The sequence below is a fragment of the Macrotis lagotis genome, chromosome 1, assembly GCF_037893015.1.
Source record: "Macrotis lagotis isolate mMagLag1 chromosome 1, bilby.v1.9.chrom.fasta, whole genome shotgun sequence".
Lineage (NCBI taxonomy): Eukaryota > Metazoa > Chordata > Mammalia > Peramelemorphia > Peramelidae > Macrotis > Macrotis lagotis.
The window spans coordinates 131,633,805-131,705,893 of record NC_133658.1 but is presented as its reverse complement, the minus strand read 5'-3'; the positions used below and the strand labels follow the sequence as shown (position 1 = coordinate 131,705,893).

General features: G+C 37.1%; 1 protein-coding gene across 1 annotated transcript; it reads right to left on the bottom strand.

The window, feature by feature from the left end:
- Nucleotides 1–44,419: 44,419 nt before the first annotated feature.
- On the bottom strand, nt 44,420–49,612 carry POLE4 (DNA polymerase epsilon 4, accessory subunit). Its single transcript, XM_074227247.1, has 4 exons — nt 49,358–49,612; nt 46,896–46,980; nt 46,181–46,222; nt 44,420–44,768 (listed from the first exon to the last, which is right to left on the bottom strand). The coding sequence occupies exons 1-4, from the start codon at nt 49,610–49,612 to the stop codon at nt 44,755–44,757; spliced, it is 396 nt and encodes a 131-aa protein (XP_074083348.1). The 3' UTR covers nt 44,420–44,754.
- Nucleotides 49,613–72,089: the final 22,477 nt, after the last annotated feature.

Sequence of the window (72,089 nt, the reverse complement as noted above, 5' to 3'; positions counted from 1 at the left end):
CACCAGGGTATTTTCATTCTCAGCCTGCTTAAAAGGAAATGCCTGACAATGAGATATCTCCTAACTAGCATTCTCCCTCTCATTCTCGCCCCACCACCACCACTAGATAACAATAATTCTCATTTCTGTAATGCATGTTAGAAAATGTAGGCTATGAGAAGTAAATTAATTTGTCCACAAGTCATTGGTTCATCCACAAGTCACAAAAGGAACAAATCCCAGAACCAAAATTCAAATCTAGGTTTTCTGATTCCAAGATCAGTGTTTTCTCCTCTCCTTTTTTGATGTTGCTGACTTACCAAGCTAACAGAATTAAGTCCATTTGTCCCCAAGACATAGAAATTGGTTCTCTTAATAGGGACCCTGAGTTCAATATAAGTCTGTTCACATTTTAATTCAATAAATATTTATTAAGCATTTGATACATAAAAGGCTCAGTGGTACAAAGTTAAAACCAACAGAGTAATCTTCAGGAGCCTCTAGTCTGATGATAAAGACATTAACAAAAATAACTATGATATAAGGGAGAGTGGGAGAAATGTCCCTGAAGAAAGGACAATAAATAATAGGAGTAGTAGGGAGGCAGGTCAGAGAAAGCATAATAGAGAAGGTGAAATTTGAGAATATGGAAGTAAGGGTCTCCAAGAATGATATGGGCTCAGCAATCACAATTTTCACAGACTTCCTAGGACAGAATTTGTTTAGATCTGGGTGACTTGAACTCATTGATAGCAATTCTTTTCTTACATTGTTTTCTGGATCTTTTCACTTCATTTTACATCTTTTCAAATTATTCAGGATTCTCTGAAATCATTTTTTCATCATTTCTTATAGTACAGTACCATATTTCTTATGGTGCAATCAAATATTCATATACTGCAATTTGTGCAGGCTTTTCTTAATTGATATAGCATCCTTCTCAGTTTACAACTCTTTGCTTTTGCTTTCATATTTTTTTAAATCCCCATTTTAGGGTCAGGAATTTACTTTTGTTTGACTGTTTCCTTCCTCTTAACAACTCCCTCTACCATGTCTGTTTGTTTTTCTGTAGAACATAGATGTATATCTATACCAAATTGTACTTGTGTGTTCAATCTTCCTTCATCCGTTTTAGGTAAGAGTGAGCTTTTTCTATTTACTCTATATAATCTGTTTCTCCATGTTTATATACTTCTAAATGTGGTCCCATTTATAAGAAATAATTTTGTTTCTTCCTCTTTTTTATCTCTATCATATTGTTTTTTAACCTTCCCTTCTCTTTTTTCCCACTCAGACCCTCAGAACAGAACAAATACAACCCTGGATCCTCTATTTTTTTTTCTTATTCAATTCCTTCAAAAACATTTGAAGACATTTTGGTTCTGAAGGAACACATGTTTCATTTCCCCTGTTAAAATGTTAAAGCTATCTCATCATACAACTCCAAAATGTTCTAATAAATATATCTTTTTAGGTATGTTTTGACTCATTTATATTTAGAATTTTATCATTTCTAGTCCATTCATCAGAAAATGATTGAAAGTCTTCTATCCCCCCCATGAGATCATATCAGCTTTTCCACATTAGTTATCCTAGATTTTAATAAGATGGGGTTTTTTAGGTTTTGTTTTATTATGGTTTTCTTTTGCAAGGCAATGGGGTTAAGTGGCTTGCCCAAGGCCACACAGCTAGGTAATTATTAAGTGTCTGAGACCGGATTTGAACTCAGGTACTCCTGACTCCAGGGCCAGTGCTCTATCCACTGCACCACCTGGCTGCAATAAGATATTTTTGTAATTGAAATATTATATTCTAAGATCTCTTTTTATTTATAAAAGGAAACTTCCAGATTTCTATGATTCTAACTATAATTTCTTGGTATTTAAACTGCTACAGTATTTTCTTTAACTTAGAAACTCAACATTTTGGGAGTTGTTAGGTGGTGCAGTAGATGGAACCTCAGAGACCCTGACAGTCTAACTCATCCCAGATTGAATGTTGCCATGCTATTCTAGTCAATACTATTTTCTGAGGCTTCCAAGGTCCCTACCCTGCCTTTCTCAGGATGCTCTTCACTCTTGGTATCTCTGGACTCAGAGCCTTTCAGACTATGTGGGTCTCCAGTTCATTATTGGACAGAAGGCCTTCATTTTACTGATGAAGAAACTAAAGCCCAGAGAGGTTAAATGGCCTACATGAAGTCATATAGATGGTCATTAGGTAGAATTGGAATTAGACCCTCAGATTATTGATCCAGTTCTCTTTCTACTATATTCTATGCTTTCCAAAGATGACCCCTGAAGAATGAAAAGAATTTCAACAGGACTAGAGACAGGGAAGGAAGGTATTTCAGACGTAAGTGAAAGCAAAGAGATAGGAAAGGCAGGATGAACTTGAGACATAGTTCAATGAACAATTTCACCAGAATGTAATACCTATTCCAGTGCTTTCTACACTATAGGCACCTACCAACACAATCTGAATAAAGTACATTAACAGAAGTAAGGTGAATTCAATGTTACAAATAACCATTAAATACCTTTCTCTAAAGGGGGGGGGGTGATTAGGTGGTGCAGTGGATAGAACATCAGCCTTGGAGTCAGGAGTACCTGAGTTCAAATCCAGTTTCAGACATTTAATAATTACCTAGCTGTGTGGCCTTAGGCAAGCCACTTAACCCTATTGTCTTGCAAAAACCTAAAAAACAAAACAAAAAAAAAACTTTCTCAGCACAAAACACTGTGATAGATAATAGAGATACAAGATTGATGAATTAAAATTGAAAAGACAGTTTGAAGCTTAAGATATTTATATTTAACCTATGTAAAAACTAGTAAAGGTTCCCAAGCAGGGAAATAGCATGATCAGATCTGAACATTAGAAAAATTGGGGGGGATCAATTATCCGAAGGATATATTAGAGATGGGGAAAGATAGGGATGGGGAAGAGCAATTAGGAGGCTAGTCTTAAGGGAAGTAATGTGTCTAACTTAGGATTCTGGAAGTGGAAGAGACTGATAAAACATTGCTTGATATTGCTAGAAATAGGAGCTTTCTTCAGGTTTGTCTTCTGAAAATAAGGAATTCTCCTGCATTCAGAATTCAGTTTAATGTGACTTTGCATAAAGAAATGTTTATTTAATGACCTACAAATGATATTAAAGGAAGATACATGAAGGTCATAACCTGCTGTTTTCCTGTCTGTTATTTCTCTTTTCACATCCTTCTGAGAGAAGCTCATTAGCCACTTTAAAAAGGAAGTTCCTTTATAAAGAAGGACCAGAAACTCATGGGAGGTAAGAAATATCAACATTTTAAATCAACTGTTCTATAATCTCTTTAATCTTTTCCTATTTGACATACAATTATTTGCTTCTCCTTTAAAATAAAAATGCCAGGAAGTCTCATCTTCAATGAATGTGCATTGTAATATGCTAGCTCATGTAATAGAGCTAGACCTGGGCTTTAAAAGCAAAAATGATGAACATAAATTTTAACAGGTTCCACTAAGAGGGAAAAATTAAGTACAGTATCTTACAGGTTTTCTTCTATTCAAAGACCAGAATTGTTGTTGTAGATGATGATGCTGATGTCGTTCATTCTTCATTTTTTTAAAAAAATTTATTTATTTATTAATTTTCAGCCATTTGTACATGTATATTTCCAAGTTACAAAATTTCACTCCATCCTCCCTTTTCACCTCCCTCCCCTCAGCAAGGAATAGTCAGGTTAGCATTTTACATTCATATTTTGTTAAGCATATTTGCAAATTAGTAATTTTTGGCATGATGAATTAGGATTAAGGGAAAGCAATATAAACGATAAGTTTTTATAAAGTGTTAAACAGATTTGAAAGGGTTGCTTTTTCCTGTGTGTTTTGTTTTTGTTTTGTTTTTCTTCCTCTGCTTGGAGATAATATAGTCCATAACTAGTCAAATATAGATGTCTTAGCTCTCTGGACTGTTGAGAGGAGTTGCTTCCACCAAGGTTGTTCATCTCATAATGCTGTTGATGTGTACATTGTTCTCTTTGCTCTACTCATTTTGCTCAGCATCAGATCCCAAAAATCATTCCATGCTTCTCTAGAATCTGACCATTTATGGTTTCTTAAAGAACAATAATATTCCATAATATTCATATATCATAACTTGTTTAGCCATTCCCCAATTGATGAGCATCCCCTCAATTTCCAATTCTTTGCTACTACAAAAAGAGCTGGTATTAATATTTTGGAACATGTAGGACTTTTTCCATTTTTTTTACAATTTCTTCTGGATGTAGTCCTAGAATTGGAATTGCTGGGTCAAAGGTTATGAACAGTTTTATGGCTCTTTGGGCATAGTTCCATATTGCTCTCCAGAAAGGTTGGACCCATTCACAACTCCACCAGCAATGCATCAATGTACCAATCCTCCCACAACCTCTCCAACACTGATAATCTTGCCTTTTTCTCAACTGGGCTAATTTAATAGATGTGAGATGATATATCATTGTTGTTTTAATTTGCATTTCTCTAATCAATAGTGATTTGGAGCATATTTTCATATGCTTATATATATAATATATATATTTCTTCATTTTAAAAATATCTATTCATACCTTTGGCCATCTATCAATTGGGGAATAGCTTGTGATCTTATAAATTTGATGCAATTCTCTATATATTTTAGAAATGAGACCTCTATCAGAACTCCTGTTGTGAAGGTTGTTTCTCAGCTTTCAGCTTTTCTTCTAATTTTGGCAGCTTTGATTTTATTAGAACAAAAAATTTTAATTTAATTAGTCAAAATCATTCATTTTTCAGTTTATAATGTGTTCTAATTCTTGTTTGTCATAAATTTATCCCTTTTCCATTGATCTGAGAGAGAGTATTTTTTGGTCTATTAATTTATCTGTGGTATTGCTCTTTATGTCTAAATCCTGTACCCATTTTGTCCTTATTTTGGTAGAGAGTGTGGGATTTGAATCTATGCTTAGTTTTTGTCATATTATTTTTCAGGTTTCCCAACAATTTTTGCCAAATAGTGAGTTCTTCCCCCAGAGGCTGATGTCTTTGGGATTGTCAAATAGTTGATTGCTGTAGTCATTTACTGCAGTTTCTTTTGAACCTATCCTAATCCACTGATCCATTACTCTTTTTTTTAAGTTTTTTCCAAGGCAAATGGAGTCAAGTGGCTTGCCCAAGGCCACACAGCTAGGTAATTATTAAGTGTCTGAGGTCGGATTTGAACCCAGGTACTCCTGACTCCAAGGCTGGTACTCTATCCACTGCGCCACCTAGCTGCCCCAATTTTTAAATTTTTTTATGTTTTTATTGATATTTTCTTTTTCTTACATTACCAGAATGTCCCATGCATCCTTCCCCAAGAGCAATTTCATATGATAAATAATAATAATATTTACAGAGGAGGAAAAGTCAGAACAACTGATCAATAAAGAATTGAAGAAAAGGACCTATTTTACTACTTTGACTCACTTTAATTACAAGGTGCTATGCACCTTGTCTAATGAGTGCATCATAAACTGCAAGAACCTGAGACACTTACAGTCATTTCTAAAGTTCTCAGGTGAGACCTCCAGAACTTCCCAGTTCCTAGAGATCTTCAAGATTCTCTCAGTTAATTAGACCAGGATTTAAATGAATAGTTTTTCACTTAACAAGGGGTTAAGTATCCTGGGTGGGGTAAAGTGGGAGAGACAATAGGCCTTGCTTCACTTAACAAGGTGTTAGTAGCTTGGGTGGGGAGTTCTGGAAGTAAAGTGTGAAAGAAAATAGGCCTGGGGGAGGGGCGGCTAGGTGGTGCTGTGGATAAAGCACGGGCCCTGGAGTCAGGAGTACCTGGGTTCAAATCTGGTCTCAGACACTTAATAATTACCTAGCTGTGTGGCCTTGGGCAAGCCATTTAACCCCATTTGCCTTGCAAAAACCTAAGAAAATAGGCCTGGGGCAGGGGCACAAATAGTTCAATAAATGATATCGGTTTGGGTGATACTTTGGCTTGTGAGGAGGATTGTGTGCACTTGAAAGATACTTGAAAAAGTGGGTAAGGTAAGGTAAAAAATTATTATAATTATAATTTGATGGAATTTGAGTCAAAGCTGCTTATCAAGCGATCAAACGATCCATGATGATACCTTGATAACAATATGAGCTTATCAAGCAATCAAATAATCAAACTGTAATTGATGATACCTGACTAATAATATTAGAGTGATAATAACACCAAGGGAAGAGGCACAAAGATTTATAATTTTAGAGTGAAAGAAGGGAGAATGTGAATGCTGAGTAGATTCTATTCAATAGATTTAGCCCAGTGAGGGAATAAAATACATTCCCACTTGGGTTTAAAAATTTAATTTAATCTACGGGGAAGGTGTGGGGGGGACTGGGCAAAAGAAAGCTAAGGGAAGAAGGGATTGATAAAAGTAATGGGAAGTTATAAGTGAAAATAAACTAAAAGTTAAATTTTTAAAAGAAAAATCAAAGTGGAAAGGTAGTAAAATTTTGGTGAGAAAGAATAAGAGAAAAGGAAAGAGATAAATATAAATGGAGAAAGATAGCATGGAGGGAAATATAGAATTAGTAATCAAACTGCAAATGTGAATGGGATGAACTATCTTATAAAATGGAAGTGGATAGCAGAATGGATTAAAAACTAGAATCCTATAATATATTGTTTACAAGAAACCCATTTGAAGCAGATACATACAGGGTAAAGGTAAAAAGGTTGGAGCAAGATATATTATGCCTCAGTGGAAGTAAAAAAATCTGGGAAAGAGATCCTAATCTCTGACAAAGTAAAAGCAAAAATCAATCTCATTAAAAGGGATAAGGAAAGAAATTACATCTTCTTAAAAGGCATAATTGGAAATGAAGCTATATCATTACTAAAGATGTATGCACCTAGTGGTATAGTATTCAGATTCCTAGGGGAAAAACTGAGTGAATTACAGGGAGAAATAGACAGCAAAACTTTAATAATGGGAGACCTCAATCTTCCTCTCTCAGAGCTAGCTAAATTTAAACAAAATAAACAAGAAGGAAGTTAAGAAGGTGAATGAAATTTTAGAAAACTTAGATATGATAGACCTCTGGAGAAAACTTAATGGGGATAGAAAAGAATATAGCTTTTTTTCTTGGCAGTACATGGCACATTCACCCAAACTGACCATTTACTAGGACACAAAAACCTTAAAATCAAATGCAGAAAGGGTGAAATAATAAATTACATACTTCTCAGACCATGATGCAATTAAAAATTACATGTAATAAAGGGTCAGGGAAAGATAAAGCAAGGAATAATTGGAAAGGGGCAGCTAGGTGGCGTACTGGATAAAGCACTGGCCCAGGAATCAGGAGTACCTGGGTTCAAATCCGGTCTCAGACACTTAATAATTACCTAGCTGTGTGGCCTTGGGCAAAAACCTAAAAAAAACCCAACCAAACAAAAAAGAAATAATTGGAAATTAAATAACTTTATCTTAAATAATGGGTGGATCAATCAGCAAACAATAGAAATAATCAATAATCATATCCAAAGAAATGATAATGATACATCATATCAAAATTATGGGATGTAGCCAAGGCAGTTTTTTTTAGGTTTTTTAGGTTTTATTCAAGGCAAATGGGATTAAGTGGCTTGTATCAAGAGATACACAAAGATCTGAACTAGAAGATAACTCTAAAGACTTCAAGCAAAGAATTTTTTTTAGTTTTTTTTTGCAAGGCAAATGGGGTTAAGTGACTTGCCCAAGGCCACACAGCTAGGTGATTATTAAGTGTCTGAGGCTGGATTTGAACTCAGGTACTCCTGACTCCAAGGCTGGTACTCTATCCACTGCGCCACCTAGCTGCCCCAATTTTTAAATTTTTTTATGTTTTTATTGATATTTTCTTTTTCTTACATTACCAGAATGTCCCATGCATCCTTCCCCAAGAGCAATTTCATATGATAAATAATAATAATATTTACAGAGGAGGAAAAGTCAGAACAACTGATCAATAAAGAATTGAAGAAAAGGACCTATTTTACAATTTTTTTAATAGCAATTCTTTTTGTAATGGCAAAGAGCTGGAAAGTGAAGTAATGCCCATCAACTAGGAAGATGTCTGCATAAATTGTAATATATGATTGTGATGAAATATTTTTGTGTTACAAGAAATGACAATCAGGATAGTTTCAGAAAAATGCAAGAAAACTTATTTGAACTGGAGCAAAGTGAAGGGAGCAGAATCAGAAGAATTTTACATAGCAGCAATAATATTGTAACAATAATCAACTATGAAAGACTTAGCTCCTCCAGTCAACACAATGATTCAAAACAATACCAAAGGATTCATGATGAAAAATTCTATCCATCTCTGGAAAGAAATCTGATGAACTGTGAGTACAGATTGAAGTACATTTTTCTTCACTTTCTTTTTGTTTATCGCTTTTTCTTCTTTTTTAAATTTTTGAACATTATTATGGGAAACATGTCTTGCATGTCTTTACATGTATAATTTATATCATATTGCTTACTATCTTAATGGGGAGGGACAGGAGGAAGAGAAAAAATGTAGAACTCAAAAATTTTAATAGGTGTTAGGAAAGGAAGGAAGGAAGGAAAGGGAGAGAGAAAGGGAGGAAAGGAGGGAAGAAGGGAGAGAGAGACAGATTAACAGACAGAGACAGAGAGAGACTGAGAGAATAATTATACAATACAATGAAAAATCTTGAAAATGTGTAATATGTAACACTTGTGAATCTCCCACCTCCAAGAAGAGGTAGTTTGGAGGTGTCTTTTCATATCTTTTCCTTTGAGTCTTTCTTGATCTTTATAATTTTGTTTCACCTACTTTTTTGGCATATTATTATTTTTCCATATACATTGTTGTAATTACAGTGTATATTGTTTTCTTGATTCTTCTTTCATTCTGTATTGTTTCAAATAGATCTTCCCATTCTTTTCTTTGTTCATTATCCATTATATTTATGTACCACACTTGTTTAATCATTCCCCACTTGATAAATATCAACTCTTTGATTTCCAATTCTTAGTCATCATCAAAAAAAATCTGCTTTAAATATGTGGAAGTAAATAGGAATTTTTTTTAATCAACATTTTCCTTGGTGTACAAGCCCAGGAGTGGAGTTTCTGGATCAAAGAGTTTTTATTTATTTACATAATTTATCTTTATTTACATTATTTAAACTTTTATTTATTTTGTTTGTATAATTTCAAATTGCCTTCCAAAATAGTTATAATACTGTATAGCTCCACCCAAAAATATTTACATATGTCTCCATTTCCTTTTCCAGTTCCTGCTACAGAAACTGAGGCAAATAGGGTGAAATGATTTGCCTAGGGTTTCACAGATAGACCAGATTTGAACTCCAGTGCCATGACTCTATCAACTGCACTACCTAGCTTCCCCATATCTAAGGGATAGCAAATTTGTCTCAGAGAAATTTGATGTAAAGATTTTCCCCCTATTTGACCTCTTTTCTTCTTGTGCTAGAGACACTAATGTTCTCTGTGTAGAACTTTTTCCATTTGTAATCAAAGTTATCTAAATTAGTTTTTAATAAATGTCTTGACCTCTTGTTTAATTAAAATACCCCTGTTGTCCATAGCTGCGAGAGATATATGATCTGTTTTTATAATTTTTAATAGCAGAGTCTTTAATACAATATTGAGATCATATATTCATTTAGAATGTATGAAATGTGGTGGTGGAAGGTACTGACGTAAGTCTGCCAGACTGTTGGCAGGTTTTATTTTTTTAACAAATAGGAATTGTTACCTGGGTAACTTATGTTTTCCATTTTACCACACACTGGGTTTGAGTTCTATTGTTTCTGAATCACCTTTGTTTAGTCCATTGATCTCTTTAATTTGAACCAATACCAGATGATTTTAATTACTGCTAATTATAGTATAATTTGAGATATAGAAGTGCTATTCTTCTTTTGTCCTTTCTTCATTTCAAAATTTCCTTGATGTTCTAGACCTTTTGTTTTTCCAAATGAATTTTGTTATTGTCTTACCAAGCTCTATAAAATATCCCCTTGGTAACTTGACTGGTAGAGCACTAAAATTATAAATCAATGTTGTAGTATTGTCAATTTTATTATATTGGCACTGCTTTACCATGGTCATTCAATATTTATATAGCTATTTAGGTTGATCTTTATTTCTTTAAGGAATACTTTGTAATTGACTTTTCTGTGCTTTGGGAGGTCTGTCCCCAGAACTTTCATGCATTTTGTAGTTTCTTGAAATGAGATTTCCCTTTTTATTACTTTTTGTATTTTGTAATAAATTATATCAAGAAATGTTCTTGATTTTTCAGGATTTATTTTGTAACCTGTAACTTTGCTGAATCTATTAATTGCCTAGTCTTTTTGTTGAGTCTCTATGGTTTTCTAAGTAAACAATCATGTAATCAATAAATAAGAATGATTTTAACCTCTCTTTATGAATAATCTTGCCTTATTGTTGTTGCTAGCATTTCTAGGACTTTATCAAATAACAGTGGGGAGATATTAAAAAGGTTCCTGTATGACAATGTTTTGTTGGACTTTAAGCATTAAAGTTGTATTTTATCAAAGACTTTTTCTGCATCTGTTGAGATCATGTTTTGATTTTTAATATAATTACTTATGTTATTCTATAATTATTTATATTACTTATATGACACTTTATTATATAATATTATATCATATTATATCACAAATGTCAAATATACATTTGCCAAAAAGGTTATTTTATGGAGAACTTACACAGAGCAATTGCTCACAGAAGGGTCAGAGAAAGGACACAGGGACACTCTGAAGGTCTTTCTTAATAACTGTGGAATTGGCTGGGGCAGAGCCAAGATGGTGACAAGAGAGGATCCTGTCTTAGGTGCTCTCTCATAAAACTTTATAAACTAAGGACTCTAACTAAATTTTCAAGAGACAGAACCCACAGAGGGACCCAGTGAGGCAGTTCTTCTACTCAAGGTAACTTGGAAAAGAGCAGAAAGGCTCTGATCCTGGGGTTGGAGGGGCAGCCCAGAGCTAAAGAACTTCAGCCTCCGAGAGGCAGTCCCAGGGTGCTGGGAGCCGTGGCACAGCAGTGGGAGAGTTTCTTAATCTACACCCTGGGGAGCACCAGGCACAACTTGGTAGAAAAGGGGGGGACCTCTGCCAGAGTGAGCATATGAAGCCCAGCCCCCAGGGCACACAGCAAGCAGCATGGCCAAGGCACTCCAGATCCAGAAACAGAAGCAAGCAGAGCCAGTAAGCAAGAGCCCACAGGGCATGAGCCCATTGAACCTAGAGAGGGAAGTGAAGAGAGACTGTAGCTCTGCCCCTGGAACAGGACTCTGGGGTTCTGACCACATTCACATCCTGATCGCAGTCTAGGTCCCCCCATAGAACAGCAGGGCTCCCCCCACCTCAGCCCTGTGGCAGAGGGGGGTGTTTATGGTCATTCACAGACCAGGAAGGAGGACAGAGCTTCACACACTGAGATCCTTGTGGGAGTGTTCAAAAAGCTCAGGAAACACCCCAAAAACAGGCTTAGGTAGGGAAAATGAGTAAGCAGAGAAAAAAGAGGAACACCATTGAGAAATATTTTGCCTGTGAGCCCAAGAAGGATCAAAACACTAAGTCTGAAGATGAGGAAGCACAAGCTCCTGCATCTAAAGACTCCAAGAAAAACAGAAATTGGGCTCAGCTATGACAGAGCTCAAAAAAGACTTTGAAAATCAAATGAGGGAGTTAAAAGAAAAACTGGGAAAAGAAATGAGAGAGATGCAGGAAAAACATGAAAATGAAGTCAACAGCTTAGTCAAGGAAATCCAAAAAAATGCTGAAGAAAATAGCATGCTAAAAACCAGCTCAGGTCAAGTGGATAAAACAGTTCAAAAAGTTATTGAGGAGAAGAATGCTTTAAAAAGCAGAATTGGCCAGATGGAAAAAGAGATAAGAAAGTTCTCTGAGGAAACCAAATCCTTCAGACAAAGAATAGAACTCAGGGAGATTGCTAAATTTACGAGAAATCAGGACTCAATACTTCAAAACCAAAAGAATGAAAAATTAGAAGAAAATGTGAAAAAACAACTGATATGGAAAACAGATTTAGGAAAGATAATTTAACAATTATTGGAATACCTGAAAATCATGATCAGGAAAAGAGTCTTGACATCATTTTCAAAGAATTACTACAGGAAAATTGCCCTGATATCCTAGAAGCAGAGGGCAAAAATAGAAATGGAGAGAATCCACCAATCCCCCCGAGAAAGAGATCCCAAAAAACCAACCCCCAGGAATATTATACTCAAGTTCCATAACTCCTAAGTCAAAGAGAAAATATTACAAGCAGCCATAAGGACACAATTCAAATACTGTGGAGCTGCAATCAGGGTCTCACAGGACTTTGCAGAAACTATATTAAAAGCACGTAGGGCTTGGAATATAATATACCGGAAGGCAAAAAAGCTTAGAATGCAACCCAGAATCAACTACCCAGCAAAACTGAATGTCCTCTTCCAGGGAAAAAGATGGACTTTCAGTGGACCAGGGGGATTTCAAATGTTCCTGTTGGAATGGCCAGAGCTGAACAGAAGGTTTGATCTTCAAATACAGGACTCAGGTGAAGCACAGAGATTGGAGGAGAAGGGGAAAATATGAGGGACTTAATGATGATGAACTGCATATATTCCTGCATGGAAAAATAACACTGATAATACTCATATGAACCTTCTCAATTAACAGAGCAAGTAGAAGGAGATTTTTATAGTTGAAGCACAGGAGAAAGCAGAATTTGAAGATAAAAGAAGGTGTAAAAATGGTAGAAAAATGGGAAAGGTAATGGGAAAAAAAAAAGGAGAGGGGGGAATAGGCCAAGATATTTCATATAATAAGATTTTTCTTTATTACAATGAGCTATTGCAATGATATGGAAGGGGGGAAGGCAAGGGGGAATGAGGGAATCTTTGCTCTCATCAGAGGTGGCTAGGAGAGGAAACAGCATATATGCTCAATGGGGTATAGACATCTGGAATAAGAAGGAGGGGGGACAGGGGGAAGTGGGGGATGCGAATGATGGAGGAGAGGATGGACCATGGGGGGAGAGTGGTCAGATGTAACACATTTTCCTTTTTACTTCTTGCAAGGGGCTGGGATTGGATGGCCTGTCCAGGACCATAAGACCAGGTGGATGCTGGGCTTAAGGGGTGGTAGGGCGTCTTGGGGCCTCTTGGCCCCAGGACCAGGGTTCTGTCTGCTGCGCCACTCAGATACCCTACAGCAGAATCAGAGTGAAAGGGGTGAGAAAATATAGTACATGGTAGTGGAGAAATACGAAGGGAGGGAGTTGCGATCAGCAATGGCAACAGTGGAAAAATATGGAAGTAATTTTTGTGATGGACTTATCATAAAGAATGTGATCCACCCGCAACAGAGTTGGTGGGGTTGGAACACAGACTGAAGCACATTTTTTATTATTATTATTATTATTATCATTATTATTGGGGGGGGGGGGTTGTAGGGCAAATGGGGCTGGGTGACCTGCCTGGGGCTGCAGGTGATCGTTGGGTGTCTGAGGCCAGATTCAGACCCAGGTGCTCCTGGCTCAAGGGCCAGTGCTCTGTCTGCCACCCAGCCACCCCTACTTTAATTACTATTTTGGGTCTTTATTTTTTCTTTTTTTTTTTGGTTTTTGCAGGGCAGTGGGGTTTGGGTGGCTTGCATGTCACACAGCTGGTTGATTGTTGGGTGTATGGGGCCAGATATGGGCTCGAGTGCTCCTAGCTCCAGGGCCAGTGCTCTGTCCACTGCACCACCTGGCCATACCTACAATTATTACTATCATTTTTTATAATTTCAGTTTCAATTTTTTTCTCTCCCCTTTATCGCTCAAGCAAGTCTATATTTTTTGGGGTGAGGGGTATTTTGTTTACTCTTAAACAAGAATATTTTATTAATGTATAAAAAATCTGTGGAATTAATTATGCAACATGGGAGACACTGGCACAGGACCGTCCAGCATAGTATGCCCTCATTAGAGAGGGTGCTGTGCTGCTTTATGAGCATGGCAGAATTGAAGCAATTCAAAGGAAACATGAGAGGCAGAAATTTTGTGTACCCACCCCAGAGGTTCATATGTATTTGTGCCTCTCATGTGATAGAACATTCCAGTCTTGTAGTAAGTAGTCTTAGCAGTCACAGTCAGACACTCTGCAACTTGACTCTAACATAGTGATGTCATTTTGGTCTTCAATAGCAAAGGACAAGAACCAATGAACCAACTGCATTATATTATGTATTGATTGTTTTCCAAATGATGAGCCATCTTTAGTATAAATCCCATTTAATTATAATGAATGTTTTTTTGATAAGTCATTGTATTTTGTTTGATAGGATTTTGGTTAAAAATATTGAGCCGGGGCAGCTAGGTGTCACAGTGGATAGAGCATCAGGTCTGGAGTTAGGTGGACCTTAGTTCAAATCCAGCCTCAAACATTTAATAATTGCCTGACTATGTGACATTGGGCAAGTCATTTAACCCCTTGCCTTGCCAAAAAAAAAAAAAATGTTGAGCCAATGAATATTAATGACATGGGTATATAGTTTTCTTTTTTTGTTTTATTTTTCCCTGGATTAGCTATTAGGGCTATTTTTGTCTCATAAAATAATTCTTAATTTTGTAAAATAATATGCGGCGTGGGTACTAACTATGCTTTAAAAGTTTGATAAATTCTCTGAATCCAACAGGAGCAAACGATTTTATGTAGAGCTTTATTTTCTTATCCAATCTGTAACTCTTTTGCCTTATTGGATTTTTCGATTCAATCATATGTATTCTCTAAAATTGTCATGTCTCTAAAATTGTCATGTCTCACAATTTTTTCAAGTTGTGTTTTTTTCCCTCTTCTGTTGTAAATAGTTACTTTCATCTTTGATAAGACCTTGTTCTTACTATACTCTCTTCCCCTCACCTCTCCTTCCCTTTTCTTGCTTGTTACTATTTTCCTTTTAGGGTTTTGTTTATTAGTTCTTCTTTGTCTCCTGCTTTTACCTGATTATTTGCTTCTTTCCTATCTTTTTCCCTCTAAGTTAAGTAAATTCCCCTTTTCATTTCTCCCCTTCAGCTGTTCCCCTTGGTCCTATTCATTAGTTTTTAATTTTCAATTTTGAGCCTCTTTCCAAAAAGAATTTTTTTCCCCTCTCTTCATTATCAATCTTTTTTTCTGTTTATCCTAGACTCTCATTCTCTTGCCTGGAAATCTCCCTGTCTCTATGTTCTCCTATCCTTCAGATGCCAGGGGCCCTCAGTCGTTCAAATTCCCCTTCTTTCAGAACAAGTAGACTTGGAAACAAATTTGCAGTGTAAGATCTTCATCTCTCTTCTCTCAAAGAATTCTTCAATGGAAACCCCTCCCTCATTCAAAGTAAGGCCTCCTTTCTCCCCCCCCCCCCCCTTTTCAGTCTTTGCTGTTAAAGGAACCTGATTACAAAAAACAGTATTCTGAAGAGTGAAGGACTAGCTGGACTTGTCTTCATTACATGGAAAGCCCAAAATTTTTTAGTAAAATATCAACCCCGGGGCGGCTAGGTGATGTAGTGGATAAAGCACCAGCCCTGGAGTCAGGAGTACCTGAGTTCAAATCCAGTCTCAGACACTTAATAATTACCTAGCTGAGTGGCCTTGGGCAAGCCACTTAACGCCATTTGCCTTACAAAAACCTAAAAAATAAATAAAAAAAAGAATCAACTCAAGGAGCTTTGCAATTCCTAGATTAATGGAACTAGTTATCATAACAATAGTATAATACTCCTTCAGCAATCTTTTTAAGGGAGTTGTGAAATAAAATGCTTATCACTATTTATTTCTTCACTTTGAAATTAGAGCAATAGCAAATTAGCAGGACAGTGGTGATGGCCAGAAGTGGAACAGTTAGTGAAGAAGTGATTTTGTGAGGTGCAGATTATTTATGAAGAAAACAAGGACATCAAAGCTTGCAGTTTAGAACTGTGAGTTGCCCCAAGCACATACGTTGTTCTCACTCATGTGTGCCTCTGCTCTGCTTTTTTACATGTGTCCACTGGGTACTTTGATGGGAAAATACATCTTAGATTTAGAGGTTAACTGTAATGAATGTATTTATCATGCCTAAATTGAGAACCCTGTATATAGATAGATAGATAGATATTATTTATTTTACCTCATTGGTAAATAAATTTCTCATGTTTGAGAATTTAATTATTGAGAAATACTGTCTCCAAAATGGCAACTGTTAAGATTAGAGAGGCTGTAAAAAGATAGGTTTTATACAGACATTAAAAAACCAAATTGCTTTTATGATGCCCTGAAGACTATTTATGTGCCAAAGACATATGGTGCATTTCAACCACTCAGTAGTTATGGATTCACATTGATTAACAGTATGGACATGATCCTAGAGAGATAAACTGAACATTTCCATAATGTTCTTAACAAACCATCATCAATCAATGCAGAAGCCATTGACCATTTACCCCAAATAGAAGTCAATCAGTCCCTAGTTGAAGTTCCAGTTGAAGAAGGGGTTTTGAATGCTATTAGTCTCCTTTCAAGTGACAAAGCACCTGTTGCTGATTCTATTTCACCTGAGATCTACAAGGTGGAGAATCCAATGCTCATCCAAATACTGACTGAAATTTTCCAGGTTATATGGCAGAAAGAGGTTATCTCCCAAGAATTCAAGGATGCCTCCATCATCCATCTCTATAAAGGTAAAGGGATATTTCTCTTTTAATCATTGCTGATAAGATTCTTTCCAGAGTCCTTCTCAACTGACTGATCCTTTACCTGGAATATGGTCACCTCCCCAAGAACCAGTGTGAGCTTCAGAATGGGTCAACAAACATTTGATATGGTGTTTGCTGCCAGACAACTCCAGGAAAAATGCTAGGAATAGAACAGAGGTCTAGATACAACGTTTGTAGATCTGACCAAGGCCTTTGATATCATCTGTTGAGAGGGTTTATGGAAAATTATGTCAAAATTTGGTTGCCTGGAGAAAGTTCATCAGTATTGTACATCAGTTCCATGACAGCATGCATGCCTGGGTTCTGGATAGTGGATGATGCTCTTGAGATATCCTGGTCACCAAAGGAGTAAAACAAGGATGAGTACTTGCTCCCATACTTTTTATATGATGTTTTCAGCCATGTTATCAAATGCCTTCACTGAGGATGAATATGGCCTCAAGATCAGCTCCTACACTGATGGCAAATTCTTCAACTTGAAAAGGCTACAAGACAAGACCAAGGTGGAGGGAGTGTTGGTGCATGATCTTCTGTTTGCAGATGATTGTGTACTCACTGCAGCCTCTGAAGCTGAGATGCAGCAAAGTTTTGATTCTTTTCTGCTTATACTAATTTTGGTCTAATAATTAACCAAGAATGCACAAGTGTTCCATCAGCCAGTACCACATCATCCATATGTGGAACCATTGATTACAGCAAATGGAGAAGTTTTGAGTGGACAAGTTCATCATTGGTCATGGCATATAATAAGAACCTAAGAAAAGATTTTTTTCATTCATTCAAAAATTCATATAACCAGAAATTATTACTAAAATTCCATTTGTCCTGAATTTACCAGTATTCCACTGATTTGGTCAAAGGAAGTAGTGATCTCTTCTAAAGCAGAGAGGACACCAATTTCCTTATTATGAGGCACTTGAGAAAACACAAGTCAAACAGGAAAATGTTACCTCTGTTTGGAGAGACATGGCTATAGATTCTTTTGTAATGACATATTTTTGAAATATGGACCCTCCAGAGTGAAAAATCTTCCATAAAAATCATTATATTCAATTTCATTTGTACAACTGAGGGAGAGTTCAAGTTGAATATTCTTCTTTGCTTCCTCTCTTTACAATATGTTGCCATCTAAAGAATGGCTTTTGAGAGACCTGATCTTCCATCCTGGTTCTGCTACAATATGTAACCTTAAGTTTATTCTTTCATTTGTTCCCCTTTGCCTGAAATCATTCATACAACATACCCAGGGAATGAATTTGTTGAAGTTCATGACATCACACTACCACTAGGTATACAATCACTAATTATCTCTTTTATTTTGCATGCCCTAAGATTATCATCCATCTACATATGCACAAGTGTTTGCATGTTTTTCTCCCCCAATAGAATGTGGTTTTTTTTAAGATTAGGGATTATGTTTTTGCTTTTTTTCAAAACTCCAGGATTTAGTACAGTAAATGGCAAATAGTAAATGCTCAATAAATTAATAAATGTTTGTTGATTGACTAATCTTCTTTGGTACCCACAATTACACCTTAAATACAAATTACACCTTAAATACAAATACAAAAATGTTCTTCTTCCCTCCTCTTCTCCCTATCTTTAGTCTTATACCTATATAGGCCAACTCCATTCCTATCCATCCTTTTCTTGTGCTCTAAAGAACATATATTCTATTCTAAGTAAACTTTCCTAGATCCTCTATTTTGTCAATTAGCTGTCTTTACACTGTGTGAACCTGTCTGAAAATGGAAACTAGTTTTCTCCTAGTGAAAACATGTACCTTAGCATATTATTCAGGGGAAATTATTTCTTCCACTTAACTCCCTCATCACCTAAGTCACTTATTCTCTCCCATGCACCAAGAAGGAGTAGAATTAGATGTTCCTTATTTGCTACTTCTTCACAAATATTGACATACTCTCCTAATAACTTCTCTTTTGAAGCCTGTGTCATGGACAGCTAGTGATGCACTGGAAAGACAGGGTCAGAAAGACCTGAGTTCAAATCTGAACTCAGAAACTCACTACCTGTGTAAACTTGAGCAAGGGACTTAACTCTGTCTCAGTGTCCTCATCTGCAAAATGAGCTAGAGAAGGAAAAGGCAAATCACCCCCCATACATTTATCAAGAAAACCTCAAATGGGTGACAAAGAGTTAGTCATGACTGAAATAACTGAATAACAACATCTAGGACCCAAAGATATAGTTTTAAGAACAATGAACAATGCAAGAAGAATGATTTCACTAGGTGTGGTAGCTCATATCTGGCATCTCTGCTGCTGAGGTTGGTGGATCAAAACTCAAACTCAGGAGTACTAAGATAGAGTAGAGCTAAAGCCTGTGGAATATTCATACTAAGCCCAGCATCAATGTGGTTAGCTTCGGGAGTAGTGACGTTACCAGGCTGTCTAAGGAGGGGTAAACTGGACCCAGTTAGAAAAACCTCAATGTTTCTATGATCATCAGTAATGAGACTAGGCTTATGAGAGGCTACTGTACTTCCAACATTAGCAAGATAGGAAACCCAGTCCCCCCCCCCAAAAAAAAATATGATGTTCAGATTCTATTCAACTTCCCAAAAGAAAAAACTGACACCCCAGGAAACTGACAAATGTAGATATTTATTTTTTAACAGCTGTCATCAGTTCTGTACATATATGCTCTGGTACCACTATTTTATGTGACAAGTCTTCATGTCAGGGTTTTCCTCATGTTGTTCTCATATTTTAAGGTCATGGGTTATTTGGTGGCATGGTTTGAACATATAGGTAAAATAACTTAAAATCCATAGGAAGAAAAATGTTGAGATGTCTAAAAATTTATATTTATACCAAGCCAAACCAATCTAAGAGATTTTTCAAACATTATTGAAATGAAAGCTCATCTAACTAGAAGGTATTAATAGTAGAAACCAAACAATTTGATTAACATATACCAAATACTGCACCCAAGAACTGTCTATTAATAAACAAATTTCTGATAAATCTTTCCAATAAGAGATATATCTCCACCTCAGACTCAAATTTCCTAACAAGCAGCACCCCACAAAGGAAGATTTTTAAGAGAAATAAGCACTTACTTTAAAAATTAAACTTGGAGTGGATTTGAATATTTATTTTGGTTTTTTTGTTTTTGTTTGTTTGTTTAGCAGATGTTGAAATAATCCTGAAATAATCCTTGGTACTAGAAATTAAATGGTTTTCAAAATGGAGTAATCACAGTTTTTTTTTAACTTAAGCTTAAAATTTATTTTTAAACTTTCATGCCTCAACCATTTTTCCCCTTTCTTTGATTCTCCCCCTCCCCCATTCCACCCCATTCAGCCTTTTCTGAATGATCCAGCAAGTCAATCCATCAATTTAAGATATATATGCAGGGGAAGCTAGGTTGCACAATGGGTAGAGTACTGATCCTGTAATCAGGAGGACCTGAGTTCAAATTTGGCCTCAGACACTTAATAATTGCCTAGCTGTGTGACCTTGGGCAAGTCACTCAACCCCATTGCTTTAAATAAATAAAATAAAAAAGATATATAAATATATATATATGCAACATTCATTACATTTTTACTTTTATGTATGTTTTATCATCTGTCTTTGGAAACAAAGGACATTATAGTGAGAGAACCTAGATTCAAATCCCGCCTTTATGACTTTGGATCACTTTCTATCTGTATTCAGGGTTTCCTCACCTTTAAAATGAGGAAATAACCTCTGAGGTCCCCTCCAACCCTATGTCTATGAACTCATTAAAGATTTTTCAAAAATAATTCAATTCAATAAACATTTATTAAGGTCCTATCATGTTCTAGGCAGAAACAAAAGGCAATCCTGCCCTGAGAGTTTTACAACCTAATGGATAGTTAAAATATTAAAATAAATGCATAAATAAGTGCAAAGTAATTTGGAGTAGGAGAAGAACACTAGATTAGGAGCTCAGGAAAGAGATCATATAAAAGATGTAATTTGATATGAAAAACAAGGAATTCTAAGGAGCAATGATGTAGAGGGAGTATATTCCAAGAAAGGGGGTCAATCAGGGCAAAGAAACAGAGATGATAAATGAAGCTTCATTTATGAGGAACAGCAAGAAATCTTCAGTGCTTCATCCAAATGTCCAGTAGGTAGTAGAATTTATAACACTGAAGCTCAAGAGAGAGACTAAAGTCACAAGTGTAGATGTGGGAATTATGAGCATAAAGATGACAATTGAAACAGCAGATGATGTCACCATGAAAAAGAATATAGAGACATGGAATGAGAACTTAGGAAAGAACTCTAGGTGACACCCATAAATCAGCAAAGGAGAGTGAAAGGAGGTTAGACAAATAGGGAGAGAAGTTAGAGAGAACAATGTCAGAAGAACTCAGAGAGAAGGAAATATCAATAAGAGGTGGTCAACAATGTCAAATGCTTCAGAGAGGGTGAGAAAAATGATCATGGAGAAAAAAAGCATCACATCCAGCAATTAAAAAATCGATAGTAAGTTTAAGAGAGCAGTTTCGATTGAATGATGAGGTTGAAAGCCAGATTGCGAAGGGTTGAGAAATAAGTGGTGTGAGAGCAAGTTGATAGCTCTTTCCAGGAATTCAACTGAGGAAAAAGAGAAGTTTTAAGACAATAACTTGAGGGGGATAATAGGATCTAGTGAATATTCTTCTAAGGATAAAGGAGACTTTGTGTGTGTGTGTGTGTGTGTGTGTGTGTGTGTGTGTGTGTGTGTGTGTGTATGTAGATAGATATTTAGGTAGGTAGGTAAAGTGGAAAAAAGGAGTCATTTTATAGGATGAGATTAAAGAGGAGAAGGAAGATGATTACAAAGACAATCATCTAAGGAAGTCAAGTATGGGGATCAAAAGTACATGTGTTGACTAATATGGAAAATGTTTTGTTTGATTACATATATGTAACTTCTATTAAAGTACTTACCATTTTAGGGAGGAGGTAACAAAGGAGGGAGGGAGAAAATTTGGAACTCAAAATTTTTTTGAATAAATATTAATAATTGTCTTTACAATATAATTGGAAAAAATAGCATTTTTAAAGTAAATGCAGACAGCTTGACCTTGACAAGGGAAAGGGTCATCTTTTTTACTAAAAACTGGAGTAAAGGAAGAGAGAATGGAGATAATCATATAGAATTTCAAGATCTGAAAAGGACATAAAGTAAATTATATCTATATTCTCTGAGAAGGTAGAGATGGGCCTTAGTGCTGTTGGAAAGAGAAGAAAAAGGAAGGTTTGGAACTACAGCTGTAGAAGGGGAATCAGCTTTTCGCTCTCACTGAGACTTATAATACCTCAGCACCTCCTTAGTTTATTCAGAATATCAGACTTCTGACTTCACTTGCTTTTCTAACTGAGCCTGATCTCTCAGATTGTCTTTTCAAGAAGGTTTTTACAAGCAACCTAGAAACCCACCTTCATCACAGAGATGATTATAGGTTTTGGATGATCATTATTCAGTCTCATTTCCAATTGTAGTAAGTAGTGTCCAGGTCATTCTCCCTGAACTCCACCTAGAATAAAAAAGAATAAATGCAGAAACTAAGAACAAGTTTGTTTTGGGGGGCCCCTTTACCTTGAATGGAGAAGGATCAAGGTTACACCTCTTTTTTAAAATCTAATATCTTTTTAGTTTATATGTTTTTCCAACTACATCAATAGTAGTTTTTACCTATCATTTCTACAAAGTTTTGAGTTATACAATTTTTCTCCCTCCCTCCCTTCCCTCCCCCCACTAATAGAAAGCATTATAGTTATCACCATATTATAGTTATCACCATAGAGCGATATTGAACATTTTGTGAGAGAAGAATCAGATCCAAATGGAGGGGATAAAAATCAGAGAGAAAAAATGTCATAATACATAAGATAACTTTTTAAAATTGAAGATAATATGTTTTGATCTTTTAAATTTCACAGTTTCTACTCTAGATATGGGTGGTATTTTCCTTCACAAGTTTTTTAAAATTGTCTTTGATTATTGCACTGCCAAAATGAGCAAGTCCATCATAATTAATCATCACCTCCTGTTGTTATTAGTGTGTATAAAGTTCTTCTGGTTCTGCTCATTTCAGCATCAGTTCATGTAAGCCTTTCCAGGCTTTTCTGAAATCCTCTCCCTCTTTATTTCTTATGGGAGAATAACGTTGTAGCACATACATATACCCAATTGATAGACATCCCCTTGATTTCCAATTCTCTGTCACTACAAAAAGAGATGCTATTAATTTTGTATATGTGGCATTTTTATTCTTTTTCATAATCTCTTCAGGATACAGACGCAGTAGTGGTATTGTTGGATCAAAGGGTATGCACATTTTTATTGCCCTTTGGGCATATTTTCAAATTATTCTCCAGAAAGGTTAGATCAGTTCACAACTCCACCAACAATGCATTAATGTCCCAGATTTACCACATCCCCTCCAACATTTACCATTTTCCTTTATAGTCATATTGGCCAATCTGACAGGTGTGAGGTGCTACCTCAGAGATGTTTTAATTTGTATTTCTCTAATCAATAATGATTTAGAGCAACTTTTCATCTGACTATATGTGTGTGTGTGTGTGTGTGTGTGTGTGTGTGTGTGTGTGTGTGTGAGTATAAACTTTGATTTCTTAGTCTGAGAGTTGTCTTTCCATATTCTTTGACCATTTGACCATTTATCAATTGGGGAATGACTTGTTTCTTTATAAATTGGATTCAGTTCTCTATATATAATTTTAGAAATGATTCTTTTGTCAGAAACACTAGTTGTAAAATTGTTTCCCAACTTACTACATTCCTTTTAATCTTGGTTGCAGTGGTTTTGTCCGTGAAAAAAGTTTTTAACTCAATGTAATCAAAATTATCTAGTTTGTTTTTTATAATGTTCTCTATCTATCTCGTCTTTGGTCATAAACTGCTCCCCTTTCCAAATCAGACAAGTAAACTATTCCTTGTTCTCCTAATTGTCTCAATAATATTACCTTTTATGTCTAAATCCTACACCCATTTCAACCTTATCTTGCTATAGGGTATGAGATGTTGCTCTATGTCCAGTTTTTGCCATACTATCTTCCAGTTTTCCCAGCAGTTTTTGTCAAAGAATGAGTTTTTAATTACAGAAGCTGGAATCTTTGGGTTTATCAAATAGTAGATGACTATTGTCATTTACTGCTGTCTCTTTTGCACCTAATCAATTCCTCTGATCTACCACTCTATTTCTTAGCCAGAATCAAACAGTTTTTTTTGTTTTATAATATAATTTTAGATATGGTAATGCTAGGCATTCCAAATCCACTCCTCTTAAAGTATTGTCTATTACCAAGCAACATCAGCAAAGGAGTCAAACTTCCAAAATGAAGAAAAAAAATGGCAGAGTTTGGGGCAAGGCTAACTCAGGAATTTTATGAGGATGTCCCCAGTTGAATGTATCCCAATGTATGCAATTGAATAAGGCTTCTCCTAACCATGTAATAGCAAATTGGAACTAGGTCTAGAATACCTATGTATGTTCCATAATATTTACAAGGCACTTCACAACTCTTCTAGAACCATGCACCCTAGCCTTTCTGCAGAGATACTACAAGAAGTTTTGTGTACCTCCCTCATATAATCATCAGAAAAATGAACTTAGACATTTAGTAAATGAAGTTTACTATGAATGGGAATATCCATTCTGTTTTCCATTTTTCATATTTGAAACTCTCGAATGTCTAAGACAACAAAATGAAACATCAACCTGCACATAGAATTAGAACCAAAAGGAACCTTAGGGGACATCTTGTCCAACCCCTTTTTATAGATGATGATAAAGAGGCCTAAAGAATTGAATTATCCAAGTTCAGAAAAGAAATAAATTGTGGCATCAGGATTTGAAACCAGGTTCATTACAAATTCAAATTACTTGAATAAAATACAGAGTACCAGGTACAGATCTATAAAAGTGGATCCCCACAGAAGTGTTATTATTTTTTTTCTTTTTTCTAGTTTTTGCAATGCAATGAAGCTCAGTGACTTGCCCAAGGTCACACAACTAGGTAATTATTAAGTATCAGAGACCAGATTTTAAGTCAGGTCTTCCTGACTCTAGGGGCAGTGCTCTATTCACTGTACCACCTAACTTCCCCACTATTATTTTTTAATACAGAAAATAGATATGGCTCAGATGATTGAATTGAGTACAATTAATTGTTTGTCTCCACCCAAAATAAACAATATGGATTATTAGAAAGAGTACTAGATTAAGAATCTCAAAGGATCTGATTTTGAATCTCATTTCCAATTATGTATGTTTGGGCAAATCACTCAAATTTCCTTGAACTTCAATTTACTTCTCTATAAAGTAGAAATCATGATAATTTTTCTACCTCTTACATAGTTAAGGGAGAGGTGCTTTGTAAAGCTGAGAGCTATACTCACTTGAATTATCACTCCCACTTTATAGGTGTAGGAGGAAATGGGATTTAGAGGGTGACAATCTGTAAGTAGTTGAAATGTTTGGCTTCTAATGAGATTCCAGGACAACCCCTTACAGCCACCATCTAATCTTTTTGTTTTTGTTTTTTGCTACCATTTAATCTTGTTACTCCTTTTCAATGCCAAATTTCTTACAGATATCCTTGCATTATCACCATCACCACAACTCCCTTACTCCTTAATATTTCCCCATCAAAACTGGTTTTTCTAGGATTACCATTCACCTCTTAGCTTCCATATTTAAAAATGTTTTCTTAATTATCCTTCTTGAACTCTCCAAATCATTTTCACATTATTGACAATTCCCGTCTTCTTGAAATTGTCTTGTCCTTTGTCTTACATAGTATTTCAATCTTCTGATACTACTACTGACTCCTTGATTGGTCTCCCTTTTTCCTTCATAGGTTTTCCTACCTGTCTACCCTCTACAAGTAGGAAAATCATATAACTCTGCCCCAGCCCCATATTTCTCTCTCTCTCTCTCTCTCTCTCTCTCTCTCTCTCTCTCTCTCTCTCTCTCTCTCTCTCTCTCTCACACACACACACACACACACACAGCTTTAATTACTCTCATTAGGTAAATGAAACCCAGATATCTAATTCTAGTCCTAACTTCTGTCCTGAATGGAAGACTTTCCCTCATTTCTAACTATTCATGAAACATATCTACATAAATATCCTCCTTTACATTTTCCTGTTTCAAAATTGAAACATCAATCATCTTTAGATGTTTCCCTTCATAGAATCAATTATTTGATATTTCCTATCAATTCTACTTTTGCAATATATCTTGGATACATTTCCTCCTTTGCATTCCCACTATTAAGACTCTAGTTTGGGCTTATATTACCTCTTCCCTTAGATTATGACAAGACTTTTTCATGTTCCTCACCATTTCTAGACTGCCACTTCCAACTTATCCTACATATTACCATTAAATTATTCTTCCCAATGCACAGGTCTGCTCAAAAGTCTTCAGTGGCTCTTTGCTATCCCATGTATAATACATATATATGTATTAAATATAGAACATTTATGTCATATTAAACATATGACATACTAAGTTTAATCATCATTATTAATATTTTCTCTATTACTTTATTAACTTCAGACAAATGATTCAAGCCCTGATTTTTTGCATTTGAGAATTTCTAAGGTATAAATGCTCACATTAAAAATTTATCAACTTGGGGTGGCTAGGTGGTGCAGTGGATAAAGCACCGGCCCTGGAGTCAGGAGTACCTGGGTTCAAATCTGGTCTCAGACACTTAATAATTACTTAGCTGTGTGGCCTTGGACAAGCCACTTAACCCCTTTGCCTTGCAAAAACCTAAAAAAAAAAAATTTATCAACTTCCAGGGCAGAGTCAAGGTGATGATGCAAAGCTAGGAAGCTCCTGGAGGTTTTCCAAAACAACTTTAAATGAAGTTTCTAAAGAGACCCTAAAAGTGATGGAACCCACAAAAAAATTTTTTTAAAAAGCAGAGTGGAACAAATTCTCACCACAAGATATGAAGAGGAACTTCAGTAAATGTCTGTATCATGTGGGTAGAAGGGGAGAATAGCCCACAATAGGCAGGAAAGGTGGCAAGCCAACAGGAGGCTCTTAGCCACAGCGTAGCTCAGGTCTGGGTTAGGCAAGCCAATAGTACAGCAGACCATCAGTGAGGGTCCCAATCCCAGCTCAGAAGACAAAGTTGGAGCCCCAGAACTCTGGGACAACAGGTAGGATTGAATTGGGCTACGCTAATGCAGGGAATAAACTACTAGCACTTGATACACCAAAGGCAACACCACAGGCAAAGAGAAAGCCAGGGAAGAGACCCCAAGCCCCAGCATAAAAAGACTAGGACTGTGCCCCTTTGCCCCAGGAGCAGAACTCAACTATCAAAATAAGCAAAAACAAAAAACATAAAAAGCATGAACCATAGAAAGACAATAAAAGTTCCATCTCAGAAGAGGCAAGCAGGGACAAAATGTCTATAAGTGAAGCCTCAAAGGGGCTTCAGATTTGGTCCCAAATCCAAAAAATACCTCTTGGACAGACTCAAAAAGGATTTTTAAAAACCACAGAAGAGAGAAAGAAGGAAAAGAAAAAGAAATGAAATGAGAGTCATGCAGGAGAATTGTGAAAAATTGATTGAAGAAAACAATACCCTTAAAAGCAAAACTGATCAAATAGGAAAAGAAATCAACTCCTTTAAAAGTAAATATAGCTGGGGTGGCTAGGTGGCATAGTGGATAAAGCACCGGCCTTGAAGTCAGGAGTACCTGGGTTCAAATCTGGTCTCAGACACTTAATAATTACCTAGCTGTGTGGCCTTGGGCAAGCCACTTAACCCCATTTGCCTTGCAAAAATCTAAAAAAAAAAAAAAAAAAGTAAATATAGCTAACTGGAAAAGGAATTACCTCATCAAAAAATAAAAGTGACCAAAAGGAAACATAAAAGCTCACTCAGAAAATAATACCCCCAAAATTAGAACTGAACAAATGGAAAATAAGGATTCTATGAGATGCCAAGATTCCATCAAAAAAGAAAGAAAGGAACCAAAAGCCTGAAAAAAATAGAAGAAAATGCAAAATACCCCCAAGGAAAAACAACAGACCTGGGAAATAGGTCCAAGAAAGATGATTAATGATTTTTCTATCTGGAAGTGATGATCAGAAAAAGAACCTGGACAATATCATGCAGGAAATTATCATGGAAAACTGCCCTAATATCCTAGAAGAAGATAAAATAATCCTTGAAAGAATCCATCAATCATCCCCAGAAAGAGATACAAAAATAAAAATTTGAAGCAATATTGTAGCCAAATTTCTGAATTTTCATCTAAAGGAGAAGAACATTACCAGATGTCAAAAAGAACCAATTTAAATACCAGGGAGCCACAGTCAGAATTACCCAGATCTTAACAGCTTCAAATTAAAGGATTGGAAGACTGGGAATATGATATTCTGGAGGGCAAATGAATTTGAATTACAATCAAGAATCAACTACCTTGAAAAATCCAGCATATTCTCTCAAGGGAAAAAAAATGAACTTTCAGTGAAACATTCAAATTAACTTGATTAAAAGACCAGAATTAAATGGAAAACTTCATATTTAAATACAAGGTAAACAGAAAGGGAAAAAAAAATAGTAGTCATTGAGACTAAATGGGGTGGGGTGGAAGGAGGGAGAGCAGCTAGGTGGCACAGTGGATAGAGTATCAATCCCGGAGTCAGAAGGACCTGAGTTCAAATTCAGCCTCAGACACTTAATACTTACTTAACTGTGTGACTTTGGGCAAGTCACTTAATCTCGTTGTCTTCTCAAAAAAAAAAAGACTAAATGAGAAGACAAAACCTATAACACTTTAGAATTATACTTCTCTAGGGATAGTAAAAAGGAACATAATTAGAAAGAGGATATGAATATTTCTATTGAGACAATGGGAGGAAGGATACTTGGCTCAGGGTGTGGGTATAAATTTACCATGATGTGATAATGTTTGTGGCTCTTGAAAACTGTACCTCTATCAGGATAAAGGTGTATACTTTGAGTGGGTACAAGACAAGCATAAAATATTTAAGACTTGTAAAAAGGATAAGTAAAAAGAAGGTAGAGACATTAGAAGATAATTAGTACCACATGAAGAGGTATAAAGGATCTATTAGAGGAAAAGTAGAGAGAGTGCAAACATTGACTAAATCTTATTCTCAAGAGATATGGCTCAAAGAGAGAGAATGCTATACATTCATAACTGGGTTTAGAAATTTATCCTACCATACAGGGAAGTAGGAAGGAACAGAGGAAAGGAGTGTGTGAGGCAGGCAGCAGTTAATAGCAAACCACTGATGAGGAGGAATTAGGGGAAAGAAAAAAGAAAAGTACAAATGGAGGGAGATAGGATGAAGGGAAAGAAAAAAATTTTGCACAAATAAAACCAATGCAATCAAGATTAGAAAGAATGCAGAAAGCTGAGAAACAATTTTCACAATTAGTGTTTCTATAAGAAATGAATGGACAGACTTTGAAAAAACCCGGAAAGATTTACATGAGCTGATGCTTAGTCAAGTGAGTAGAGCCGGAAGAACGTTGTATACATTAGTAGCAACACTGGGAGATGATCAGCTATGATGAATGCAGCTTCTCTCAGCAATTCAGTGATCGAGGACAATTCTGAGACACTTATAGAAAATGCCATCCACATCCAGAGAGAGAATTACGGAGTCTCAATGCAGAGCAAAACATACTATGTTCACTTTTTAAAACTTATTTTATGTTGTTTCTTTCTCTCCTCTGAATGTTTTCCCCACTTATAGTTCTAATTCTTCTTTTACAACATGCCTTATATGAAATATGTTAAACATGATTGTACATGTACCACCTATATCAGATTGTTAGCTGTTGTGTGGGGAGGAGAGAGGGAAGAGAAAGTGGTAGGAAAAATGTTGAAATCAAAAGCTTTGCTAAAGAATGAATTCTAAACACTATCTTTGCATGTAATTGGAAATAAATAAGTTATCAGCTCCCATGAGGCAGCTTTTATCCTACACTTGCCTTTCAAGGAAAGTTTCCAAAATTCCAACCAAACTAGATTTTTCCAATACCAGCTGTATCTTCATTCATTTTCCTTGGTTCACTGATTGAGGTAGGATTGTTAGACTATCCCTTTTCCTCATTGCCACTTACATGTTCTCCCATTACCTTTATCATTCAGTAACTCCTCTTCTTTTGTGGTTCATGCTATTCATATCTACCACTCAAACAAAATCCCTGTAGCTGTTGTTGGCAGACTCAAAGATCATTCCCATTCCTTCCTCACTGAGTTCCATGCTTGCCCACAATATTTTCTCCTGTCTTGATATTTCATGACAAACATATTGACTCTTTTCAAATACACTAATCACTCATTTTTTAAACTACTCACTTCCCATGAGCTACTCCTCCACCTCACCTCAGTGATCTTCCTTCACCCCAAAATTCTGAAATCTAAAGATCTATGATAATCTATTGACTTTTCATGTCTGTAAAATGCTACTCTTCATACACATGTAATCTCCAGTCTCTTGACCCCTCAATTCTCTCTGTAGCCATCTCCCTTGCACTAGCCAGTCTCTCCTCTTTTCCCCATCTTGAACCCTTGGTGAATCAATTCAACTCTAGATTGTCCTCCTCTCTTGAATCCTTAGTTTCCTTTGCACATCACTAATTATACCAAGTTAAGTTTTAGCCTTAAATCACCCCCATTATTTGCTACCTTTGTTCCTACACATGTATTGCTGAACAAAGATGAAAAAAGGCACACAACCATTCTACTCTACAAATTTATATTACATAATCTCAACTGGGCCTTCACTGTTGCTAAGCAAACTTATACTTTATCAACTCATTATCCTATTCTCTGAAGTTCTTCAAAACATTTTCATCCTTTCTCAAACTTCCCATGACTCCTTTTCCCTATACTCTTCAGCTGAGAATCATCCTTCATATTTACAGAGGAAAAAAAAGTTGAGGCCATGCATCATGAATGCCCTCTCCCCTCTTTTTCATCTCCTATCAGTCAGATGCCTTTTGCCACCATATCCTCCTTTATATGAAGAAGCTTCACAGGATGAGCCTTTCTCCCTACCAAAGCTTATCTCTCTTCTTGTTCAAATGATCCCATTCCATCCTATCTCCTCAAAAAAATTTTCCTTGCATTGTCATTCTTTCACTCAGTTTCTTCCTATCTAGTTGGGTATTCCTTACTGCTACAAACATATCCATGTCTCCCCCATCCTGAAAAAGCCCTCACTTTATCTTTCTATACAGACTATCATACTATATCTCTTCTTTCCTTTGTAACTAAACTACTTGAAAATATCATCTATAAAAAAAAGAAAATATCATCTACAACAGATGTCTTTATTTTCTCTCCTCATTCTCTTTTTAAGTCTTTACAATGCAATTTCTGACTTTAACATTCCACTTTCTTCAAAATTACTAATGATCTGGGGGTGGCTAGGTAGCGCAGTGGATAAAGCACTGGCCCTGGAGCCAGGAGTACCTGGGTTCAAATCCGGTCTCAGACACTTAATAATTACCTAGCTGTGTGGCCTTGGGCAAGCCACTTAACTCCCAGTTGCCTTGAAAAAAAAAACAACATAAAAAAACACAAAATTACTAATGATCTCTTAGTTGCCAAATTCAATGGCCTTCTCTTAAAACTCATTTTCTTTGACTCTTGGCAGCTTAGACACTTTGATCATTCTCTCCTTCTTGATATTCTCTTCTCCCTGGGCTTTTAGAACAATACTCTCATGACTTTCCTTTTAACTAGTTATCCATCCCCTTCTCTGTCTCATTTGCTGATTCTTCTGTTGATATCACCCTCTAATCACAGGTGACCCCTCAGAATTCTTCCCTGAGGTCTCTTCCCTTCTCCCTCTGTATTACTTCACTTGGTGATCTCATCAGCTTCCATCAATTTCATCACCATCTCAATGCATTCTCAAATCTACTTATTTTGCCCCAAACTCTCTGCTGATCTCCAATCTCACATCTCCAACCTCTTTTCAACCATTTCTAACTACATGTCAGTACACATCTTAAACTCAATATATCCAAAACAGAATTCATTATCTTTTTCCTTAAAGCTTCCCTTCTTCTTCTGTTTCTGTAAGTGTAGAGGGCAATACCATCCTCACAGTTCCTCAGGCTCTCAACCTTGAAATAATCCCTAATTCTTTGCTGTCTCTCAACCCTCATTTCTAAACTGTTCCAAAGTCTATTGCTTCAGTTGACTATAAACCCCCATCTCTCCTCTGACTTTAATCATTACTTTAGTGCAGACGCACATCACTTTTCTACTGGACTGTTGTAATAGCAGGATGGTGGATCTGCTTGCCTTAACTTTTTCTCACTTCAATTGACCTCCATTCAGTCACTAAAATGTTCTTCCTAAAGCACAAATCCAATCATGTCAATCCCAGCCCCACTCCCTTACAATACATTCCAGAGGCTCCCTATTACTTCCAGGACTCAATGTAAAATTCTCTATTTGGCTTTCAAAGTCCTTTATAACCTAGTCCCCCTCCTACCTTTCTAAACTTTTTATACCTTACTCCTTAACATGTACTCTGAATCAGTGACACTGGCTGCCTAGCCTCCATCAAAGAACCTACATGTCTCAACTCTGTTTTCTCTGGCTATCTCCCATGACTGGAATGCTTCCAACTGGACTTCCTCCAAACCACCTACCAACCTCTTTTCTTTTAAGTCCCAACTAAAGTCCCATCTTTTACTAAGTCTTGCCCAATCTTTCTTTCTTTCTTTTTTTTTTTTAGGTTTTTGTAAGGTAAGTGGGGTTGAGTGGCTTGCCCAAGGCCACACAGCTAGGTAATTATTAAGTGTCTGAGACCGGATTTGAACCCAGGTACTCCTGATTCCAGGGCCAGTGCTTTATCCACTGCGCCACCTAGCCGCCCCTTGCCCAATCTTTCTAATTTTGTTGTTTTCCCCTTTTTGATTAGTTCCTATCTATCATGCAGTTAGCTTGTATATGTATAGAAATGCTTTTGTTTGCATGTTAAATTCCCCCATTACATTGTAAACTCCTTGAGCTTGGGGACCATTTTTTTGTTTCTTTTTTATTTTATTCCCTGAATTTAGCACAGTGACTGGCATATAGGTCCTATTTAATAAATATTGATTGATCAACTATTCATCTTTCCCTGAATCTGATTCCTACAATCCCACTTCTGTGTTATTCCTCCATTTTTTCCATTTCCCTCACAATCTAGTTCAAATTTTTAGTGATGTGTTCATCCAAACCATCATCTGAACTTCCATAACAATGTCCCTTTCCCTTCACTTGTTACATTCTTTGTGTATTCATTACATTCTTGGGTGTATATGAAGACATGTGTCCATGTCTTCTTACCTCTCTACTAGACTGTACTCTTTGAAGGCAGGAACCATTTGTCTCCTTATCATAATGGTGCCTGACATAGTGTCTTCCACTTGGTTGAATCCTAAAATAATGTTTTGCTATTATGAACCAGAGATACCTCTTCATGAAACAAACCATAACCAGAAATGTTATAACCAGAAATGTCATAACCAGAAATGTTCTAGAACTAGTTCATACCATCTCATAAGAACTAATTATCAAATTCTCAGTGTGAGCATTTATACCTCTGAAACCAGTAAATGCTACAAATTGGGGCTTAATTTTTTTCTTTTTTATATTGTCTAGACTTAGAAAAGTGATGTAGAAAAAGTGTATCCTGTGTACATTTTTTTTTCAGTTATCCAATTGTTAAACATAACTCAATTTATCTTAGTGTGACCTGGTGAATATTCTGTGGGTTGGACTTAATTCAAGACAAACAGAAGTGTTTTGTTTTACACCAGCAAGGTAGGAGATTTCCTGACTCTGAAAATTAACCAAGTAGCATACTATCACTCATTCTATTTTGAGTATAGCTCCATATTTACTCTTTCAGCCACAGGTGGTTCATGTCTCAAGGAGAAGGGAGGCAGAAAATTTCTGCAATACTGAATTTTAGTGTAAAAAGAAGCTTTATGTTAAAAAAAGTTAAACTTCACTAGTAGAGCTTGCAGTGAGAGCAAACAAAACATCTATTTCTGCTCAACAGACAGTATTATTCCATGAACTGGAGGAGGAATACATTCAAGAAAACTGTACAGCATTTTCATGAGTTCCCAAGAGACTTACTACTACAAAAACCCATACTTTTAAGACTAAGTTGTTGGGGAATTTTTCCTGCTAAGACAATCTTTTTTTTAAATTTGTTTTTAACATTGTTTATAAAATATTGAGTTCCAAATTTTTCCCTCCCTCTCATCCTTCCCCTACCCATTGAGAAGGCAAGCAATATAAAAATTATACATGTGAAGTTATGTAAAACATATTTCCATGTTAGCCATATAGCCAAAAAAAAAGCAAGAAAAATAAAGTGAAAATGTGTGTTTCAATCTTCATTCAGAGTCTATAATTTCTCTCTCTCTCTCTGGAGGAAGATTGTGTTTTTTGATGATTCAATCTTGACTAAATATCATATAACTCCATAATTTCAGAATGACCAGAATTATTTCAGGTAACTCAAAAGAGGATGGCACAGGTGTAAGTGTATAAGTAGATGGAAATAATGACTTAAGCACTGGAAGTGAAGTAAAATATATCATCAAGGTCAACCAGCACTACATGAGATGAGATAACTAGGGATAGAAAGTAACATGTGACAATGCTTCACACAAAATATTAAAAAAAAATCTAGAAGAATGAGGCTAGGTGGTGGAGTACATAGATCACTAAACTTTGAACCAGGAAGACAAAAGTTTGAATTCTGACTCAGAGAGTTACTAGCTGAGTGATATTAGACAAGTTATTTAACCTCTCTTAGACTCAGTTTCCTGATCTGTAAAATGGGGATATTAATAATCAAAGGGTTGTTAGATGAGATATTGAGATAGTATATATAAAGTTATTCACAATTTTTCAGAAGAACATGGACAAGATTAAGAAGGCAAAATGAACTGAATTCTGCACTAGCAGAAGAAATACTAAAATCAATAAAATCACAATTCCCTTAAAGTAATTAAGTATACCTGTACTGCATATCACAGAAAACAGATTGTTTTCACCATTAGTATTGTTTTACAGTAATGTGGAAAGTACACACACACACACACACACACACACACACACACACAGACAAGATTGCAGTGATAAAGAGAGCATTTACATTCAAACACAGGAATATACAATTCAAAACTAGAAAATACATTTATTGCCTTTCCTTTTCCAATTAATTCCTATCTATCTTGCAGATAGCTTGTATATGTATAGAAATACTTTTGTTTGCATGTTAAATTCCCCCATTGCATTGTAAACTCCTTGAGCATGGGGGTCTATTTTTTGTTTCTTTTTTATTTTATTCCCTGAATTTAGCATAGTAATTGGCATATACACAATTCAAAACTAAAAAATATCCTGGGAGCCAAGATGGCAACAATAAAGGATCGAGTCTTAGGCACTTTCTGATAAAACTCATAAGCTAAGGACTCTAACTAAACTTTCCAGAGACAGAACCCACAGAAGGACCCAATGAGGCAGTTCTCCTACTCAAGGTAACCTGGAAAAGAGCAGAAAGGCTCTGCTTCCCGGGGTTGGAGGGGTGGCCCGCCAGAGGGGTGGCCCACAGGAGCGAAAGAACCTCAGCCTCCCGGAGGCAGCCCCAGGGCGCTGGGAGTCGAGGCTCACAGCAGTGGGGGAGTCTCTTGAGCTGCACCCTGGGGAGCACCGGGCACAAAGTAGGGGAACAACAACGTGGTCTTTCTGCAGCCCAGACCCGGAAACAGAAGCAGGTGGAGCAGGTAAGCAGGAGCCCCCAGGGCATGAGCCCATTTAGCTGAGGGAGGGGAGTGAAGAGAGAGAGACTGCAGAGCTTTGTCCTCAGCCCCAGGAACAGGACTCTGGGGCTCTGCCCACATTCAGATCCTGATTGCAGTCTAGGCCCGCCCCCCAGAAGAGCAGCAGGGCCCCCCCCACCTCAGCCCCATGGCAGAGGGGGGCACATATGGTCATTCACAGACCAAGAGGGAGGACAGAGCCTCACACACTGAGACCCTTGTGGGAGTATCCCAAAAGATCAGGAAGCACCCCAAAACAGGCACAGGCTGGGAAAAATGAGCAAGCAGAGAAAAAAGAGGAACACAATTGAGAAATATTTTGCAAATAAGCCCAAGAAGGATCAAAACACTCAGTCTGAAGATGAGGAAGAACAAGCTCCTACATCTAAAGACTCCAAGAAAAACAGAAATTGGGCTCAGGCTATGACAGAGATTAAAAAAGACTTTGAAAATCAAATGAGGGAGTTAGAAGAAAAACTGGGGAAAGAAATGAGAGAGATGCCGGAAAAACATGAAAATGAAGTCAGCAGCCTAGTCAAGGAAATAAAAAAAAATGCTGAAGAAAATAGCATGCTAAAAACCAGCTTAGGTCAAATGGATAAAACAGTTCAAAAAGTTATGGAGGAGAAGAATGCTTTAAAAAGCAGAATGGGCCAGATGGAAAAAGAGATGAGAAAACTCTCTGAGGAGAACAAATCCTTCAGACAAAGAATAGAATTCAGGGAGATTGATGAATTTGCCAGAAATCAGGAATCAATACTTCAAAACAAAAAAAAAATGAAAAATTAGAAGAAAATGTGAAATATCTCATTGTAAAAACAACTGATATGGAAAACAGACTTAGGAAAAATAATTTAAAAATTATTGGAATACCTGAAAGTCATGATCAGGAAAAGAGTCTTGACATCATTTTCAAAGAATTACTACAGGAAAATTGCCCTGATATCCTAGAAGCAGAGGGCAAAATAGAAATGGAGAGAATCCACCGATCCCCCCAAGAAAGAGATCCCAAAAAACCAACCCCTAGGAATATCATAGCCAAGTTCCAGAACTCCCAAGTCAGGGAGAAAATATTACAAGCAGCCAGAAGGACACAATTCAAATACTGTGGAGCTGCAGTCAGGATCACACAGGACTTAGCAGCAACTACATTGGAAGCTTGTAGGGCTTGGAATAAAATATACCAGAAGGCAAAAGAGCTTGGAATGCAGCCAAGAATCAACTACCCAGCAAGGCTGAATGTCCTCTTCCAGGGAAAAAGATGGACTTTCAATGAACCAGGGGAATTTCAAAGGTTCCTTTTTGGAATGGCCAGAGGTGAACAGAAGGTTTGATCTTCAGATACAGGACTCAGGTGAAGCATAGAGATTGGAGGAGAAGGGGAAAATATTAGGGACTTAATGATGATGAACTGCATGTATTCTTGTATAGAAAAATGACACTGATAATACTCATATGAACCTTCTCAGCTAATAGAGCAGGTAGAGGGAGCTTTTATAGTTGAAGCACAGGAGAAAGCTGAATTTGAAGATAAAATATGGTATAAAAATGGAGTTAAAAGAAAAAAAGGGAAATGTAATGGGAGAAAGAAAAAGGAGAGGAGGAATAGGGCAAGATATTTCATATAATAAGACTTTTCTTTATTATAATGAGCTATTGCAATGATATGGAAGGGGGGGAAGGCAAGGGGGAATGAGGGAAACTTCACTCTCATCAGAAGTGGCTAGGAGAGGAAACAGCATATATACTCAGTGGGTATAGGCATTCGGGGTAAGGAGAGGGGGTGACAGGGGGAAGGGGGGGATGTGAGTGATGGAGGAGAGGATGGACCATGGGAGGAGAGTGTTCAGATATAACACATTTTCTTTTTTACTTCTTGCAAGGGGCTGGGATTGGATGGCCTGTCCAGGACCATAGGGCCAGGTGGATTCTGGGCCTAAGGGGTGGTATGGGGACTCGGGGCTTCTTGGCCCCAGGGCCAGGGATCTGTCTGCTGTGCCACTCAGCTACCCTACAGCAGAGTCAGAGTGAAAGGAGAGAGAAAATATAGTACATGGTAATGGAGAAATACCAAAGGAGGGAGTTGCAATCAGCAATGGCAACATTGGAAAAAATATGGAAGTAACTTTTGCCATGGACTAATCATAAAGAATGTGATCCACGCACAACAGTTATTGGTGTTAGAACAAAGACTGAAGAACATTTTTTAATATTATTATTATTTTGGGGGGGAGGATTCAGGGCAAATGGGACTGCGTGGCCTGCCTGGGGCCACATAGCGGGGTGATCCTTGGGTGTCTGAGACTAGATTGGGCCCCAGGTGCTCCTGGCTCAAGGGCCAATGCTCTGTCCACCACCCAGCCACCCCTACTATTATTACTATTTTATTTTATTTTGGGTCTTTTTTTTTTTGTTTCTGCAGGGCAGTGGGGATCAGGTAGCTTGCATGTCACACGGCTGGGTGATTGTTGGGTGTACAGGGCCAGATGTGGGCTCTGGTGCTCGTGGTTCTAGGGCTGGTGCTCCGTTCATTGCGCCACCTGGCCATACCTACAATTATTACTATTATTTTTTTTAATTTTAATTTTTTTTCTCTCCCCTTTATTTTATTGCTGAAGCAAGTCTATATTTATGGGGGGAGGGGTATCTCGTTTACTCTTAAACAAGAATATTTTACTAATGTAAAAATAACATTAATTGTACAAAATGAGAATAAATATTAAATTTAAAAAAGGAAAGAAAAAAAATTAAAAAAAATATATCCTAAAGATCGCCCAAGCCAACTCTTTTATTTTATAGATAAGGAAACTAAGATCCAGAGATGGGCAATGACTTGCCTAATGTCACAAGAATGGTAAGTAGCCAAGGGGGCAGCTAGGTGGTGCAGTGGATAGAGCATTGGCCCTGGAGTCAGGAAGATTTGAATTCAAATCCAGACTCAGGCAGTTAATAATTTTATGACCTTGGGCAAGTCATTTAACCTCATTGTCTTGCAAAAACCAATAAATGAATGAATGAATAAATAAGCAAGATAGGATTTCATCCTAGTTCCTCTGAGATTTGATTTAAGAAAGATGTTTCCTGAAGACACATACCTCCTAGGGAATCAAGGATTACAATGCTCTACAAGACCATGCTTCCTTTCATTACATGAGAGACAATCTGGTATAGTAGTGGATGTTCATATTTATTTAGCAACTTAAAATTAGGGAAAGACTTTTCACACATTATTTCCACTGAAAGTCAGGGTGACATAGATAAAAGAGTTTGGGACTTGAATTTAAGACTTGATTTCAAATCCTTCCTCTAACACTTTCTGTGTGACCATGGGCAAAGTCACTTAAATAGCTCCAGGTCTCAGTTTCCCCAACTGTAAAATGAGGGGGTTTAACTACAATCCCTTTTAATTCAAAATCTATAATTCTGTGATCATTTCTGAGTCTCATTCCCTCATGAATAAAATAGGAAGGGTCAGCAAGACCTTTAAGGTCCTTTCTGATTCTAAATCTATGATCCTCTGATCATTCAGCCAGGTAGCTGAAATTTGAAACCATGTGGGTCATCTGCTAGGTGTAGGACCCTGGGCAAGTCAATTATCCAGACTCAATCCAAATTTCACCTGTCAGATGAAGATAATAATTGTGGCCTTTCTATGACAGTGTTATTGTAAAGAGCAAATGAGATAAAGTACATAAGGTTCTTTACAAACTTCAAAGTGCTATAAGGGTCAGTTGATATTTTATTGTATTTTAGAGCAAAGTTTATGATTTACTATTCAATATGCAATTTCTTCTCAGTCTGGGGACACATTTTTGAACTATAGAAATGCTATATTGAAAAGCATTTGAAAATTCTCTGTGGAAAATATGTAATTTGGAGAAAAGATAGATTCATGGTATTAAGTCTTGGAAAGTTTTCCAGAGGGCCACCAATTGGAATGCTCACAGCTTTCTCCATATCCTTAAAAATACTAATCAATACCTCCTCCTGTAAAGCCTTCCTTTGTTCCTTCCAGACAGATGAACTCTTCTGAACTCATATCAATTTGTTCTTTTGAATGCTTTCCTTATTCAATCTTGTATTATAGTTATTTGTAGCTATGTCTTATTCTCTAATAATTTGTTTGCTCTGTGAAAATGAAGTTAAAAATACTCCTAAATTCATCACAATCTTAGTATGATGTTGAGTGGATGACTAATTTGGAAGAAATTAGTTAATCAATATTCATTAAGTACCTACCTATGTGTGATAAGCTCTAGAAGCAGTCTTGATTTGGTTTATAGTAGCTAGGATAGAAATTTTATTCTCAAATACTGTCCAAAAATGCATAAAGTTCTTCTCCAATACTGTGACATTTGATTCTCACAAAAGTTATACTAGCGATAGCAAGCTCCATATTGGATTCTATCTGTTGTCTGAGGATAAACCTATTTAGAAAAGAAGTTCATTGCAAGAAGGCTGGCCACTGAGTTGTGATGTTTTTGGCCAGAGCAAATAATAAAGACTTAGTGACTAAGGTAGATGGACTAAATCATCTTTTTTGGAGTGATTACCAACATCCAAGAAAATGATCAACTTCTGAAATACCAAAATATCCTGTTTAAGGAACCAGTGTTAAAAGAGATATGTGTTTTTGTGCAAAGTACTGTAAGAAGACCATATCTAAACTGAAATCCTGGTTCCAAATCCTGGTTGTCAATTTACTGTGTGACTTTGGGTAAATCACTTCAATTCTCTGAGGTCCAAGTTTCTCATTGACAAAACAGAGATAATACTTCTGGTATCTGTCTCATAGAATGATAGTAAGGCTCAAATGAGATAAGTAGAAAGCATTTTGAAAAACCATAAACTGTTACATGATTTTCAGCTGTAATTGTTGATACCACTACTGATAAATTTGGGACTCTGTTTATCACATCTGTTCTATGTGTGATTACTCTTTGCCAAAAATGGAAACTTTCCAGTTGGATTAAAAATCAATATGCTGCACTTCTACAATTGGTAGTATAAGCAGGAAGCAAAAGAAAAAAAGTGCATGTCTGCTGATGGCATTTCCTTATAACAAGTAGTACAAGAAATTACCTGAGATTATCCTGACAATTGTCAAACAAATCGATCAGCCCATGTTAACTGCGTGTCTATACCACCTTAAGCATAGGCACAGCCTTGGGGAGCCTTCTGTCACTTTGCAGCAGGGAGCTAGGTTACAGGTTTCTTCTCACCTATTAAAGATCTATAGGAGGGGGAAAGGACGTATCTATGTATTGGTGGCATGCACCTGGTTGTCTGCTAACTTCTTGTAGCATCATCACCTAAGAGTACAGCAAGGTAGAGTAAGTGAGGCTCCTCTGCTATGACCTCAGGAATATTGATGTCCTCCGTATTCTTCATATAAGGATTTTCAGTTTCCATGCCAACACTACCCAGTTTTGCATGAGTAAGTCATTTCTAGGCCTCAATTTCCTCACCTATCAAGTGAGGGATTGGACTGAATAACCTTTAAGAGCTTTTCCAACTCTTAATCTCAGGATCTTTCAACTAAGCAGTAAACTACAGGAGATGTGCAGATTCTTTTTCATTCTCTACAGCCGTCAGGGTCAATCATCTCTTAAGGAAAGCTGTCTTAAAGTATTGAAAGTCTATAGATCTAGTGTGCAAATTTCCTTTGAAATAGAAGGCATATAATTTATAATGCTATGATCATTTCTGAGTCTCATTCCCTCATGAATAAAACAGGAAGGGTCAGCAAGAGGACCTTTAAGATCCTTTCTGATTCTAAATCTATGATCCTCTGATCATTCAGCCAGCTAACTGAAATTTGAAACTGTGTGGGTCATCTGCTGGGTGTAGGACCCTGGGCAAGTCAATTATCCACACTTTAGGCCTCCGCTTATTCCATATCACTCATTTTCCCAACTGTGACTTGCAGAATTGTAGATTCAAACAGAAGCAGACACACAGACCCTCTTTGAAGATAATGGGACACTAGTTTAATAACTTCTTACATGTAAAATGATTGTATTTGCATCAGAGTCTGATGTTTGTCCTTCATTCTCAGAGAAGACCATGACATCACAGAGGTGGTACTATGGCAAGCACATGCATTGGATTTGAATAAAGAAGGTGCTGTGCTAAGTCACCAATCTTTCTCTTCCAAAGCCATGAGTCTAGTGGCCAAATATGGCCCAGAACTGGAACAAAGTTAAGTGATTTGCCCAAGGTCACACAGGGGGGCAGCTAGGTGGTGCAGTGGAGAGTACCAGTCTTGGAGTCAGGAGTATCTGGGTTCAAATCCGGCCTCAGATACTTAATAATTATCTAGCTGTGTGGCCTTGGGCAAGTCACTTAACCCCATTTGCCTTGCAAAACCTTAAAAAAAAAACCAAGGTCACACAGAGTAAGTTACTTTTGTTAAGTGTCTGAGGTTGGATTTGAACTCAAATTCTGACTCCAAGACCAGTGCTCTAACCACTGCACTACTAGCTGCACTTAGAAAGGGAGAAAAGGGGACCTAGATAGGCAAAGCCATATTAGGGATGGGGCTGCTTGCTACCTCTTAGGCAAAACTAGTCTGATTAGATTATCATGGAGACTAAAATCATACAACCAGACTCCAGTCCTGAAACCACCCCTTTATAGCTAGTTTCTCAGTAGGGTCAGTTTATCATCATTGCCCTTTGATTGGTAGGGACTTGGGAAAGACAACCAGCATAAAACACAAGTTTCTTCCTTCTACAGTGTAACTAGATTCTGGAAATAATCAAAATGACCCCTACACTCTCATATGCAAAGATGGGACTTCAAGATTAGAGGGGAGTATGAGGAGGGACCCATCAGAAGAGAAATTTACTCCCCCTAAACTTGGATGCAATTCATACTTACCTGCAAGGGGGCGGCTAGGTGGCACAGTGGATAGAGCACCAGCCCTGGAGTCAGGAGTACCTGAGTTCAAATGCGGCCTCAGACACATAATAATTACCTAGCTGTGTGGCCTTGGGCAAGCCACTTAACCCCCATTGCCTTGCAAAAACTAAAAAAAAACAAAAACAAAACAAAACATACTTACCTGCAAGGAACAGTGTGTTACTAGATTTTAAAGCTGGAAACGGTCTTTAAGTTAACCTTAAAAGATAATATGCATTTTAAGACTGGGTCTACCTGGCCCAAACTAGAAATGCAGCAGCCACTGAGGTATCCAATCCCACTGATTAGCACAGGAACTTTGACCTCCCCTGTTTTTAGGCAGGTTCATTCCTTCTTAGGTAAATTCGGGGTCCCTTCCTCCCAAGGATTCACCATATTGGTGAATATGTGTTCTTAGTGAATATGTGGTCTTAGATGTGTTCACCCAACTTACTGCCTAATGTAGCTCAAAACTCATGTGATCCCACAGCCTCAGTCTCACCAGGAACAGAGACTGGAGGCAGGCATATCCACTGCATCTGATCTCAAAGTCCTCTTATTTTAGAAACTCAGAAAAACAATTTATTCAGCATAATGCTATTGGTGACTGAGCTTAGGACAGCCCTTCAGTTTTATCCAGTCTTCTTCCTACATTCTCTCTCATTTTCTTTTCTACAATCATAGGAGCAGGACAGGTTGATGGAAGCAAGTCTTTTACCCATACTTTTCCTGACTCAGGGCTCAATTCTGGTTCATTTAGCTAACACTGAAGTACTTGCCCAGTCACAATGTGAAGCACTGAGAGAACTGATAAAAACATGGAACTTACTGCCAACCTAGCAAAAGATAAGAAACTAGCATGAATAATTCTAATATATGTGTTTTACATTTATAAAAAAAAGTTTCATATACATATATAAACATATATATATAGGTCGATATTGTAAAAAGAGGTGAAGAGGGAAGGTTTCATGGAGGAAAATGATACATGAGTTGGATTTTAAAGGATCAATACAAATCTAACATGACAAGAGAGAGAAGGCATAGGAAATCTACTCAAGGAATAAAGAAGGATTCAGTTTAGTTGAATCAGAACTTTGTAGAAAGCAGTAAAATGAAATAAGGTTTGAAAGGTAGGATGGCACCTAACTGTAACAAAATAATAATAATGTCTACAGCAGCACCTTCTATGGTACCAGACACTATGTAATTATAGTGTCAATTATACCTTGATCCTCCCAACCACCCTGGGAAATAGCTGCCATTATCCCCAATTTAAAGATGAAGAAACAGAGACAAATAGCTGTGAACTTTGGTCAGACCCAGTGCTCTATTTACTGCACCACCAGAGAAGAAAATTAAAACTGAGCAATGAACTTTATTTAACAGGCAACAAGTCACCATGCATGTTCTCAGAATCTCCTTTCTATTTCTCATACCAAATGACTTACATTGTCCTTCTATCAAAGCATTTGTATGGATTTTTGGTACCTCTAGCACTTGGGCTGACACCCTACAAATTCTGGAGGCAAAAAAGTTACCTATATGATAACCAAATGCTCTGACAAGACAGTTAACAAAGTCATGTTTAAAAAAAAAATTCCTTTTTCTAAAATTAGGATTTCATTCACCATAACTACATACTCTATCTGAGCTAATGTTACTGCATTTTAAAAAATGGAGAACAAGAGGGATAGATGAAAAAGAATAATAGGATGGAACAGCTGTTAGTGAAATGAGATGGGAAAGAGTTACAGGGAAAGGGAAGAGATGAGATTCTAAGCAACTCTTGTCAAGGAAAAGGGGCAACATTTAATGCACATTGGTGTAGACAGCTTTATTTTGTGCTTCATTTTTTAAAAGGCCTCTTTACCAAGAAAATTCCTTCATCTCTCTCTCTCTCTCTCTCTCTCTCTCTCTCTCTCTCTCTCTCTCTCTCTCTGCAGGGATCAGGTGTGGAACCAACCCCATCATGAAAGACAGAGGCAGTAGTGACATTTGCCCAGAGAAGCTAAGAACTGAAATCACAGACTAGTTCCTTCTTGAGTGGATATCCTTTCAGAGATCATTAGCAAATCAAAAATAAAGGAATGGGCCAAAATAAGGACAGTGTTCCCCTAGAACACAGCTCATTTAGGACAGTGTTCAGACACATGTGAGGCCTGCTGCAGCTCAGGTAGAATTCAGGAAGAGGCTCCAGGACTGCAGAACACAGACAGCTCAGTCCAAAGTACCTGCAAAACAAAAGGCAAAAAAGAATGAGGTACAATGAAGAAAAAAGTTTTATTCAAACCTGGCTATTACAAAGGAAAAGAGAAATTTGTCTTTGCCCTTGGCAATAAAGGGAGAAAGGTCTGGGCCAGGTCTTACCCATCATTGTAATCTCATAACACCCAGCCCAATTAGATCAGTGGCTAAGAATAGAGAGAAATGTTTTTGAAAACACATGCAGAGAGGCTGCCCCATAGGCAAGAGGCTCCAGAAGACGGGGCCCAAGATAGAGAAGAGCCAGGAGTAAACCAGAACCTCTCACTGCTCCCCAATCCACTTGGACCCCCTGCCCAGGTTACTGTGAGAACTCAAGAAGACAGAGAAGGGAGCCAAGAAAAAAGAGGGGTTTGTGGATGTGATGAAGTATCATTGTACCTCAAAGTCACAGTGAGCAGGAAGATTTGATAGGAGCTGGGTGATAGAAGCATAAGCAGAGCCAAGAAAACACACCCAAACCATCCATTCTTCTCAGATCCATTCAGTAAGTGATCATATCACTTCTGCTTTTGGATCTCCACCAACTCATTCTATTTTTGGTATCAATAAGATAGAAAGTTAGGAAGTTGTCCCTAAATATCCCAAGTACAAATACTTTGGGTAGAGGGTAGCTAGGTGGCGCAGTGGATAGAGCACCAGCTCTGGAGTCAGGAAGACCTGAGTTCAAACCCAACCTCAGGCAGGTAATAATTACCTAACTGCATGGTTTTGAGCAAGCCACTGAAACCCATTGCCTTGCAAAAACCAAAACAAACAAACAAACAAAACCAAATACTTAGGGTAGATGAACCTGGACCTGTGAGTTCAGTGCTATGGAAAATTCCTGAAGATGAAATTTCCAATCCCAGTGCAGATTGGTTCCTTCTCTGCCACCTAACCCCAGAGAATTTCCTGAAACCCTGAAAAGTTAAGTGACTTACCTAGGGTAGGTTTCAGAGGTATGAGCCCTCTAACACCAAGACAGGCTTGCTATCCATTCCCTATACTATGCTGCCTCTCAGAGCTTTCTCAAAATAATTATTTTACATGCCACTATTCCTTGAAAGAGAAAAAGATGGGCTAATGCACAATGACTTATAAACTGTAATTATGTCTGCATCTAACATTAGAAATAGGAGAAAGATAACTTAGGTCTGATGATGAGGAATAAACATGCATTAATCATATTCATTAAGCTTTAAATTTCCTATCACTCCTCAATTATTAGCACTTTTCCTGAAGAAGTTAGTTTCCAAAGCAAGCAACCTGAAAGCTAGAAGTCATTCCATAAGTAAGCAAAAAGTCTCACCATTGGCTTTCTATTTTGAGATTCAACACTCAAACTATTAATTATAGAATAAAAAGAATAAGAATCTTTATCCAATGGCAGAAAACTCACCTTCTAGAAAAGCAAATTCATCCACAGCTTCTATTGCATTATCTATAACATATAATGAAAAGGAAATTACAATTGATATAGGCAGAGTGCTCTAAACCCTTGGAAATAGAACCAAATCAAGTATAGATAATACATATAAAGATCTACCCTTTCAGTCCTGAAATGATAAATCTGGGGCATATTCTTGTTCCTCACCATCACAGAGATATTAGTGAGAATAAGAAACTTTAATGAGAATTAATAAAGTGGAGAAAGAAGGTATCTTTCTACAAGATCTGCACCTTCTTTAGTCTGAGAGTTATAAATGGCAAGTTTAGAAGGGGGAAAGGGAAGCAGCAGGGGAAGGGGAATTGGAAAATGGAATGAACAAAAAAAATGATGAAACATGGATGCAGCAAGTTAGGATGCTGGTCAGCTTAAAAGATCCTAAGACTACAAAAACCCATAAGTACAGTTACTACTTTAAAATGCAATATCTACCACTACCACATTACTGAGGCCAGACTTACATAAAATTTAAAACTTTTCTTTGATACCCCCAATCCCTTTACAACTTTGCCCCTGTTCACCTTTTGTCAAGACACCCAATGCCCTCATTTTTTGGCCCACTTAAACCTCCCCCACCAAAACTAAGACTTTAAAAGTGGGCATTTCAGACATGTGACCCTGTCTCCCTCTGAATAAGACAATGAAAAACAGTGCAATGACACTTTACCCAGGTCCTTCCTCTGGAGAGTTTTCCTTTTCCCTTGTTGAGCACACAAGTAAGCATCTTTTGCAATTGTCTCCACAAACAGTTCCTATGGCAAAAGCAAAGGAAAGATCATATAACTGAGTTTCAATATGAAGTAGGGAAACTCCGTTTCTTGCTGACAAACAGGAGCAAAGAGAAGAAAGGAAGGGATGAGGAAAAAGATGTGATGATCTCTAAGATGCCAACATAACTTTGCTACTGTTCAGCACTCCCCTATTCTTACTCCAGGCTTGGTGCTCTATCCACCGCACCACCTAGCTGCTCCTAAACTGAGTCTTCTTGACTCCAGACCTGACTCTATCCACCGAGCCACTTGGCTAGAGGGGAGTGTCTTCAAATTCCCCCCATTACTCCTCAAATCTTCTCAGCATCAATACCCATTCTCTTCTCCTCACCTTCATTTTCAGAAAAAAAATATGCATTTATTTCTTACAACCAGCATACTTGATCCCATCACCTTTTGTCTCTAGGACCTTAATTGTGAAATCATTCTTCTCTCTCGTGAATTTCCAATATATCCCTTTTCACACATACTCGGATCTCCCCAAACTAGAAAATTATTCCTTAAGCCATCTATTCTGTCCAGCTAATACATTAACTTTTCTCCCCTTCAAGGGCAATACCAATACTTTTGCAATGTGGCTCCCAACCATAATATTCTATTCAAATTGCTCTCTCAGAGGTTACTAATGACCTTCCAGACCTCCTTATATAAATACCTTCTCCTCTTTCCTTAGTTTCAGACATACCACTCTGTCCTGGTTCTTCTGCTTTTCTAACCATTCCTTTGTTTCCTTCTCTGGCTCCTCAATTTTTTCTCAGCTCTTTGAGGGATAGAGAGTAAAAGAGGAAGGTTCCTGATGAGATTCTGCATTTGCTCCTCTCTTCTCTATACTTTCTTTTTTGACAATCTCATTTGCTCCTTATAGAATTTCAGAGATGGAAGTTTAATCCTATCCACACCTAAAAAAAGAAACCCTTCAAAGACAAAAATTCAATTCAATTAAGCATTTTCTTGGTTACAAGGCTTCATTGTATGTGACTGGGCAAGTCACAACTTTTTAATGCCAGAAACAACACATTTAAGAGTATTAATTGTAGGGGGCAGCTAGGTGATGGAGTGGATAGAGCACTGGCCCTGGAGTCAGTAAGACCTTAGTTCAAATCCAACCTCAGACACTTAATACTTACTTAGCTGTGTGACCTTGGGCAAGTCACTTAACTGTACTGCCTTGCAAAATAAGCACATAAGATTAATTATTGAAAAGTTGCTGAGAGAGGATATATCTTCAGCAGACAGTCCTTATATGAATGAAATTAGAAGTGCCAACAATTTTCTTTTTAAAGGGGAGGGGAAGGGCTGGGTGGAGAGGGAGAAATAAGGAACTGTTCTTGGTCCTGGAGATACCGACTGAAGAAAATAGTCTTTTCCTTTTAGGAGTTTATATTTTACCATACTAAAACATGTACATAACTAAGTACTAAAGTAAATACAAAGTCAAAAACTCCCACAAGTAGCCATCCAGTCTCTCCTTGGACAGCTCCCAAGAGGGAAAGCCTCGATTCTTCTTGAGGTGGTCCATCCCCCTTTGGACAACTCTAAAAGTGATGTTTTTCTTCACATCGTCCAAAGATGCAACTTTGAAATGTCTACCCTTTGCTCCTAAATTTGATCCCTGGGGTCAAAGAGAACAAGTCCCATCCCTCTTCCATGTGTCCACCAATCAAATTCTTGAAGATGACCATAACATTTCACCACATACACACAATTTTTTTCAAATAATTTTCACTGGAAATAAACTTGAGATCACTCATAACCCTAGGTGTGCTCTGGATCCTCTAATTTGTCAATGTCTTTCCTTAAAAAGTGGCACCTAAAACAACTTACTTTGGAGAAAGAAATGGTAAAGCTTTCCAGCGTTTTTGCCAGAAAGACCCCAAATGGGGTGAAAAGTCAGACACCACTGAAAAAGACTGAACAATGAAACCTCGAGGTTCAGCTTTAGCTGTTGTTAGAAACATCCCAAATTTATCATCTCCAGCCTTCCTTTCTCTCCCAAGTTCCAAGGTGGAGAAGGTCCCTAAAACCAAGATCCAACGATGCCTGCAGGGCATCTCCCCCTCACTGATCTGGGGAAAATCTCTTCCTGTGCCTCAGTTTCCTCTTCTGTGAAATGAGAGATGAGAGCAGATGGCCTCTGAGCTCCTCTCCAGCTCTAGAAAGCTAAGAACCTCCGAATGAGGAAACTAAGGCTCAAAGAAATTTAAGTGATTTGCCCGGGATTACGCGGCTAATTAGCGCTTGATCTGGTCTTTAGACCCAAGTTTTCTGAGGTTTTGCACCAGATTTGTCGACTCCCCCCAGCCCCGCCCTCTTTCACCGCTCCGCCCCGCCCCCGCTCGCCGGGCCCCGCCCCGCGCACCGCGGCTCGAGCCAGGATGAAGACGGCTTCCTGGCCCGCCAGGGTCACGTCTGGGTCCGCCTTCACCAGCGCCTTCACCCGCGCCAGCGGCAGCCGCGACAAGCGGGGCCCGGTCGACGCCGCCGGGGCCTGCGGCGGAGGGCCGGCCGCCGGCGCCGGCGCCGCCTCTTCAGCGGGGCCCTCCTCTGCCGCTGGCACAGCCGTCGGGCCGGTCGCCACCACCTCTGTGCCCGCCGCCGCCGCCGCCGCCGCCATCCCGAGGCCCGTGCGTGCCGCGTGCGCGCTCCTCCAGCCTGGGCGCGGGCGCGCGGGCGCTTGCCCTTTTCCCGCCCTGGACCCCCTGGCTCCGCCCCTCCCGCCCGCGCTCCTGCCCCAGCCCCGCCCCCACCAGCCGGGGCAGCCGCTGGTCCTCATTACCGTATTTACTCCCCGTACCTCGTGACACCCGAAGAATCCTCTGCCCGTTGCCTTTTGAATCTTGACAGCCTGGGCTCGCCAGGACTCCTGGAGTCCCAAGCGGCGCTGTCACTGATTAACTGAGTCCATATCCCAGGCTGATCCCCGAAAGGGGCTCCAAATAACCCCCGCTTTACATCCGGGGAAACGGAGGCCCAGACCTGGGAAAGTGGTGTTCAAGGTCACGTGGCTGAGTCCGAGGCTCTTGGACCCCTCATTGCCTCTAAAGTAGACGAAGTTCTGGTATAGGATGAAGAAATAAAGATAAATCGTTTTTTAATAGCACGTCTGTGCGTGGCACAGGTTGGAACCACAGTGCTCCGGGATTGGCGCAGCCATGTCCAGGGGAGCGCTGCGGGAAGGATACAATGTTTCTAGGCCCCGGCCCAGGAACGCAGCGGGAAGGATACATTGTTTCTAGGCGCAGTGAAACCGTGGCAAAGCGCCTGAGCCTCAACTCCTGAAGTGGGCATTAATGTGGAAAGAGGTTGTTGGTGTTTGTTCTTCATTCTAGAAGAGGGCCCTGACATCAGGGTGAATTTATCTATCTTGTAGAAGAAACATAAGGAATTATGTAGCGATATACTCTACAATATTGAGAAAATGATGTTATTACATCAAAATTTTCATTAATATCTTCCATCATTTTTTCATTTGTTTTATATCTATAAGGTCAGCCATGCAAGGGAGTTTTGCCCAAGGGAGTTTTAAGGAGGAGTTTATTTTTCTAATTTGTGTGTACTTGTGTGTCCCTGTAGGCCTCCTTTATTGTAATTAATGCCATTTTTTTCTTTTAAATTACTTTGCTTTACTTAAAACAAAGAGGTCAAGGCCAGTAGAACCCTGGAAATCTATAATCTCCCAGCATCAAACCAGTATATGACCCACAGAAGTTCCCAGAACCCCTTTTCACATAAAGACAGCGAGAGGTTCCCAGATTCCTTTTTCACATAACTTAAGCAAAGACAGAGGGATTAGGAAATTTGAGTTAGTAAATAGCCCACAGGGAATTAGTACTGGGATTTAGAGGTTGAAGGGACCTTAGAGTCAATACTCATTATGTAGACATTCCCACAGGACTCAAAGATACTGTATTGTCTTACTTGGATGGTCACAACTGTTATAGTTGTGTTGTCCTACACAATGGATCTGTCCTGGGAAGATCGCTCAAGCCCCAAAACTAATTGTTTTATGTTCCACCTTCCCTCTCCCTTCCCCATTATGATCATGTAAATAATATCTGCCTGAACTATGACAAGGTAGAACTCCAATCAGGAGAAACCCCATGATTTACAAATTGGTTCCTTACAATGAAAAAAATTAAAGCATCATTTGTTTACTGGCACTCTCTCTGGCCTACTATTGAGCTCTATCTAGCTTAGTAAAATTCAGTTTAACTCAGTGAATTACATTCAAGTATTGACTGATTTGATCTCTTTGCTGTTCAAGGGACTCTCAAAACTCTTCAGTTCTGAGGCATTCAGCTTTCCTTATAATCCAATTCTCACAACCATACATTACTATTGGAAAAACCATGGCTTTGACTTTGTTAGCAAAGTTATTCTTTCTTTTTAGTATAGTATCTAGACTTTCCATAGCTTTCCTTTCAAGGAGCAAGAGTCCTTTAATTGCATTACTATAGTCACTTGTCTGAAGTGAAGTTTGAGCCCAAGAACATAAAATCTGACACTACTTGCATTTCTTCTCCTTAGTATATGGAATCAGTTGCCAAGGTCTTCAGGGATATTTTTAGTTTTGGGGGGTGTGTGTGTGTCTGCCTCTTCAAGCCAACTTTTATATTCTCCTCTTGCAACCTCATTAGTAGGCTTACTTAATTTCTCTTCACTTTCTGTCATCAAACTAGATTCATCTGCATATCTGAGATTGTTGATATTTCTCCTGGCAAGCTATAAAATGTCGTTTGATTAATTTAGTCACATGTTTTACCCTGCATATGAGTTAAATTAATAAAGTGACAATAGACAGCCTTGTCAGACTCCTTTTCTAATATTAAACCAATCAGTTATTCCATGTGCTGTTCTAAGTGTTACTTCTAGGTCAACAAAAAGGTTCCTCAGGAGACAAATAAGATGATCTGGTACTCCCATCTCTTTGAGAACTTTTTATTCTCATTTTGTTGTGATCCACACAAAGGCAAAGTGTAGTCAATGAAACAGAGGTAGATGTTTTTCTGGAATTCCCTTGGTTTTTTTTCATAATTCAATGAATGTTGGTAATTTTATATCTCTAGTTCCTTTGCTGCTTTGAAAATTAGTCAGTTCTTCCCCAGAAGCATATTGGACACTTTCTGACCTGAGGGGCCAGATGTAATCTGTTTTATTATTTTAATAGTATCCATGGGGTTTCCTTGGCAAAAATACTGGAGGGGCTTGACATATCCTTCTCCAGCTCATTTTACATACACAGAAACTGAGGCAGAATTAAATGACTTGCTCAGGATAACACAATGTCTGAAGACCAGAGCTGAACTCAAGAAGATAAATCTTCCTGACTTTAGGCCCAGCACCTATTAGCTTCCCAAGGTAGTTTTTGGAGTTTTTTTGCAAGGCAATGGGGTTAAGTGGCTTGCCCAAGGCCCCACAGCTAGGTGATTATTAAGTGTCTGAGACCACATTTGAACTCAGGTCCACCTGACTCCAGGGCTAGTATCCACTGCCACTTAGCTACCCCTACCCAAGGGAGTTTTGAGGAAGAGTTTATTCCTCTAACCTCAAACCTCCAATTAGAGGGACCACATCTATATAAAGTAAATTTTAAAATATATAAAGTATAAGAGAGATCTGTGAATTCACTGGTTTACTGAACCCCCAAATGGGAAAACTCCCTGTACCAATGTAGGCCCACACATATTCTGCAGAGTTTTCCAGGAAGAATCAATAAGACTTGGCAACTAATTAGATAGGGAGGGCAGAACCTGAATGTCTAGAAAACCTCAGCAGAAATAAGAAAGTTAAAAAGAAGAATGGATTTGAGGGGAAAGATAATGAATATTTTGGAAACAATGAAGAAGATGGCTTAGCAAAAGAAAAAAGTTGAAAATCTAAAAAGAAAATAGATTATATACAAAAATGAAGAAGCAGAAAAATTGTAGCAATAACATGTAAATAGACAATATTCAAAAGATCTTTAAGAATTTAGGAAACAGAATATGTTCTGTACAACACATTAAAGCCAACAAAGTTTGGGTATAGGAAAAAAAGTATGTAAAGAGGAGACAGTAGGGGCGGCTAGGTGGTGCAGTGGATAGAGCACCGGCCCTGTAGTTAGGAGTACCTGAGTTCAAATCTTGCCTCAGACACTTAATAATCACCTAGCTGTGTGGCCTTGAGCAAGCCACTTAACCCCATTGCCTTGCAAAAACTTTAAAAAAAAGAGACAGAGACAGTAATACACTGGATTTCTGAATATAGTATATTAAAATCCAAGAGCCAATAGGAAGGCTATGATTACAAAGAAAGTGCTCATAGGAGTTTTCTGAAAGGAAAGAAAAAATAAGATCAAAGCCTATGATCCTGGGTATATATCTTTCCAGGAAAGTAGAAATATTTAAACAGGTAAGGGCATAAATGACCACACAGAAGAACTAGAAAGAAAAATGTTAAACTTAAAAACTTCCAAAAAGGTGAATGTTGAAAATTATCTTTTCATGTAACTGAAGAAATAAAATATAAAATATTTTTCAAAAAAATTAGAATGGGGTGGCTAGCTAGAGCGGTGGATAGAGCACTGCTCCTGGAGTCAAGAGTACCTGAGTTGAAATCCACCCTCAGACACTTAATAATTGCCAGCTGTGTGATCTTGGGCAAGTCACTTAACTCCATTGCCTTGCAAAAAAAAACCAAAAAATAAAATAAAAAGAATCAGAATGCTTAAAAAGGGGAGGGATTATAAAAACAATTAAGTTTATTATGATTATAAGAAACATGCAATTAATTTGAATTTTGTGAAAAGTTTTGTGAAAAGTTTAAAAATTAGTCAGTTCTTCCTCAGAAGCATATTGGAAAATATGGAAAATAATTGCAAAACAAGTAATAGTTACTTTTTAAAAAATAAAAAAATGAAATCTCTCCTCAAAGAACTCTTTAAAGAATCAATCAGCAAACATTAAGTAAGCTCTTTTACATGCTAGGCACGATGTTAAGCACTGGAAAAACAAAGTCAAAAATGAAACCCTTGCCCTAGAGGAGCTTGCATTCTATTTTGAGAAAACAACATATATCTATCTATAAAAGTATATATAAGAGATGTACAAAACAAATACAAGCTAACTGAGCCAGGGAAGGCACCAACTAGTTGGTGGGGATCAGGAAAGGCCTTATTTGGGATGGTGCACTTAAGGAAAGTAGGTACATTAAGAGGGACAGGTTGTACAAAAGTACAGAGATGGGGAATGTACTTAAATTCATTTAAAAAAGACCTAGCTCTTCTCGGCAGTACAATGATCAAAGACAATTCTAAAGGACATCTAAAAGATGAAAAATTCTATCTACATTGAGAGAAAGCCTATGGTGTCTGAATAGAGATCAAAACATACTATTTTCAATTTTTCAAATTATTTTATGCTTTATGGTTTTTCCCCTCTCACAGTTTTTTCCTTTTGTGCTGATTCTTCTTTCACAACATGACTAATATGAAAATGTATTTAACATAGTTATACATATATATATATATATACAAACATATATAGATATATAATCTATATCAGATTATTTGCTGTTAAAATGAGGAGGGAGTAATGGGAGGAAGAGGGAAAATGTGGAACTGAAAATTTTACCAAAAATGAATGTTGCAAGTAGTTGGAAAAATATATTTATATTAAAAAGAAAAAAAGAGAGAAATCATGAGCAGACAGGTTTCAGAAGAACCTGGAAAGATTTGCATGATTGTTACTGAGTGAAGTGAGCAGAACCCTGAGATTATTATACCCTTAACAACAATATTATGTGATAATCAACTATGAAAGACTTAGTTCTTCTCAGCAGTACAGTGATCAAAGAAAGTTCTTGTGTTGGGAAATACCATCCACATTCAGAGAAGGAATTATAGACCCTGAATGCAGACCAAAGAATGCTATTTTCATTATTTTTAATTGTATGCTTTTTCTTTCTCACCTTTTGTTCTGATTCTTCTTTCACAATATTTGTAATATGGAAATATGTTTAACATGATTGTACAAGTATAATCTATATCAGATTACTCACTGTCTTAGAGAAGGGGGAAGAAAAGGATGAAAAGAGAAAATTTGGAATTCAAAATTTTACCAAAAAAATGAATGCTGAAAACTGCCTTTACATGTAATTGGAAAAGAATAAAAATTTTAAAAAGAAAATATTAAAAATAGTCATATTATTTATATGAAGGTACCATAAAGAATTTTAGCTGTATCTGACTAAAAGCAAATTAGTCCTCTTGCTGTTCTTATTTTTTTGTTTTTCCATAATTTCTTACCTCCCACAGGGGTTTAGACTTTAGACATATATACTTACTTCAGTACTAGAGGAAAATCCCTTGAAAGAGTAATTCAGGCTTTATCTTATATTCTCCTGATCATTATACTTATACCCCATAGTCCCAAGGAAGATCCTAAGTAAATCTTAGGTATGGGTCATATCTAGGATAGATAGAAATTAATAGACTTTCTTTTACAAAGGTTTCCAAAGTAGTTGTTGTTTGTGTTTTCAAAGAAAGGATAACATCTTGACTTGTGGATGAATTGGATTTTAGTGGGACAGAGTTGCACAAATTCATCAGCCTCACTCTCTTTTCCAAAGTCATCCAAGGCCAGTAGTAAGACAAAAGACAGGATATCTGCCAATGGTACTGGATGTAGTGGATGACCTTGTTGTCTACAATGTTAAACCAATCTGTAAGTGCTCCACAGTGCCTGCTTCATTCACTTCATGACTGTTGGAATAAATTGTTCTCAACTACCCATTCTGCCAGGGGAAGTCTTCAAACATTTGAGCAGATAGCACTCTGAAGTAATGTGTGCACCTTGCAAACTTGAAAGAGTAAGTGCTAGCTAATATTCTAAAGTCATTTCACTCCTCTGAGACTCAGCTTTCTTAACTGCTACATGGAATGACATTTTCAGTTCGTTTCTTACTTAGCCACCAGGAGGGGCAAATGGGATAAAGCATATTAAGTGACTTGTAATAATAGAGTGTGACAAGTGGGGGGGGGGGGGATTTCACGGACAAATTTGAGGCTCATTGGTTGCCCTCAATCTGGTTTTAACCTATCTGCTGAGAGAGTTTACTGGGGTGTGGTCCCTGTGTGTGCTACAGCTTCTTGGAACTACAGGTAAGAATTGAGTACCAATTAAACACCAAAGGTGGATGAGCAGCCTGAAAAGAGGTTGGCAGGCCTTCATACCAGAAATGCTAGTCCTCCTTGAAGTTCCCATATACCCATACAAAGCATTAAATAGCAGGTGTACAATGGTTATTTAGTTTCTTCATTGCAAAAGAAAGTCAAAAACTCAAAACACTAATAATAAATATGAATGAACACATATTAAAAATATAAGTTTTAAGTGATTGCCTCTATTTTCTCTTCTAGAAAAGAATCTCAGAAGTCTTGTAAGGTTATAGAACAAATGTCACTTTCTGCTAAGTAAGCACTGAGGAATGATTCAAGATACATATCTTCTGGCAACCCAAAGTTAAGTCTCAGTCATTCAGCTCCTGAATTTTCCTAATAGTGGTGTTCTCCCTCTGAGAAGTGCTGTAATTGCAAGAATCACATCCTGCTAGTAATCGGCACCTAACTAAGCAATTCCCAAACTCTGGAATTCACAAAGAAGTCACCAGGAACATTCAGGGAAACACAGAACAGAAGCATTAGAGAGGTGTTTGAGATCCAGTCCCAGGCTCACCTGGGCAAGCACATGATTTGTTGCCATGTGCAAATAGCCAATAGCTGCTAGGGGACTGGAAAATAAATACTTCCTTCTCTTTTTGGACATCCAAAGGAGAACTATCACCATTGATGTCCCAACAAAAGGATCACCTGAAAAGAGAGAAGTCATTTTCTCATTTCATGCAGTTCATAAAGCAGTCACCAAAGTTATCTTTCACATAACACTGCTCTTTATCCCATTATGGAATAAAGGATCCAAAGGATCAACCAATTGTTGGTTACATATCCTTTTACAAGGGATCCAATCAAAAAGAGTCAAACTTATTTCCATGAATGATTCTTGGAATTACTCCTACAACAATGTTTGTACTTCCAGTTCAGAGCCTCATTTACTAGTGAAGAAGCTATATTGTGGAGTAGGAATCTCTTGGAAAATGAATGGAAGATGGAAGAAGAAGCTGCTAACTTTTATCCATCTACAGGTGGACAAAACTAAATTGTAATAAACTAGTCATGTCATAATTCCACAGTAGACTCCTGTAAGGGTATAATACTGAGGCTAACATCTCTCAATCATCAAGGAAGTCTACAAAAAAACCAGAATGGCCTCCTATTAATTATCTGTGTTAAAAACTAAAAGGAATATTTTTTGAGAGATCATCTTGACAAAAGACAGACTGAGATGAGTAGAGAAAGGCTTAAAGGTGATCATGTTTTTTAATCCACAGGGTTCTATTGCTTTGAATGGGAATTCTATTCAACTAAACTTTGTAGACTAAAGCCAACACTAGTTGAACAGAGTCATACTGAAATCTTATTAATTTATAATGTGCTTTGATTATCTTTTTGTACCAGTACACTTCCCCCTACAAACACCAAACTCACAAACTTGTATCCAATTGTTTCTTTAGAAATTTGTTATTTAGGGGGCGGAGCCAAGATGGCAGGGTGAAGGCAGAATTTCCCGGGAACTCCTTTCCCCCAAAACTCCAAAGGCCAATGAATTATGACTCTAGCCAGAATTTAGAGGGGCAGAACCCACAGAAAGACTGAATGATACATTTTCCTAATACAAGATAACTTAGAAGTTCTGCAGGAAGGGTGTGTTTCACCAGAACCCAGAATTAAAAAAAAGAAGCACAGCCCCAGAACAGCTTGAAAGGATGGGGAGAGAATTCTACTACACCAGAATGAGTGTGGAGTGAGGGAGCACCAGCCACAGAAACTTCAGTGAGAATCTGGAGAAAGCAGCCTGCACCCCCAGAGATGGTAAGGGAGTCAGGGAAGACTGCAGAGATTTCTCTGCTCTCCCTCAGGGTAGGACTCTGCTGTTTGCCTACACTCAGATCAAGATTGCAGTTTGGGCTTCCATACTAAGATAGCCAAGCAGGACCGTTCCTTATAGCTTCAGGGTAGAGGGAAATATGGAATATGGGGGGGGGGGGCATCTACATATCAAAGCACAAGCAAGAGAACATAAGACCTTGGAGAAATAAAGGTCCCAGTGGGGTGTCCCAAAAAAAACAACCCAAAGCCTTGGAAGTGCTGTGGATTGGTCTTGGGCTGAGGAAATGAATAAACAACAGAAAAGAATCTGACCATAGAGAATTACTTGAGTCCCATGGAAGATCAAAACACATACTCAGATGACAAAATCAAAGCTTCGATATCCAAACCCTACAAGAGAAACAGAAAATGGGCTCAGACTATGGATGAGCTCAAAAAAAGACTTTGAAAAGCAATTAAAGGAGGTAGAGGAAAAATAGGGAGGAGAAATGAGAGCAATGCAGAAAAATCATGAAAGCCAAATCAACAACTTGGTGAAAGAATTACAAAAAAAAAAAATACTGAAGAAAATAATGTTAAAAACCAGTTTAGGCCTAATGGAAAAAGCAAAACAAAAAGGCAAATGAGCAGAAGAATGCCTTAAAAAGCAAAATTGGCCAGCTGGAAAAGGAGGTAAAAAAGCTCTCTGAAGAAAATAACTCTTTCAAATGCAGAATGGAACTAAAGGAAGCTGATGACTTTGCAAGAAATCAGGAAGAAATAAAACTCTTCCAAAAATGCCAAAAATTAAAAGAAAATGTGAAATATTTCATTGGAAAAAACAACCAACCTCAAAAACAGATCCAGAAGAAATAATTTAAAAATTATTGGACTATCTGAAAGCCATGATCAGGAAAAGAGCCTAGACTTCATTTTTCAAGAAATAATACAGCAAAATTGCCCTGAGATCCTAGAAGCAGAGGGTAAAATAGAAATTGAGGGAATTCACTGGTCACCTCCTGAAAGAGATCTCAAAAGAAAAACTTCTAGGAATATGATAGCCAAATTCCAAAACTCCCAAAGAGAAAATTCTAAAACCTTCCAGAAACAAACAATTCAACTACGGAGGCTCCATAGTCAGGATTACACAGGATCTGGCATCATCTACATTGAGGGCTCATAGGGATTAGAATAAGAAATTCCAGAAGGCAAAAGATCTTGGTTTACAACCAAGAATCAACTACCCAGCAAAACTGAACTTTCTCTTTCAGGGGAAAGATGAACTTTCAGTGAAACAGAGGACTTTCAAACTTTCATATTAAAACAACCAGAGCTGAACAGAAAGTTTGATCTCCAAATACAGGACTCTGGTGAACCATAGAGGGGGTGGATGAAAAGGACTAACTATGAGGAATTTAATGATATTGAACTGTTTGTATTCCTGCATGGGAAGAAAATATTGATAACTCATATGAACTTTCTTATTTATAAGAGCTGTCAGAAGGAGCATATATAGACAGGACACAGAAAGGAGCGGAATATAATGGTATAATATAGTAAAAAAAATGGAGTCAATGGTGATAAAGGAAAGTACTGAGAGGAAGTGAAAGCAGATGAAGAAGAAGCTACGAAATTTCATGTAAGAGTCAAGAAAAAACTTTTTTCAATGGAGTGGAAAGGAGGAAGGCAAGGAGGAATGAATGAGCCTTCATTCTCATCAGAAATGGCTCAGAGAGGAAATAACAAACACACTTGATAGGGTGAGGAAATCTATCTTACCCTAGAGAAAAATGAGAAGAAAGGGACAGAATAAAGAGGAATGAAGGGAGGGAAGGGGGAAAATAGGTGATAGAAGAGAGGGAAGATTGAAGGAGAGGGTATTCAGATACAATACACTTTTGAACAGGGCAAGGATGAAAGGAGAGAAAGAAAATAGAATAAATGAGAGTGGGGAGGAATAGAGTAGAGTTACATCTAGTAATAGCAACTGTGGGAAAAATATTGAAGCAACTTCTCTGGTGGACTTATGATAAAGAAAGACACTCAGCCCAGAGACAGAGTCATTGGAATCTGAACACAGACTGAAGTACATTTTTTTTTTTCTCTCTCTCTCACTGTCTTGAGGTTTCTCATTTTCTTGGGGGTAGAGGGGGATTTATGTTTACTCTTATAACAAAATTATTGTAATAAAAGTAATAATAAATTAAAGTTCACTTGCAATAAAAAAGAAAACAGGAGGGATGGGAATTCAGGGAAACCTGGAAAGATTTGCATGAACTGATGCTGAGTGAGATGAGCAGAACCAGAATAACATTGTACACCCTAACAGCAACATGGGACTTGTTCATTCAATCAGTGCAACAATCAGGGACAATTCTGGGATATCTGCAATGAAGAATACCATCTGGATTCAGAGAAAGAATAGTGGAGCTTGAAAAAAGACCAAAGACTATTACCTTTAATTTGGGGGCCAGGATCCATTATCTTACTATATAATTCTGCTATCTCTTATACTTTATTTTGCTTCCTTAAGGATACAATTTCTCTCTTATCACATTCAACTTAGATTAGTGTATACCATGGAAACATTATGAGGACTAACAAACTGCCTTCTGGGGGGGATGGGAGGAAAGGAAGATTGGGGGAAAATTGTAAAATTCAAAATAAATTAAATTAAATTTTAAAAAAAGAAATTCATTATTTATCACCTTCTGTGGTATTAGGTGAGGATATAATGAGAATAATTTTGAAAAGTAAAATAATTGATGTTTCTTTTTGCTTGGTTTACTGTTTGGAATTAGATTAAGTGACCTCTGGGCTCCTTTCCAGTTCTAAAATTCTATTATTTTATGATAGATGAAATTTATTTTCATTACTGAGTGAATAGTCATAGGTCATAGTCAAGGGTCACCTAGAAAACTGGCTTGAAGTCATAACCCTATTGCCTTCTACTGACCTTTTTCTACCTCCATCTATTAAAAACAATTTCCCTAATGAGTAATTTATAGTTCTTTTAGTAATTATTGTTTTCTAATGTGATTCTAATACATCTTTGATGCTTCTTTCCCTAACATACAGAATAAAATAGACAGGAGATCAGGGAGGAAATTAAGCAAGATTTATTTATTAATCTCTCCACTAACTTGGAAAATCAGTTCTGGGAAAAGATGCTTGCTATGCCATAATCTCTTTCCTTTACAATCTTAAATTCAAGGAAAATACAGTAGTTTATGCCCATATAATAGATGAAGAAAAGAAATGCAAAGAAGATGATAACTTGTCTTGGTCACACAACTAACTCTTGGAGTTAGGATTTGAACTCATCTTCCTAACTCTAGGTCTATCACCATAGCCACTATGCCATACTAATAGCTGCTATGTCATCAACCAAGAAATTTTTAATGAGCATCTATCATATAAATGCCTAGCACTATGTAATACAAATGTAATACAAATGTTTTAAATATGATTCTTATTCATAAGAAGAATACAACCTAGTTAAGAATGTAAGCTTTTATACACATATAAAAATGTACAGATATGTATACATATATGTGTATGTGAGTGTGTATATATATGTATATGTGTATACATTTGTGTGTATTTATGTGTGTATATTTTATATGCATATATATACATATATGTATATATATATATATATATATATATATATATATATATATATATATATATATATATATATCCAAGTTTGATTGTAACCTGGGGTGGGGGGAGCAACAGAGCACAAAAGAAAACCTACAAGGAAGGAAAGAAGAATGGAAATTTTGAACAGAATGTGTGGTAGTATTTATTTTTGTTTTATATGGTGAATACTCTCTTATGCTTTGCTACAAAGTTTTTTTCTTATTTTGCATTTAAATTTGAAAATAAAAGTGTTTTAAAAAGAAGGTAAGCTTTACAAACACAGAACTTTAGTCCTATAAGTCCTGAAGATGAGATAATCCAAACCCTTCAGTTTGCAGATAGGAAAATAAGAGACAGCAAAATCAAACCTTAGCCCTGCTTTGCCATTATATAAGATCTCACAAGTCATTAATGAGCTTAAGCTTAAAAGATCTTAAGATCTTAAGCTTAAACCCAGGCCTACTGACTCTCAAACCAGGGCTCTTCCTACTGCATCAATTAAAACTTGAAAAAATGTATGATGAAAAGATGATTATGAGCAATAGAGAACAATTAATGAAGTGGGTGAGGAGCCTCTGAATTCTCATTGACATACCAACCACCTCTTCCCTCTACTTATACACATTAAATGCCCTAGGCTTTTGCTCTTCATTATTTGTTTCTGCTGTCACCTACTTGTGGCTATGAATATAAATGGGATGCTCACAATTGAGAATGAATAAAGGAATGCTTTTAATCATTTTGACTTCTGGTGAGAAATTAACTTCTTGATTGAGGCATTGTCACTTGCTCCATCAAATTTATTATCTGTTTTTTAAAAAGATCATGGAATTTTGATTGAGAGCTAAAAAAAATCCAAGAGCTGATTTATTTTTTCTAGAATACACCTACATATTTTATTATGTTTTCCTTAGCACTTTGTCTAGATAGATTTTATAGCACTTACCTTCCGAATTAATAATGCTGGCTCTATCTTCAATGAGTTTCTGAAATTATAGCCCTTCAGAAAAGTCATTTTGCATTGATTGTTCACTGCTTAGCTGTTTGAATTAGCACTAAGACTATTTAAATAGATCCTCAGTTTGGGATTAATCTATTATCACAAGCACTTTATAGGGTGACTATAACTGACATGTCTGTCAGTCTATTCCTTCAATTTATTGATAATTAAATTAATAAAATCCTATATCTAAGACCCTATAATGCATGGGGACATAGAGAGGACCTCAGTTGCTGAAAGGCTACATCATTAGGTTCAAGCTCATGCAGGGCCTATTGAATCAGAAAGACTTAAATTTTGAGCTTGGAGACAGACCTCTAGAACCAACCTAGCTAAGTATGAAAAGGTTTATCTTGAGAAGGCTGACCACTAGCTAGGTAGGGTGATACATGTCTGCAACTTCAGGTCCTGGTGGATCTCTTGGGCTCAGGAGTTCTGAGATGCAGTGGGCAAAGTTGTTCAAGTTTCTATACTAAATCCAACACCAATATGGTAAGCCTTTGGGAGCAGGAGACTCCTAATGAGGGGTGAACTAGTCTAGGTTGGAAATGGAGCAAGTCAAGGCTCCCAATGATGATCAGAAATGTGGTAAAGTTCATGAATAGTTCCTGCATTTCCAGCCTGGATAATATAGAGATACTCAGTTTTTCAAACAAAAGAAGGTTAGCAAAGAAGGGAGTGATCAAGGGAAGGAGGAAGAAAGAAATAAAAGGAGAGTTGACAAACAGATCTGAGTCAGGGGAGCACTTACATTGAAGAAATTATAGCTATATAAATTATAGCTATCTTGAAACATCAAAATTTAAATTATATAATTTAATTATATAATTTAAATTATATATATTAAATTATATATAAATTATATATATTAAATTATATAATTTAAATTATACAATAACAAATACAACAAATCCAGAGGACTGTGCTAGACACAGTCTAATAAGAGTATAGGATTGTGAGATCAGAGATTAGAGAATGGAAAAAGGTCACAGAAAAGATCTAGTCTATTATCATAGATGTCTCTAAAGAAGCTTGGAATCTATTCTATTCAGATCTCTCACTTTACAAATGAGTAATCTGAGGCTTAGAGAGGTTTGAGTGACTTACCCAGGGTCATAAAAGCTGCTTGTCTGTATATATCCCAGAACAGATGGAACTCACATACAGCACCAGCTCAGGAGATACAATTAATAAAAACAATCTTAGCCATATGGTTTACATTTCCATTTATAACTAGTAAATAATTTGTCCTTATTGAGTCTCATATAATTAGTCTTTGATGTTTATCTTATATTTTTCTTGGATCTTCTATGTCAAATTTTCTTTTAAGCTTGGGTCTTTTTGCAACAAAATCTTGAAAGTCTGGCAATTGAATGAATGTTCATATTTTTATTCAGGATTATGCTTAACTTTTCTGGGTATGATAATTTCAGTCCCAACCCCATTCTTTTGCTCTTTGATATATGGTCTTTCATCACAGCCACTGGTAGGTCTTGTGTAATTCTAATTATGGCTCCTCCATATTTAAATTGTGTTTTTTTCCTTGTTGCTTTTAATATTTTCTCCTTAACCTGGGGGTTTGGGAATTTGACTATGATATTCAGTTTTCCTCCTCATATCCCTTTCAGGTGGTGACTGGTGAATTTTTTTATTTTTACTTTCCCCTCTTGTTCTAATACTTTGGGACAATTTTCTTTAATTATTTCTTGAATTATTGTATCAATATTCTTTTTTTGATCATAGCTTTCAAGTAATTCAATTATTCTTATGTTTTCTCTCCTTTTTCTTTTTTTTGGTTTTTGCAAGGCAAATGGGGTTAAGTGGCTTGCCCAAGGCCACACAGCTAGGTAATTATTAAATGTCTAAGGCCCGCATTTGAACTCAGGTACTCCTGACTCCAGGGCCGGTGCTCTATCCACTGTGCCACCTAGCTGCCCCTATCTTTTCATTCTTTGTAATTTGTTTTATTATTTCTTAGTTTCTAATAACTTCACAGGCTCCATCTTGTCCAATTCTAATTTTCTTTCACACACACACACACACACACACACACACACACACGTATATTGTTTTCCAATTATATATAATAGTAGTTTCTACCTATCATTTTTGTAATGTTTGAATTTTACAATTTCCCCCCATCCTCCCTTCCCTCCCCCCACCCCCCACCCTGAGAAGGCAGTCTGATAATCTTTACATTGTTTCCATGAAATACATTGATCAAAAATGAATGTGCTGAGAGAACAATCATATATCCTTGAGGAAAAAATAAAATATTAGGATACCAAAATTAAGTAGTTCATAAGGCAACTTAAAAAAATTTGAAGGTAATAGTCTTTGGTCTTTGTTTAAACTTCACAGTTCTTTCTCTGGATTCAGGTGGTATTCTCTGTCACAGATACCCTAAAATTGTCCCTGATTGTTGCATTGATGAAATGAGCAAGTCCATTAAGGTTGTTCATCACCCCCATGTTGCTGTTAGGGTGTAAATTGTTCTTCTGGTTCTGCCCATATTGCTCAACATCAGTTCATCCAAGTCTTTCCAGGCTTCCCTAAAATCCTATCCCTTCTGGTTTCTAATAGAACAATAGTTCCATAACATACATGTACCACACTTTGTTCAGCCATTCCCCAACTGATGGACAGTCACTCCATTTCCAATTCTTTGCTAACACAAACAGAGCTGCTATGAATATTTATGTACAAGTGATATTTTTACCCTTTTTCATGATCTCTTCAGGGTATAGACCCAGTAGAGGTAATGCTGGATCAAAGGGTATACACATTTTCACTGCCCTTTCTGCTCTCCAGAAAGGTTGTATCAGTTCAAAACTCCACCAACAATACATTAGTATCCCAAATTTCCCACACCCCTTCCAACATGGATCATTGTCCTTTCTGGTCATATTGGCCAATCTGAGAGGTGGGAGGTGGTACTTCAGAGATGCTTTAATTTGCATCTCTAATCAGTAATGATTAGAGCAATTTTTCATATGACTATTGATAGTTTTGATTTCCTTATCTGCAAATTGCCTTTGTATGTCCTTTGACCATTTGTCAGTTGGGCAATGGTTTTTTTTTTTTATAAATTTGACTTACTTATCTTTATATTTTAGAAATGAGTCCTTTGTCAGAAATATTAGTTGTAAAAATTGATTCTCAATTTACTACATTTCTTTTGATCTTGGTTGTGCAAAAGCTTTAATATAATCAAAATTATCCAATTTTCTTTTAATAATGTTCTCCATCTCTTACTTGGTCATAAACTGCTTCCCTTTCTATAGATCTGACAGGTAAACTATTCCTTGATCTCCTAGTTTGCTTATAATATTATCTTTTATGTCTAAATGCTGTACCCATTTTGATCTTAACTTGGTATAGGGTGTGAGATGTTGGTTTAATCCAAGTTACTACCGAACTAACTTCCAATTTTCCCAACAGTTTTATGGAAGAGAGAGTTCTTATCCCAGAAGTTGAAGTCTTTGGGTTTATCAAACAACAGATTACTGTAATCATTTCCTGATGTCTCTTTTGCACCTGGGCTATTCCACTGATCTACCACTCTATTTCTTAGTACCAGACAGTTTTGATGACTGATGATTTTAATTATATTTTTAGATCTGGTAATGTTAAACCACCTTCTTTTGCACTTTTTCCCCCTTAAATCCTTGGGTATTCTTGACTTTTTCTTTCTCTATATGAATTTAGTTACAATTTTCTAGCTCATTAAAGTAATTTTTTGGAAGTTTGATTGGTAAGGCACTAAATAAGTAGTTTAATTTAGTTAGAATTGTCATTTTTATTATATTAGCTTGTCCTATCCATCAGCTGTTGATATTTGCCCAGTTATTTAAATCTGATTTTATTTCTATGAAAAGTATTTTATAGTTGTTTTCATAGAGTTTCTGAGTCTGCCTTGGCAGGTAGACTCCCAAGTAGTTTATATTGTCCAGTTACTTTAAATGGGATTTCTCTTTCTAGTTCTTGCTGCTGTATCTTGCTAGTGATATATAGAAATGCTGAGGATTTATGTACCAATTCTAATTTTCAAGGAGCCATTTTCTTCCTTAAGATTCTGGATTTCCTTTTCTAGTTGGTTAACTTTCTTTTCATAATCTTATTTGGATTATTATTTTTTTTTAAAATTCTCAAATACTTTTATTTGGTGTTTAAAGTGTTTTGAGTTCTTCTATGAATTGTTTTTAAGCAGGTAGCCATTTGATGGCTTTTTTGGCTTCCATATCTTCCTCTGAAGATGAAATCTGGTCTTTCTCTATTCCCACAGCAACTGCCTATGTTTGGACTCTTTCTTCTCTTCCTGTTCATTCTTTTTACTTTAATTTTTTATTTTTAGCAGCTTGTTGTTTAGCAGTAGGACTTTTGTCCTGGGTCCTGAGTCAACTTCTGGACTCCTTATACCTTCCAAACCACAGCCCCTCTACACACTGTGCTGGAAATGATCTTACTTCCTGAGAACCCTCCAGTGGCTATAACCTTTAGCTCTCCACTCTGCCCTTGGTACTAAGACCAACAACTAAGTTCTCTTGTAAGTGTCCACAGCCAGCAGTGTCCCCCTGCTACTGCTTCTGCACTCCCTAGGTGTAGGATGATTCCTTCTTGTCCAGGACCAGGTTTCTGCAGCACAACTGGGCCTAGCTTCCCTTATCAGCAAAGGTTTCCTCTCTTCCTCCCTCCCCTCTCAGACTCCCAACTCTCCACTCTGTCCAGAAAGGAAGAATTCCTCTGGCTGAGGTGGAAGTTACTTCCTACTCCAGCTGCCTCAGAACTTCCCTGTTGCTGTTTCTGGGAGCTAACCTTTGGAGGTGTTTATACTTCACTGGGACCCTACCTTAATCAGAGATCTTTCTTTATATCTTCTCTACTTGTGCCAGGAAGAGAGCTGTACTACCCCAACTCTTGTTTATTTTTGCTGCTCTACATTTACCCTTAGGTGCTTTTTTGACTTGCTTGTGGAGGAAATCTGTAGAGTCTGCCATCTTCCTAGAATACTCTCCTCATTTTCTTGTTTTGACAACATTATTAAACTAGCATATAAGTTGACCTAGATTTTAGAAAAACTTTTGACAAAATATTTCATATTTTTCTTTCCATTTCTTTCCATCTTCTTTGGGAGAAGATGGAAATATAGATTGGACAATGAATTGAATTTGGAAATGAATGTCCAGAGTCAAAGAGTACTTATTAATAATTCAATACAAGTGTGGACGGGGTCTCTAGATGTTCCAGTGATTTGGGTTGTTTTTGTGTTCTTTAACATTTTTATCAATGATTTGGATAAAGGCATAGCTGTTATATTTATCAATTTACAATTGACACAAAGTTCTGAGGGAGAGATAACACAGTAGATGACAGAATCCAAAGGAACCAGTTTGCCATATTAGAGCAATGGCAATTGCTCTAATCTAGTAAGATTAAATTCAGTAGGGAAAAAGGAAGGAAGAGGTTAGCACTTATATATAAAAAGTCAGTTTCCCAAAGTTAAGATCAAAGAATACATGAACATCAGTTCTAAAAGGGATCTGAGGTTTTAGTGAACTATTGGCTTGATATTAGAAAGTAATGTGATATTGCAGACAAAAAAATTAAGATTTTCTTGGGCTACATTATGAGAAATGGCTTCCAGGAACAGGGAGTTGGATGGCCCAATGCACTCTGCACTAACTAGAACTCATCTAGAATGTTAGATTCAGTTCTGAACACCAAATTAAAACTGGAAACTATCCAAAAGAAGTCATATGGGATGATAAAATTCCTTGAAACAATCAGATGAGGAACCAGATGTGTTTAACTTATAAGAATAAAGGCTGGATAAGACCAAGATAGTAATCCTTCAAGTATTTGTAGGGTTGTAATGTGGAAGAAGGATTTGATTAGTTCTGTTTGATCTCAAAAAACAAAATGAGGATCAGTGGATAGATATTGCAAAAAGGTAATTGAAGTTTGATGTCAAAAAAACTAACAATCAGAACTATCTGAAAAGAACTGCTTTGAGAAGGAGTGAACTACCTACCCTTCATTGGAAGTCTTCAAGAAGAATATGAATGATCACTGTCAGATATGTTATACTAGAGATTGTTATTATATATAGATTTGACTAGATGGTTGCTGAAGTCATTTCCATTTCAAATGATGTAAATCTGGGATTCAGTTTTACTATTCCTTTGCTTGTTGATAACTACCAGTTTAAACATCTTAACTCCCCTGCTAGATTATAAATTCCTAGAAAATAGAGACCATATCTTATTTATCTTTATTTTCTTCAAAGTAATTTGGATCTTTCACATAGGCTCATAGAATCAGAGATTTAGAAAAAATAGGATTTTTCTCATAGGGTCACAGAATTAGAGATTTGGAGCTAGAAGAGATCTTAGAATTCCTTCAAATACAGTCCTCATTTTACAGATGAGCAAACTGAGACACAGAGAAGTTAAGTAATCTACCTAGTGTCATTAATATCTGAAGTATGATTTTTGACTTGGGTATTCCTGACTCCAAATCCATTGCCCTATCTATTAAGTCATACTGCTTGTTAATGACATTTGTTGAAGAGTGAATGGATGAAAAAAATGAGCAGAGGAAGTATGCCCCCCCATGTGGGTGGAATAAATGGCACATTCTATAGAAAAGAGGTTCTTAACTTTTTTATATCATGGACCCCTTTGGCAATCTGGTGAAACAAATAGACCTCTTACTCAGAATAATATTTTAAATATACAAAATAAAATATATATGATTACAAAGAAAACCAATTATGTTGAAATACACTTATCAAATATCTTTAAAAATAAGTCCACAAACCCTAGGTTAAGAATTCAGAGAATATTATTTGAAAAGATAATAGTGTGTCTATCTTGATTGTAGAGTTCTATGATTTCTTGTACAGGAACAATCACAATAATAAGAGAGGGCCAGAGATATAGCTATTGCTGACATATAAAATACAGAGAAGACTATTAGCACAGAAACACAGGAGAAAAGTCATTCAATAAGGACTAATCCCTGGAGTTACAGTAACCTACCATGTACAGATTTTTATTTACCAAAATAAAAATACTGTTCATAACACAACAGTAAGAAATAACTGGCTTCTGCCTAAACTGGGAAAATAGTAATCATTTGACAACCTTGAACTCAGTTAATTAACTATTCTCCCTCCCTCTATTCCTTTTTTTTTTTTTTTTTAGGTTTTTGCAAGGCAAATAGGATTAAGTGGCTTGCCCAAGGCCACACAGCTAGGTAATTATTGTCTGAGGTTGGATTTGAACTCAGGTATTCCTGACTCCAGGACTGCTGCTCTATCCACTGTGCCACATAGCTGCACCCATTTCTCTTTCTAAGACAGTCATCTCTGTTGACCCCCAAGTAGTGGACCAGACAAAAAACACCTGCCTACTTCTGTCTGTAGGCAGTCCCAGAATAGGAGAAAGGGTAGTGCAGTGTTCAGGGTTATAATCCACAGTTTCCACTTGCTGGCCTCTTACTTAGCTGCCCTGGCTTCCTTAATAAAATAATAATCTCTAATAAAAATCATTTAACATTCAAAATTTAGAATATTGCTGTGCTTTCTATCTTTTTTTTTTCTTAATGTGTAAATTGATATTTAAGCAGCAGATGGTATTGTGAATCAGAAAGCTAATCAAAGGCAAGACTGGATAATTTTAACATTTGAAAAGAACAAATCAGTGAATTTTGGAAGTGTGGAGCTATTCATAGAATCTTAGAATCAGAAAGTAACTTAGAAACCTAATCCACTCTCGAATTCAACAAAGAAATTTCCTCTACAATAATTGTGACAGATATTCATCCAATCTCTCCTTAAATTTTTTTCATCGACAGAAAGCTCACCACCTTAAAAGGAGTCCAGTCAATGTTTTGGCTGTTGAGTTGTTTTATTCCTGCCCAGCTCTTCAAGATCCTATTTTGGTGTTTTCTTGGGAAAGATACTGGAGTAGTCTGTCATTTCCTTCTCCAGCTCATTTTGCAGGTGAGGAAACTGAGGTAAATAGGATTAAGTGACTTGCCCAGGATCACACAGTTAATGCCTGCATCTAGATTTGAATTTGGATCACTCTATCCTCCATTCAGTTTTGAAGAGTTTTAATTGTTCTGAAGGTCTTCCCTTTGATGAATTTAAATCTTTCTGACAATGATTTCCAAAAAAATTCCAACAACAACAACAAAACTTGACCAAATACCAAGGCAATTTTCAATACTCTAAACACTGAAGTTAGAAGGGAATGTAGGACTCTCCTATGGCATTTTACATACAACTCTAGGGAGGTCAACTCTACTCATTCATTCTAATCATTCTCTCTGGAGTTATATAGAATTAACCTATTTTTTCTTCCATATGACTGCCCTTTAAATGGTTTCAATTCACTTCAGGAATCATTTATTTAGCATCTACTATGTGCAAAGGGATGTATGGGTATTCAGGAAAGATTAGCACTTTTGGTGTGAGAGCTGCTGAGTCCTTTTCAGGGTTACTCATTCACCTTTGCCTGCCTAACTCTCACCTGTGACTTTAAGAAGTTGTAGCATGTGTAGAAACCATATGCTGGTAAAGTATTTCAGTCAATTAGTTAAAACAGGTTGAGTGTAACCAAAAGACCTTAAACAAATCACTAAATTAGGGGGATGTCTTTCCCAAGCATGTGAAGATTTCCTCTCAGCATGATAAGTGTATGAGAACAATTTGTGTTGATGTGGAGGGTTTAGTGCTTGGTTAGATATGGAAGATGACAAGGGCATCCACTGCATCCTGGACAATCACTAGACATTTTGATTTTGCCACGGGACTTTGATGACACTGGAATAAAGAGTAAGACTGATGACTTCATACAACTCTACCTCACTTCAAACAATTTTTGTGGGAATCACAAGACATCACCTCTAGCTATTTTACCATTATCAAAAGATACAAATTTAGAGACATCTTCACTCCAAATATTCATTCAAACTGTTTGTGCCTGACCTGTGGTAGTCTTTCAAGCTCAGATTGGTTTGATAAGCATCACTTGGACACAATGTACCTTGATGCTGTAAGAGATTGTATGTCAAATTTAGAGAATAGCTATTAGTTCACTTTGCCTGAAAAAATAGAGTATATAAAGGAGAAAGATACAAAATATCTAGGAGGATAGGCAAGAGCGAAATTGCAGAGATCTTTTAATGGCAGGTAAAAAATTCTCTATTCAATCCAGTTATAAAAGCATTTAGTTTTAGCAAAGCATTATATCAAGCACTGGAAATATAAAAATAAAAATAGCTTGTTGAATGAGAAATTCTAAAGAAGAAGACTAAGACATGTCATCAAGGAATTGTATCTTTTGAGTACTTAGAGAACATTGACTGAATGTTGATTGACTTGGAAGAAAGGACAGGTTGGTCATGTGGCAAGGGTGAGGGTTGACAGATGGACAAATAAACCTCTACACTAAAGCCTTTGAAGATGTCAGAAGA

Bases quoted from the DNA above. Each gene is read 5' to 3' on its own strand.
- POLE4 (XM_074227247.1), bottom strand. From the start codon at position 49,612: ATGGCGGCGGCGGCGGCGGCGGCGGGCACAGAGGTGGTGGCGACCGGC. The intron at 46,981-49,357 runs GTGCGCGGGGCG...CTTTTGCCATAG, and splicing joins TCATCCTGGCTCGAGCCGCG to GAACTGTTTGTGGAGACAAT. The intron at 46,223-46,895 runs GTAAAGTGTCAT...TATATGTTATAG, and splicing joins TCTCCAGAGGAAGGACCTGG to ATAATGCAATAGAAGCTGTG.